This window comes from Pinus tabuliformis, chromosome J (genome assembly GCF_031772625.1).
Source record: "Pinus tabuliformis cultivar Carrire ecotype Pingquan chromosome J, CPIR1, whole genome shotgun sequence".
Lineage (NCBI taxonomy): Eukaryota > Viridiplantae > Streptophyta > Pinopsida > Pinales > Pinaceae > Pinus > Pinus tabuliformis.
The window spans coordinates 712,007,078-712,079,166 of NC_142295.1; the positions used below are offsets into that span (position 1 = coordinate 712,007,078).

Genomic DNA, 72,089 nt, shown 5'->3' on the forward strand with positions numbered 1-72,089 from the left:
GCTTCAGATTCAGAAACTCCAAGCGAAAGCAAACTTTCTGAGGAGGTTCATTCCAAATTACACAGAACTTACTAAAGGTTATACTCGTCTATTGAAAAAAGAAGTACCCTTCATCTAGGATCAGGTCGCGCAAACTTCCTTTGATGATTTAAAAGAATCCCTAATAAAAGCATCATTAATGTATGCTCCTGATTATCAAAAAGACTTTAACCTGTATCTAGCTACAGCGGATACAACCATCACAATGGTTTTAGTTCAAGAAGACAATGGAATTGAACATCCTATATATTATTTATGTAGAAACTTAAATGATATAGAAAGAAAGTACTCCTACGTTGAAAAGCTAGCTGTCGCAGCTGTTCAAGCGATACAGAGATTTTGACACTATGTCCTCTTTCGAAAAACTACCATTCTGTTAGATTGCAACCCCATGACTTATATATTGTTGTGACAGTTGCTGGGGGGAAAATATTCAAAATGGATAGCAATTCTACAAGAGTTTGATATGGAATTTATAAAATCCAAATCGAAGAAATCCCTGGTCTTCGCAGAGTTACTATGCGATCTCCCATCGTCGTCCAACGATGTAACATCAAAAGAAGTGATCGTGGACGAATCTGTGTTTCTGATATCTTCAAGCAATCCGTGGTATGGAGATATAATAATATATCTCCAAACCCAAAAATATAGGTCTAATACTTCCCGATCAGAACAATGACACATTCGATACCAAGCAAAAGACTACATGATTGTCGGTGATACACTTTACCGTCATGGTGTTGATACAGTTCTGAGGAGGTGCCTCACCCACGAGGAGGCCGAAAAAGTCCTAAATGATTGCCATTCAGGTGCCTGTGGGGGGCATCAATCTGGTTACGCTACGTCACAAAAGATTTTACGAGTAGGATACTTTTGGCCAACAATGTTCAAAGATTGCATAACCGCAGTCAGAATTTTCCATGCATGTCAAATCTTTGATCGGAAAACCAGAATACCACCCGCACCTCTGCAACCAGTAGTTGCTGTTGGGCCATTTGCCAAATGGGGCATAGATTTCATGACATGTAACCCCACCTCGGCCGGGGGGCATGGGTATATCATAGTCGCAGTAGACTATTTTACCAAATGGGCCGAGGCGATGCCTACATTAAACAACAGCGACGAAACGGCTGCCCTTTTCTTTTTCAATCATGTAGTCTCTAGATTCGGCGTTCCACAGGCCATAGTCACAGATCATGGATCGCATTTTTGCAATCACATGATGGTTGAGTTGGCTGCCAAGTTAGGGCTGTCCCACGACAGCTCTACTCCATATTATCCACAGGATAATGGAAAAGTTGAGGCAATCAACAAGGTCCTGAAGTGGATGCTGCAAAGGATGATTGGAGTCCATAAAAGGAGTTGGCACCTGATCCTGTACTCAGCCTTGTGGGCATACCAGAAATTGGTAAGGAATGCAACTGGGTTTACACCCTTTCAACTGGTGTATGGCCTAGAAGCAATCTTACTGGTTCACTGTGAAATCTCGTCCCTCAAACTTGCGGTCGACCTTCTCCCCGGAACTTCAGAAGAGGAGACTCGTTTCTTGGAACTAATCCAATTGGATGAAACCCGTCGTGATGCTGCTTTGGCTAACGAAGCCCATAAGAAACGAGTCAAGGCATAGTTCGACAAGAATGTCAAACCCCGTGTCTTCTCAAAAGGTGACCTGGTCTTACTCTACGACCAGGAATCCAACAAATTGGGAGTAGGTAAGTTCAAGTCCTTATGGATGGGCCCCTATATTGTCAAACGTGTATTAGCAAAAGGAGCCTACGAGTTAGTAGATTATGATGGGATTCCACTGGCGCAACCTCGCAATCGGTTGTACCTTAAGCGTTACTATGCTTGACCCAAGATAGTAACCCCTATGCTTTTGTTACATTTTTGTTTTCGCTAAGGGTAATTGTTTTAGTTAAGTGATCTGATTTTACATTGTTGCAGATGTCGGACCTATTGGAATCATCTGTTGGATATACCGACGGAGCGAGTTGTAGTTTGCAGAACCTATCTTCTGCGGCCTGGGCCATCTTCGATCAAAGCAGTGAGTTAGTAAGTTTCAGAGGGGTAATTATTGGTCGGTCAACGAACAATATTGCTGAATATAGCGCGTTGATAGAGCTACTCTCTGATGCCATTACGCATGGCATACACCAACTCGTTGTCAGGCTAGACTCACAACTTGTCATCCTACAACTCACTGGTATCTACTCCGTACAGAATCCAGCTATCTATCGCATGTTCCTAAGGGTCAAGATTTTGGAAAGGCAATTCGATTCTATTCGATATCAGCATATTTCCATAAACTTAAACACATTGACAGACTCATTGGAAAATTATGTGTTAGATAGACATTTGCAACATTTATAAAAGAAGCATTTCATCAAATATTTGCATCAAGATCATGTAACTCAACCAAAATAAAGCTTCGAAAATAAAAAATATATATATAACTATTTATGGTTTATACATAATGTTCTGTAACCAAGACAAAATCGGTCAAATGACCCAAAACTCAAAATGCTAGGGGGCACCCTAGTCTAATGATGCTGGTGATAACAAGTCACCGCCTGTGCAATCATGTGTAAAAGCCTAGTCCATCGACTCGGCATGCCAGTAGTATGTTGCTGCAACCTCAGAGGCAGCTCGTCGGTCCTCACATTCGAAATACCAAGAGTGATGCCCTCGACCTGATCCTGCAATGCTGAAAGAATCTCAGCCACATCAAGGTCGTGAAGGATAGCCCTCCCCACAGCCTCTCCTGCTAGAGCAGCAGTTGGTACTCTCAGACATACTACTGGCCGAACTGGTCCAATATCTACATGGGCAAATGAGTTTTGATTAGTCCTGATAGAAGAAAGAACAAGAACATTATAAAAAGAAACGATAAATAGAGATATGGTCAGAGAATTTACCGAGAGCACCCCACTGCTCACCAGCTGGCAACACCAAATCCGGGTCACCCCGAAAATCCATACTAGCATATGGATACTCGGAAAAAACCATCTCCTGATTTTTGAACCACTCGAAGAAGGTATCAGAAAAGGAAACCTGGGACTGACAAGCATGTCGGGCCATAAGGTCGACCCATATCTGCATCCATGGCTCAGTCGGTGGAGGTAAGCCAAGTGAAATGTACTGCGACTGCATCAGTGGGATCTTTTCCAAGGCGAAAGCAGTCAAAATAGAACCATAGCCAAAGTTCTTGGATTTTCTGCTTTTTACCTTGGTTAGTTGTTCTTTCATCACAGGGAGTATCGCGTCACACTAGTTGAACAGCTTTGGTTCAAGGCATTCCAAAGTGTACTGCATATAAGACCTGTTATCAACTGAAGAGCTCAGGTTTAGCTCCTACCTAGTCCAGACGGCGCCGAAAATTGTCCACAGAATCTCCCGGAATCAGCTAGTGAAAATCAAGGGGGAAAAGCACCTCCAGAGCTCCAACAAACCAAAGTTCAAATGGAATGGTAAAATGAGGGGTAAAAACCACTTTTAAATTACTTTTTATGTAATTCGAGTAAAATATTAGTGTTTTAACTCATTTTTGAAACATATATTGTTCATTTCTAATCAGTTTGATGAAGCAATTGAACAGGCAGTACAACCTTTGAAGGAACAAAGTGATTAGCGGTGAAATTAACTCAATGACCATTATCATGAGCAGTTTTTATGTGGAGTTCAAGCTCGTTAAAAATTAAACCTAAGCAATGAGAAAATGTTTCCCCCAGAGTTTAAGCTCATTAAAAAATGAACCAATTTATGGTAAATAACCATTGTGAATGCATTATCATCAACTTTTGAGCCCTGGTCAAGTTCTCATCATCACCTCCACTCTGTTTTAGTCAATCATTCACCTCCATTTGATTGTTTACCCCTTTTGAGGAACAACTGCGAAGAGTGATCCTGTTAGCAATCCTTGTGACACTGTCATGATTGGAAAATTCCAAACCTTACCTAGAATTAGCTGCTACCTGAAATTATCACTCGTTCCTAAAAAACGAGTCTCCTTTAAGCTATTTTCAACTGACTCATAAAATATGAAAAGATTTCCGAGCGATTGGCCTCTCCAGCTCATTAAAGTGACTAGAAGTGTTATCCCTCCTCTAGATTTTAATCTTTTTGGACCTGAGGGATTATTACACAAAAAGATCGAGCGCTTGTTTTTTTTGGCTCATTAAAATTACCGAAAATTCATCCCTTTCGTATTATTTTATAACTTAAGGGATTATTGAACGAAAAAGAATTATTGGAGTTTCCTTTACATCCCTTTTAGACTCTCTAAAATTGAAAAGGACCGAGTTATCTTTGTCATTAAACTCGTTAAAACCGAATAGCGACAAACTTGTCCATACAGACAAGAACGAGTTTCACTGTCGCTAGGCTCGATAAAATATAGTGGCGGGTTTGCCCGAATGGAAAATTACAGAACAAGCATATGTTATCCTCCTCAAGCATGAAAAAAATGAAGAGGTACTGGTTAGCAATGTCTGAGGAAAAATTGGGAAGAAAACTTGAAGAAACTTTATTGGTAGCAAGTCACACTTGAACATGACACTTTCACTCTGCATCAGAGTCGGGTTGGGTTGTTCCGTTCACTGGTCATATCACCATTGGTCCATCACACCATCCATATTTGGGGTTAACGCTACCAATCCATGTGAGTGTCGCCGATATGTTCAAGAGAAGTCACTCAGAGAATTCACCTGTGTCTCATCCATTGCAATACATTCACGCTCCATTCTTTCATGACCACCACCCTAAACCCTGTATCATCAGATCGTTTTCACCTCCAAAATCATTTACTCTGTTCTGTGTCGTAGACGTGGGATTCATTAAGGCCCTGCTATGATGGGTCACTTCTTGTCGACATCAGCTCATTATCCAAGAAGTCGACTTAGGAACAACCCTTTCAGTACTTTGAAGCTTGCATGCCTCAATGGCAAGTTTCTCACTTCCGGCAACAGGTTTACATCAATGGCCTTTGACCGAAATATTTTGTGTGGTGTTCGATGCCAAGTCCCTTTTCACACCACGCGAATTGTATTGTAGTACCTTGAGGGTCATCATCATTATCGGTGATTCCTCTCGCGCTGGTTAACAACTTACATCATTGGCTGGTAATCAGGCGATGTCTTTCCATGTTCGACTCCAGAACATCTTTCACATGGATCGACTTGTACTTCGAGTGAAGATTGGACGAGTTTGAAGACCCCGGATCTAGTTTCATCCATCCGGTTTGTGATATATTCAGGAAAATAAAAACATCAAATGTACATTGTTGCTGCACAGATGATCATCTGAATCAAAGGATGATGACTCTATCAGAATCATCAGTCTCCTGCAAAGACGGTTGTCTGTCTTATCTACATGAAAATGAATTTATAAAGCTGAGCATGGGAACGCTCGCCTCAGCTAGATCATAAAAAGTATTATGAAGATAATGTATTGTATTGTATCTTATTACAAGTCGCCTTCCAGCTCAAAAAAACTTCGGATCCTCATGATAAAGCATTTCACTCGACATCAAAAGATTAATGACCTCATGCTTTAGGGGGCAACCGTTATAGACATTTTTGGGCACTGCAACCCCAATCATACATGTCCATAAACCAAGGGCTCCTAAGTCCCTAAAATTGTTGTTCCATAGCCTAAAAGAACAAGGTCAGCTGATTACATCATCTCCCATAAGTTCTCCACATGAAATTGCTCAGAACTGGTCAAAACTGGACCATACAGGTTGCTCAGTGCTAAGGGTGCGATGCATCCCACCTGCCTAGTGTAAAAGGTGTGATGCATACTGAAAAGCCCTTCTGTAGGGTGCGATGGGCGAGAGTGGACAAATGGCAGAGACAGTTTGCGAGGTGGATGATCATAGAATCTTCCAGAAACTTCTCCTATGACACTTGCCTCTCTGAGTTCGCCTAGGGATGAGTAGGAGATCATCAACCTCCAAGTGGAATCAAGAACTATTAGAGAGAGGACACTAATCAAAATCCCAGAAGCTGACTCACCCCCCTGCAATCATCTATATATGGATCCCTCATCCCAGAGATCTAGAGGCTGGAATTTTGTATCTTGTAAGGAAGTGCTATTGGTTTCTTGGTGGAACATCATAGTGTTGGGTGATCTAAGATTTTCATGAGGTGAAAGAAGGGCTTTCATGCTGAAGGATGACGCTGGGTCAGAAAAATTGGTTGTAATCCTCTTTGCTATTCTTGATACTAGTAAAGCTATTCAAGCTTTCCTCCACACTCTTGTATGTTTGATGATATATGCATTTGTGTGGTCAATATATATCTGGTCCTATATTGTTTATGATTGTAGATCTCTATTCTTCGATAGTATTATGCTGATTTGATTCCACGGGTGCTCTTTGAAGCTGGGTAGATGAAGGAGAAGCGGCAAGGATCTGTCGGAAGGGAGAGGAATCGAGCAAGGAACCAAGCGCAAGATTGAGGTTGGTGTCCTTCATTCCGCTCTTATCTACTTCTCATAAAGGAAAACGAAAGTAGTTTTAGTTTTTTTGTTTCTAAGATAGCTACCAGTCTTAGTGGGACTAGCAGCTCTGAGTGGACACTAGATTTCCCGATAACATTCTCATTGAGTAGAGAGGGAGTTTATTCACTTGCAGGTTGAGCTCAGACTGACCTAGAAATTGTAATACAACTCTATTCATCTAATTAATGAAAAGAGGATTGAGGGGTTTTTCGCAGTTGGGTTCCCGTAGAGAAAATATTGTGCATGTGTGTTATTTCTTATTGCATGTCTAAGATTGCTGTTCTAAATTATGAAATGAATTCCGAAGATTAGTAGAGTAGAATTGTGTCTCTTGATTTAGATTAAATTTTCTTGAGTAGTTACAATTCTATCTCCAAATTTCTACATGGCATCAGAGCCAAATTCACATTAGGGAAGGAATTCCGAAGTTGTTTCCCAGGAGGTTCGAATTTGCAGATTTAGTGTAGTAGGATCTCTTCAAAGTTGGGAAACTGATCTTCAACAGGCTTACATTAGAGTATTCCTTGGAATGAAACTCAAATTTCATTGCATGGATGGAGGCGGTGCTTGATGACAATGGATTGCTGGAATATGTCAAGACAAACATTGAAAAACTGGGATGAGTTGATGCCTCGAACCTAGCTCAATGGAAGAAACATGTAGCCAAGGTGAGGCGAATAATCTTGGAGGGAGTGCCAGACCACATTGTCACAAATCTCCATGGGAAAGAAATTCCTTTCGTAGTGTGGAAGACAATGATAGAGTTGCTTGAGAATAATGGTTAGCATAGAAAACTGGCCCTAAAAGAAAAACTTTGAAACATCAAGATGCAAAAGAATGATACTATTCTGTAGTATCTTAGCCAATTTACCCATGTTCGTGGCGAGCTTGGAGGGGTTGGTGTGAATGTTGCAGAATATGACCTGATGAGCCTAGCTCTTCTAGGCCTTCCAAAAAGTTGGCATATCTACTAGAACTCAGTGAATGGGAGGGAGAAATTACCGAATCGGGAACGCTTGTGGTCCAATTTGGTACAAGAAGAGATCAGACGGACTACCAGAGATGGAGCCTCATCGAAGGGTGAGGATGGAGAAAATTTTGCATTGGCTGGAAAGGGAAAGAAGGGCAAAAGGAAGAAATCTCAAACCAAACCAGGATCTAGCCAAGGGGGAAATAAGAAAGACTTGTCCAAAATAAAATATTTCAATTGTCATGAATTCAGGAACTATTCTACAAAGTGTCCACACAAAAATTCTGGCAAGAAGAACTAAGGAGGAGCAACATGTGAGGCATTGGCTTCATAGTTTGAGCTAGACTTCAACCTTATCGCATGCATGGCTGGCACTATGATGTGGAGTGTGTGTTACTTGGACTTTGGTGCCTCATTCCACATGACATGGTGTAGAGAGATTTTTAGTAACCTGGAGGAGAATCTCCAGATGCATATTGAGATTTTGGATGACGAAAGGTATAATGCTACTATGATTGGTACATTAACCTTTTAGAGGGAGTCAAGATCTCCCCTTCACCTTAAAGATGTCATGTTTGTTTTAATCCTAAAGAAGAATCTCATCTCTGTAGCACTTTTGGAAGACCATGGTAATGATGTGATCTTCAGCAAAGGGAAATAATTCCTGAGACACATAGCCACTAGATAGGTGCAACATATTGGGATTCAGGTGAAGCACTTATACAGGTTAGATGTGGAATATTGTGCTGCATTAAGAAGTATGGCAAAGAAAGTGAAAAATTGTGATGTCAGTGAACTTTGGCACAGGAGATTGGGCCATTTCCATCATGGCACCCTAAAAATTATGAAAAAAAGAACCACTAGCCTCCCTAAAGGAGAACTTGAGAAACAAAGTGATTGGAAAGGTTGTACCTTTGGGAAGTATGTGAAATCCACATTCCATGATCAAGACAACAAAGCAAATGCAAACTTAGAAAGAGTCCACTCTGATGTTTGTGGACATTGCTCGACAACATCCACTGCTAGATACAAACATTTTGGTATTTTTATTAATGATTTGTCAAAGAAGTGTTGGATCTTCTTCATGCAGAAGAAGGATGAGACATTCTCAAAGTTTGTAGAATTCAAGGCACTAGTTGAGAAAGAGACCGACAAGAAGGTGAAGGTTCTTGGGAATGACAATGGAGGTGAGTATTTTTCAAATGGATTTAAGGATTTTTGTGTGAAAGATAGCATTCGAAGAGAGATGACAACACCCCACAACCTACAGTAGAATGGGGTAGCTGCGATGAAGAACCTGAGCATTATGGGAGCTACGAGAGCTATGCTACATGACCAAGGCCTTCCATTGCATTTGTGGTCAGAGGCATGTAACGCATTAGTTTACTTGAAAAATCAGAGTCATCATTTAATTCTTGGCATGATTACATCGGAGGAGGTTTTTTGATGGAGAAATTTGGATGTGTCTCACTTCAAAATATTTGGAGCTTATGTTTACTGCCATGTCTCCAAAGATTCAAGGAAGAATCTTGAGTCGACAAAATAGTTGGGAGTTTTTGTGGGCTACACTGAAACTCCACACCATTACCATGTGTACTTACCTTCCCTCATAATGATAGTTGTGCAAAGGGATGTAAAGTTTGATGAGGAGAAAGTGATGTGGTGCTCTCTTGAGAGGGATCTTCAGATCCCACTAGAAGAGGATCTTTTAGCTCCAAAGTAGGAGCCTTAGGAAGTTGTGGAGTAGCCACAAATAGAGGAGCAGAGAGTGGAAATATCCACTCAAACAAAACCATCCAAAGAAGTTGGAAAAAGAACTAGGGAAGCTGATAGATGAGTGCAAGATGCGAGGGATAATGTTGGATCTCCTTCAAATTTGTGCAGGAAAAGGAGGTCACCTAAGAGGTACACTGACTACATGGATTTAATGATTGATCTTGTAAAGACTGATCCATCCTCTTTTGAGGAAGAAGTAGAGAAACCTATTTGGGTTGATGCAATAATGGAAGAATCCAAATCCATCATGAAGAATAGTGTTTGGGTAGTGGTCCCAAGACCAAAAAATAAATCAGTTGTGGGTTCTTGATGGATCTTCAAGGTTAAGCATGCAACAAAAAAAAGCATAGAGAATTATAAGGCTAGATTTGTGCCCAAAGGATTCCCTCAAGTTGAGGGAATTGACTATGAGGAAACATTTCTCCTGTAGCAAGGTATTCATCCATTAGATCAATTCTTGCACTGGTTATGCAGATGGGGTGGAATATCCACCAGATGGATGTAAAAAAAACATTTCTCAATGGTTTTATTGAGGAAGAGTTATACATCGAGCAACCAAATGGTTTTGACACATTTGATTGCTAGTCTCATGTGTGTAGACTCAAGCTTGTGTTGTACAGTGTCAAACATGCATCTCGTGCTTGGTACACCAAGATCGACAGTTATCTCACTAGTTTAGGATTCACCAAAAGTGAAGTGAATGTGAACCTCTATCATATTTTGGTAGAAGGTAAACAAATTATCATTTTTTTATATGTTAGTGATGTAATATTAACAGGTGATGAGAAACTAGTCAACTCTTGCAAGGAGGGCCTTGTAAGGGAATTTTAAATGAAGGACATGGGTCACATGCAGTACTTCCTCATGTTGGAAGTATGGCAAGGTGATGGGGAATCATTTATGTATCAAGGAAGATATGCTAACGAGATACTACAATGATTCTGCATGGAGAGTTTTAAACCCATGGAGACACATCTAGTGACCAAATGGAGGAAGGAGACTACCACTTCAGGTGAAGAAGTGGATGCTACCATTTACCGACAGTTAGTATATTGTGAGAACACGAACAAATATGTGCTATGCAATCAATCGACTAAGCCAAACTACCAACCAAATTATATTGGAATGAAGCTAAGCATGTTTTGTGGTACCTCAGAGGCACTACCCAATATGGATTATGGTACAAATGGATAGAGGGAGTGAATCTGTGTGGCTTCACAGATGAAGATTGGGCAGGGAGTCCATCTGATTGAAAGAGTTCATCAGGTGGAATTTTTAGTGTTGGGTCCATAAAAATTTATTGGTACAATAGGAAGCAAAGATCTGTGGCATCGAGCTCAGTAGAAGTAGAATACATGACTACAAGTCAAGTATCATGTGAGGCAATCTGGATGAGAAAGATATTTGTAGGATTGTTTTGTTAGATGATGGATCCAACTATGATCTATTGTGATAATTATAGTTGCATTAAGCCTTCTGAGGATCCAGTATTTCATGATTGATCTAAGCATATAGATATCTAGTATGATCATTTACGAGACTATGTGTAGAGGAGCATAATGTTTCTACAATACATTCCTACAAAGGAACAATATGTTGACATCTTGACAAAGGTTTTGTCAAGAGGGAAGTTCTAGTTCCATAGATGCAGGATAAGGGTGGTTGATAATCCCTTTATTGCTGAGAGGGAGTGTTGAGAAGTGCAACAAGAAAGTCTCAATTTGACTTTTCCTTGGTCAAATTGAGAAAATTCGAATTTCCACATAAATAGACAACTTGGATGTAGTTAACTTGTTTGACATGGCTCTTGTTACTTAGTTAGCTCAGTAAATTTGAGTTAGAGGGCTTGGAGTTTAATTAAGCATGTGTGATTGCTAAATTTTAGTAATACAATTTAGTTATATTAGTTTAGTTTAGTTAAACTAGTTCTAATAGTTGGAGGAACTAGTGGAAGGTCAATTGTGCAGTGGGACAACAATCTAACCCAGTGATAATCTAGTTAACTGATCAATCAACCTAAAATAACTAGTGCATGCAGAGAATTCGAGTTCCAGCTATGGTGGATATTCCAAGGTAGTGTAACAAGCAGTTAGGGGCTCAAGGAGAGTTAGAAATTGACTAAGTCTGGTTCAGATCTTCTCATTGAGAGGAGAAAAAGGTTATTCACTTGCAGGTTGAGCTCAAAATGAGATAACAATTGTAATACATCTATATTAATTTGATTAATACAAAGAGGCTTGAGGGGTTTTTCCTAGTTGGGTTCCCCTATAAAAAATATTGTGCATGTGTGTTATTTCTTATTGCATGTATGAGATTGTTGTTCTAAATTGTGAATTGAATTCCACAGATCAATAGAGTAGAATTGTGTCTCTTGATTTAGATTAAAATTTCTTGAGCAATTGCAATTCTATCACCAAATTTCGACATTCATGTTTAGTACATGTAATCATACCTTAAGCAACCTTGTTGAATATGGCTTTGGTATATATTTTTTCTGAGATATGTTTTTTCATGTTTTACTTCTTCTTCAATTAACTTAGGGTTATAATTATTATGGGAACAATTAGGATATTTTAAGTGCCACTATAAGATGAATAGGTAGAACCCCAAATATTATAACAAGTAGTCTCCATATTACAACAACTAGATAGGGACATATATCAGTTTGTTGTCATGCATGTCCTGACAAAATTTGTTGTATTTCATAAATGACTAAGCCAACTCTAAGAAAGAAAGGGTCTATCAAAGAGGATATAGGCTGACCAAAGGTTATCATTTATCTTCATGCTCAAGGAGGGGTTATGCCTTCTCAAGTTTATTATGGTAAATACCTATAACATGGGACATTTTCTTAAGTATTGTATTATATCCCTACATTACACATTCTCCACCTACATTGGACATTCTTTGCCTATGCCTATGGCTACTCTATAAAAAGCTTAAAATTAATCTCAAGTTGGAACTAAAAATCCTTTCAAATTTCAAAATCATACTTCTAAGTTACATAAAATTTTAATGGTTTCTTCCTTTTAAATTTAAATCAAATAACTTCCCTATTATATAGAAAATAGTTTTGACAAGGCAATTGAATAAACAAAACATATTCTTCTCTCTAATGAGATTATCATGCTTGTGTGTAGAGGTACATATCTATGTGTTTATTGTCTCTATATGTTAATTCTTGACTAATTAGTCAAAACCTAGAGAAAGTTCTTTGCTTCAAAGATTCCTTGTAACTTGCTTTTTTGAATCTCATAGTTTACAGGAAGAAACAACGAACCAATTGGGGCCTTTCTTGCAGGTAGAAATGGAAGATTGTTTAGGTCTCCTTGGGAAGCATATAGTAAAGAGGAAAGAGTCACAAATAAGGAATTCAATGATGTTGCAACCTATTTAAATAATACAACCATGTGGGGTATTGAAATAATGGGAATGGATAGGGTAACTTGAATTGTTACTCTTAATTTAATAGCTTGAGGTCTAATGTTGGTCTTAACACATAACACTTTATGTGCAAATAAAGTAGTGACGCAAGGAAATGAGGAGGTGGCATGGAGCATGGTGTTTGTGAGGTGGTGTGCCACATGGATTTTGTGGTGTCATTGCTAGAGCATAGGATAAATTGTTATAGCTTATCAAGTGCAATTTTTTAAGGTGATTGAATGCATTGTTAAGTGCAATGTCAATGTGAATGAACACATTCTCAGACTTGGCCAAAATGGACACTAAAAACATAAATATTTTTAATAATTTATTTATTTTAATTAATCAATTAAATCTGATCATAGAAAAAAAAAGTAATGATATATACTAAGGCAATAATGTCATATCATGTAACTTTCAACCAATGAAGAATTAGGTTGTCAAATTTTAATAAATAAGAAAATAAACTTATTTTTAAAAAGTAAATCCATTTAACATGAGATTTCATGAGAAATTTCAATATGATTACAAATTAGAATGAAAAAATACAAGGTCAAAGTACCTTGACTACCAGGCAAAGGCTATAGTCCCTAATGAAATCAAGGGCTACTAATGACTACCTTTTATAAGTATTATATTTATAAGTGGATGCTATGTTTAAATTTTGTGTTTTGAGTTATTCAAAGCTAAAAGTGATTTTGGTCTTCTTGTTTAGGATTTTAATTTTATTGAAGGATTTATGTTTTAACTATAACTTTGAGTCAGTGTGATGCTACTTGTAGTTTCCTAGTTTGATTGAACACGATCTTGTTTCTTGGGTGATACTCAATGCATAACATTTTCAAATCTTGTGCTTTGGTTTACTAGTGTTTGGAGGGGGCCTTAATCATAGTCCCAAATAAATATGATGCCACTTGTGGTTGATTAGTTGTATTAAACCTAACCCTATTTTTTGAATAATACCATATTCCCAAAATTGTTTTCCATGAAAAATGTAGTTGTTATAAAAAATTGTGTTTGCTTGTTGATGGAGAATGGAATTTAATATAGAATTATGTTATTGCAATAATATAGTATTATAAATATAATAATATGCCATAATTATAAGATAAAAAGAGTTATAAAATATGGTATTAAAATTATTATTAACAATGATATTAAAATGAAAATAGATGATACTAATAATATTAAACAAATTTATTTTTAACATAAACATTATTGTTTTTAGATTTGGAATTAAGTATGTTATTTAAAAAAAACATATTTTATTAATGGTTGCATGCATTTAATTTTTTTATTTATTTTCATAATTATCTTTTAAATTCACAATTTTTCTAAGGTAAAAGAGGCTAAGGAGATATGGGATCCTTCTGTCAGCAAGGACACTCCCTAGGGATACTTTGATAATATATGTTAGGGTGTTGATAAAATTTGTGGCTTGGGGTTCATCTTACTCTTCTATGATACACACTATTTTGCATGCATGACTAATGTTGATTAAGGAACAAAAAATCAAGGCAAATTTAAAGTTTTACTCTTCTTCTTCTTCTTCTTCTTCTTTAATAACTAAGAAATCCTATTTCAGGAATTTAGACTTCTGTGATCCATAACATTGTTTAGAAAATCTTCGGCAAAATCACATAACCAAACTTTTGTCGACGCGTTTCGAACCAACCAGTGTGGTTCATTGTCAGGACAAGTTGAAGAACCAATCCGGCTTAGCTTGATTAAATAGAGCGTGCAGAGACTCCAACAGCTATAATGGTAACGGCTAATTTGACCTAATGCTCCTGGTCAAACCACTAAATTAATAAATTAATATTTCTAGAAATATCTAAAATAGGTAAATAAAGGAATTCATTTGTTAATTAAAAAATAAATAGATATATTATTATTATTATCTCAAAAATTAAGAGAATCCATAGTATAATATTAATATTTTAATTGTAATGGTCATTATATCTCATAATATATATTAAATAAATCATTCCAATATTATTTAAATACAAGTGAAAGGTAATAAATCACTCTTATTTTAATAATTTAGTTACACTAGGTAAATGTGTAATAATTATTTAATGGTCCATTGGTAAGTTAGGACTTTACTATTTAGTTCTTTAAAATATATCATATTTATTATTTAAAATAATGGTCCATTAAAATACTAAGGTATATAAAATAATATATGTTTATTAAATAATCTATATCTACTTATTAATTTGTAATTCCAAACAAATTGTTAAAATATTATTATTCCTAGAATTTAGTTATAATAGGTAAATACAATAAATTAGGGTAAAGTCCCATAGTATAAATAATATTATCATAATTTATCCTTTAAACCTACTGGTCAAATAATCAAAATTTCGTTCAATATTTTATTCCAATAAAAATATTAAGGTAACTAAGTCCTTAGGTAAATATATTATTCCTATAGGGTGGATAAAGTCCATGTATATTACTAATAGAATAACTAATATTATTGGTATTTCATAATTTATCGTTTAAACCTAATGGTCAAATTTCTATTAAGAAACAATATTTATTTATTTATTCCAAAAATATTAAAGATAACTATGTCATTAGGTAAATGTATTATTATTTATAAGGTTTAAAAAGGGGGGTTTCTAGACATCAGTTAAAGGAAAACTCAATTCTAAGGTTATAATAGAAATAATTATAGATGTATGAATAATGAAATAATGGAAAAATCAAATCTAATTATAATAAGTCCAATAGTATCATAAACAGGTTAAGGTTAATACAATAATTAGCCTGAAACCAATTCCCAACTTAATAAAGACTTAAACACTCCATAATAATCAGACAAATCTGCTAAAAGAAAAATTAAAGGAGGGGGGAGACAGACACCCTAAGACAAAACAAAAAGGGGAGAATGAGGAGGCTAGGAAGATAAGGCTGGGACCCAACAATTGCTAATCTTCCAGCCATCATCCCTATTAAGATTGTTCGGCCTTTTCTCAATCTCCAGGGCCTCTCTAAATTTGCGATGGTGAAACTGCGCAATTTTGGCAATGACTTGAGCCTCCTCTATACATACATGATGCATAGTCTTCCCCGCATGCTCAGCCAGGGCCGAGGACTTGGTCCTACCATGTCTTAAGTCAGCCGAATGCTCGCTAATCCGCTGATTGATAGAGCGACCAGTCTCACCAATATAAGGGGTCCCACAGGAACAAGGAATGACATAGACGCCCTTCATGTCCTTAGGGTCAATCGGGTCTTTCACAGACTTGAGGGAGCCACGGATAGTATTGAGAGGTATAAAAGTTGCGGGAACATCATACTTCTTCAGAATCCTCGCAATTCTGTCCGTGATTCCTTGGATGTAAGGAAGGTTCACACCCATGATACGATCATTAGGAACCCTTCGGATTGAAGGCTCCTTCTTGGTCCTGAGGAAGGCTTTCTGACCTAGGCGCCTATTGTAACCATTCTTCTCAAAGACTTCTAGAAGGTGAGCCTTCTCCGTTTCCAGGCTCTCCTCATCCGAAATTCTAACAGCACGGGTGGCAAGCGTGCTAAGAACCCCTAACTTCTGAGCGGGGAAATGATGTGAAGACGCATGCAAGTATTGCTCAGTATGCGTCTTATTTCTATACACTTGATGAGAAAAGGAACCATCCACTTTCTTAGAGATGAGAACATCCAAGAACGGAAGACAACCATTATCTTCTATTTCCATCGTGAATTTAATGGCGGCGGATTGGTTGTTGAGGTGACTAAAGAAACGATCCAGCTCGTCAGGACCATGAGACCAGACAACACCAGTGTCATCAACGAATCTTTTCCAAAGCTTAGGTAAGAGGCGAGAGGAGGCCAAAGCCCTAGACTCAAACTCCTCCATGAAGAGATTAGCCATGACGGGGGACAAGGGGGAGCCCATAGCAACTCCGCAAGTCTGCTCATAGAATTCTCCCTCGAAGCTGAAAAAGGTAGAGGTAAGGCAAAGCTCAACTAACTTAGCCGTATCAGGGTCAGTTAGCTTATTGATTACCATCATGGCCTCATTGATAGGAATGCAAGTATAAAGAGAGACCACGTCGAAACTTACCAAAACGTCCTCGGGCTCAAGATAAATTTTCTTAAGATCCTCAATAAACGAAGTTGAGTCTTTGACAAAGGACTCAGTCTGCCCAACCAAGGGTCTCAACTTTGCGGCAAGGAACTTGGCCAGGAGGTAAGTCAGACCACCGATGGCATTGACAATGGGTCTCAAGGGGACCCCATCCTTATGGATTTTAGGAAGACCATAAATCCTAGGAGTGATGGGGTTACCCTCAATAAGTTTCTGGGCTAGAGGAATCGTGGAATTGCACGACTTGATCGCAAGGGCGACCGCTCTGGAAACCTTTTTGAGGGGATTCTTCGAAAGCTTCTTATAACTCCCACTATTACACAGATGGTCAAGCATCTTATTTCTGTAATCCTTTCTATCCATGATAACGGCAGCCCCACCTTTATCAGCTTTTAAGACCACGACGTCATGATTACCGTTCAAGCTCTTCAGAGCCTCAAACTCAGCCTTGCTGATATTGCTACGGGGAGGCTTAGCCCTCCTCAGGGTGACGGCACAATCCTGCCTAATCGTGTCTTTAATCTTATCAGGAAGGTTCTTAATGCCGAATTCCACATCGCAAATGATGTCCTCAATCGGGATTTTTCTGGGTGCTAGGGCAAAATTAAGACCTTTCCCTAAAAGATTAAAAACCGCAGGCGGAAATGAAAAACTTGAAAGATTAACCACTCTATTGTCCTTAGGAAAGGAACTCGAATTTCCCGCCGACATACCCTTAATATCCGTCTTACAAAATCGGCTATCAAACCCACCCAACACTCCGTTACCACAACTATTATTAATATTATCCATATCAGCCTTATTATATTTAAATATTACCGCATTATTCCTATCATCACAATTGTTTAAACTAATATTATTATTCAATTCGCTACTCAAATTAACGTTACCATTAATATTAATATTCATTTCGCTATTCAAATTAACATTACCACTCATATTCTTGCTCGAGTTTGGGACATTATTACTTAAAGGGCTATTTACGGTCTTAATATCAACCTCAGCCGAAACGCTCTCATGGAACGACGTACCAGGAATCAACGATTTCAACGCAAAACCGGCCTGCTCACTCTGCAAATTCGAACAGCCTGACAACTCATCGGAGCCTTCGCGCCGATCTAACATCGCTGACCCACTACTACGAGTGTCATCCGGAACAGAACCAGCACGCAGCTCTTCAATCACCGAGCCAGCCGAAATACCTTCTGTCTGCTGCGTTGGAGACCGAACATTCGAACCCACAGTTTGGTGGATCAGACTTACGGGCCTTTGGTTACCGCAGGCTGCTTCAATGTTCGATCCGCTGCCGCTACTCACACCACCGCTTCCTCTCATACGACCATCAGAAGAAGGGCCGCTTAAAACCCAAGCCCTTAGGGAAGATACCTGGTTGAAAGAGACACGACTGACAGAACCGCGATCCTCGAATAGACTTGGCTCCTGAATCGTACAGCCCGAAAGTTTATTATACTTCGCGAACTGTCTGAGCTTAAGGGACTCTTCCAATCTCATGGACTTCAATGCCGAACAGGCATCAATCCTGGACCAAAGAGAAGCAAGGAAAATATTTGCCAGCTCCACATGAGTCGCCAGAAGAAGCCTGGATCGATGATCCAGATCCCTCCTAACTCTGCTAATCTCAGATCTGACCAACCCTAAGCTAGCCTTCAGAAAAACGCCATGATTTTTTGGAACATTGAGATTATGCTTAATTCGGGCAAAGTTAGGAATAACCGAGGAATCTCTGCAACGCTTAAGAAATACCAGATCAGATTTCAACTTAGTAACCTGCATGCATGACCGCTCGAATTGATGAACCTTCTTAGCAGCGGCTTCTCCGTGCAGGGAAATTATTAAGGAATTTAGACTTCTGTGATCCATAACATTGTTTAGAAAATCTTCGGCAAAATCACATAACCAAACTTTTGTCGACGTGTTTCGAACCAACCAGTGTGGTTCATCGTCAGGACAAGTTGAAGAACCAATCCGGCTTAGCTTGATTAAATAGAGCGTGCAGAGACTCCAACAGCTATAATGCTAACGGCTAAATTGACCTAATGCTCCTGGTCAAACCACTAAATTAATAAATTAATATTTCTAGAAATATCTAAAATAGGTAAATAAAGGAATTCATTTGTTAATTAAAAAATAAATAGATATATTATTATTATTATCTCAAAAATTAAGAGAATCCATAGTATAATATTAATATTTTAATTGTAATGGTCATTATATCTCATAATATATATTAAATAAATCATTCCAATATTATTTAAATACAAGTGAAAGGTAATAAATCACTCTTATTTTAATAATTTAGTTACACTAGGTAAATGTGTAATAATTATTTAATGGTCCATTGGTAAGTTAGGACTTTACTATTTAGTTCTTTAAAATATATCATATTTATTATTTAAAATAATGGTCCATTAAAATACTAATGTATATAAAATAATATATGTTTATTAAATAATCTATATCTACTTATTAATTTGTAATTCCAAACAAAATGTTAAAATATTATTATTCCTAGAATTTAGTTATAATAGGTAAATACAATAAATTAGGGTAAAGTCCCATAGTATAAATAATATTATCATAATTTATCCTTTAAACCTACTGGTCAAATAATCAAAATTTCGTTCAATATTTTATTCCAATAAAAATATTAAGGTAACTAAGTCCTTAGGTAAATATATTATTACCTATAGGGGGATAAAGTCCATGTATATTACTAATAGAATAACTAATATTATTGGTATTTCATAATTTATCGTTTAAACCTAATGGTCAAATTTCTATTAAGAAACAATATTTATTTATTTATTCCAAAAATATTAAAGATAACTATGTCATTAGGTAAATGTATTATTATTTATAAGGTTTAAAAAGGGGGGTTTCTAGACATCAGTTAAAGGAAAACTCAATTCTAAGGTTATAATAGAAATAATTATAGATGTATGAATAATGAAATAATGGAAAAATCAAATATAATTATAATAAGTCCAATAGTATCATAAACAGGTTAAGGTTAATACAATAATTAGGCCGAAACCAATTCCCAACTTAATAAAGACTTAAACACTCCATAATAATCGGACAAATCTGTTAAAAGAAAAATTAAAGGATGGGGGAGACAGACACCCTAAGACAAAACAAAAAGGGGAGAATGAGGAGGCTAGGAAGATAAGGCTGGGACCCAACAACTGCTAATCTTCCAACCATCATCCCTATTAAGATTGTTCGGCCTTTTCTCAATCTCCAGGTCCTCTCTAAATTTGCGATGGTGAAACTGCGCAATTCTGGCAATGACTTGAGCCTCCTCTATACATACATGATATTTTTGGAATTACAAATTAATAAGTAGATATAGATTATTTAATAAACATATATTATTTTATATACCTTAGTATTTTAATGGACCATTATTTTAAATAATAAATATGATATATTTTAAAGAACTAAATAGTAAAGTCCTAACTTACCAATGGACCATTAAATAATTATTACACATTTACCTAGTGTAACTAAATTATTAAAATAAGAGTGATTTATTACCTTTCACTTGTATTTAAATAATATTGGAATGATTTATTTAATATATATTATGAGATATAATGACCATTACAATTAAAATATTAATATTATACTTTGGATTCTCTTAATTTTTGAGATAATAATAATAATATATCTATTTATTTTTTAATTAACAAATGAATTCCTTTATTTACCTATTTTAGATATTTCTAGAAATATTAATTTATTAATTTAGTGGTTTGACCAGGAGCATTAGGTCAAATTAGCCGTTAGCATTATAGATGTTGGAGTCTCTGCACGCTCTATTTAATCAAGCTAAGCCGGATTGGTTCTTCAACTTGTCCTGACGATGAACCACACTGGTTGGTTCGAAACGCGTCGACAAAAGTTTGGTTATGTGATTTTGCCGAAGATTTTCTAAACAAATCCTATTTCATTAGAATGTAAACATTATGGAACATATGACTCGGAACCACATGCCTATAGGGTAGGTATTTTCAAAGGAGATCTACCTTAATAAAAAATAAATAGAAAAGAAAAGAACCTTGCTAAAGATAGAGGCAGTTTAAAACTTAAGTGTCTATACCAATTAAGAGCTATAAATGATACAAAGTATAAGGAGGTTTTGGCCAAAAAGAAACTAAATCCTCCTTTTCTTGAGAACCACAATGACATAAAAAAATCAAAATATAAGAGGAGAAAAAAGTGTTGGAGTGCAACTCATAACTAAAACTTAGAATTGAGGGGAGGAATCCAAAAGATTTCCCCTCACCCTAGAGAGCTCAATAAGGTTTCTAAGAGCTCCTAAGAACATTAGAGGCAATGATGCCACCACTTTTCTTAACCAACTAAGAGTAGAGGATGTTTTGAAAATGACTCTTCTTTTCTAGAGTGTCCAATTATTGATTGAGCTTGGTTCAATCCTGTGAATGATTCATAAGTTCCTTTGAAACAAATGATTTTGTGTACTAATATAATTCCAAGATTTTATATAATTTTGTGTCTTTAAAGTGATTTTGTCTCGAGTTTAACATGAAGTCCATAACTTTCCAATTGACTACATAATCCCCCTAAGAAACCCTCTTTATATTCACTTTCTCCTCAACCAAATGAATTATCTTCCTAGCCATTGCAGGAATAAAGTGATCAAATATCTTTGCAGTGGTGATTGCATCGATTTTGGCCTTGATTCTCTTCACAAGATCTTTACCATGAGAGTTGGCTTGAGGTTACATAACACTTAGGGTAAAAGATAGAGTGAGTATTAGATAGAATATAAAGGGGGATAGAGCAAGATGAACCAATAAGAGTAATCATGATGGTAAGGAAAGTAGGCATGGTTGTTACTAGTATCAAGGCCATGCATGGGAGCAAAGGTGGAGGAGTGAGCTCTAATCCCTTCAACATTAACTTAGTTGTTTCCATAATGATGAGAAGATGGTATGACATCCTCATGTGAGGGGAAATGCGTTAGCAAAGGACTCAAATTACCATTCTTACCCAACACTTAGCTATCATCTCCATAATGAGTTGCATGCTACTAGTTGTTTGACTACTAGCACGTGGAGGGATGAGTGGTAGGGTCATTTGTGGGCTTTGCATTATTCACATGTTACTTGATATGAGGAACTATTATTTCCTTTTAAAATGTGCTAGGGATAGGAATATTGTTCATCTACAAGTTTTTAGTGACTTTATCATAACTACCAATTGGATGAATAACATAGTCCACTTATCAACACTAGTTTGATACAACTTACTTTGCAACTTAAAGAGATCTATGTTATGTTTTATGAGACCAACTTCATACATGTTTTTAGAGAGTTAAATACACATGTTGATACTCTTTCTAAGGAAGCATTAAATATGGAAATCAACAGATATGCCATATAGTATTTTTTAGAGGGATAATTAGTTTCTTGATCTGAATGTAATATTCTACGATTGTAACAATCTCTTTTTCTTACCCCCAATAGAGATCGTACATGTATCCTATAATTTTTCTAGTACTTGTGCACCTTGGGACTGTGCTCTCCATTTTGTTGATATGTAAATTACAATTTCTCTCTCTCTCTCTCTCTCTCTCTCTCTCTCGCTATATATATATATATATAAACAAACTAGAAGACTACTCACTAAACATTAAAAATCACCATTTTGTTCTAGGTTACAATGCTTGGGGAAAGCCCCGAAGCATTTCCCCTCATTTCGATGATCATACTGAGGGTAAAATTTATAATAACTAGGCCACAAGGTCAATCAATAGCAATCCATTATAATAATATGTCCATTAAGAGCCCAACATGTCACTTGTGGGAATTGAAATTGAGTGGGGATGATAATGACATTCATTCCAACCACCTAAACTAAACTCATTTGACAACAACCATTATTATTCATAGAAGATTTCCAGATGGAACTATGTATAGGATTAATATCCCGTCCAACATTTCGGCTAGACCAGCCCATCATCAGGAACCAAAGAATATTGAATGATAATATATGAGTGTTAGTCAGCCTTAAATATAAAAGAAATTAGTGGTCGTTAAGGAAAATTAATAAAATATTGTTTTTTCAAAAGAGTCTTTAAAAATCAAGTCAAAGGGGGATAAAGAATATTTTAATTTAAATAATTAATAATAAAAAATGGATTTATATAATTAAGTTAAATTCAAAAATGTCATTAAAGAACCGAATCAAAATAATAATAAAAATTTTGATTTAAAAAATTAACAATAAAATAAATTTAATATAAAAAAAATAATAAAACTAGTAAAATTCAAAATTCAAATTAATAATGAAAATAATATCAATTATTTAAAGAAACAAAGAATTAAAGGGGAGAAAAAATCAAAGGAAGAAATAAATAACACGCGTTTTTTTTATTTAAATAATTAATAATATTTTTGGTTTATTTAAATAGTTAAGTTGAATGGAAAGAATTCGTTAAAGAATAAGTCAAATGGATAAAAAAATATATATTGATTTAAAAATTAACAAAACAGTAATAAAACGTTTGATTTAAAAAATTAACAATATTTTTTTTTTAAATAATAAAACTAATAAAATTTAAATTAATAATGAAAATAATATCAATAAATAAAGAAAGAATTAAAGTGATAGAAAAAAAGGTAAGGAGGAATAAATAACTAATAACAATTACAAATAAAATAAATTATAAAAATTAAGCTAATAAAATTTAAATAAAAAAAATAATTATTTATTAGAGTTGAATCAAAACATAAAATGGATCAGATTAGATTAAATAAGGGAGAATAAACCACGTAAAACAAATTAGATAAACAAATCAAAGATTGAAAGAAAGAAAACAATTTTAACGTGAAAGGGGATGGATAACAAGCTTCCAAAATTGGCTCAATTTGAATCTTTGTTTTCTATTGAAATTATCAAGGGGTTTCTCGATTTCAAGAGCTTCCCTGATTATACGAGTGTTGTGAAAACGAACCAGGGTGAATATTTTTGATTGATGAAAGCAAACAAGATGCTTTGAATTAAATTAATGTTCAACAATGGTTGACTTACAAAGATGATTGGCATCAACTATATGTTCTTTCAAGACCAGGGTGAATATTTTTGATTGATGAAAGAAAACAAGATGTTTTGAATTATATTAATGCTCAACAATGGTTGACTTACAGAGATGATTAGCATCAACTATATGTTCTTTCAAGCGAGCTTTGACGGGAGGACTATTCTGACCAATGTAAGATTTCCAACATGAGAAGAGAATTTGGTAAACCCATGAACATAACTTGGAGTCAGACTTATCTTAAGTTGACCGAAACATCTCCTTGAACGTTTTTTGAGGTTTAAAGGTGGTTTTAGTATTCCTTTTTTATAAGATTTTAGAAATGAGGCCAATGGTTCCTTTAATATAGGGAAAAGAAATACCTAAGCTTGGGGAGAGAAGAGGGGTAATAGACCAAGATTTGGGATTGGAAACATCATGCAAGGGTTTACAAATTTTTATTTAATACTATTCATCCCTTCAAATCTCGCTTGAAGGAACATTTAGCTAACACCAATCATTTTTCTTTATCTAAATCAACCATTTTTGGGAATTCATTTAGTTCAAACGACCTTGTTTTCTTTGATCAATCTGAAAAATTAGCCTTGTTCCTTTTCACAGTACTCGCATAATCAAGGAAGCTCTTGAAATCAAGAAGCACACCAATAAAATTAGCCTTGTTCCTTTTCACAGTACTCGCATAATCAAGGAAGCTCTTGAAATCAAGAAGCACCCCAATAATTTCAATAGAGAAGATGGCTTCAAATTGAGCAAATCTTAGAAACCTGTTATCCATCACCTTTCTCGTTATTATTTTTTTTAAATCTTTAATTTGTTTATCTAATTTATTTTAGCTGGCTCTTGAAATCAAGAAGCACCCCAATAATTTCAATAGAGAAGATGGCTTCAAATTGAGCAAATCCTAGAAACCTGTTACCATCACCTTTCTCATTATTTTTTTAAATCTTTAATTTGCTTACCTAATTTATTTTAGCTCATTTATTCTCCGGTGGTCTAATCCATTTTATGTTTTGATTCAAACCCAATAGATAATTTAATATTTTTATTATTATTTAAATTTTAGGAGTTTAATTTTTATTAATTAATTTAATTGATTTTATTGTTAATTATTATTTTATTTTTATTAGTTATTTATTCTTTATCATTTATTCCTCCCTTTTTAATTCTTTAATTAATTAAATAATTGATATTATTTTGATTATTAATTTCAATTTTATTAGTTTTATTATTTTTTAAATATTTTATTTTTCAATTTTTAAATCAAAAGTTTATTGTTATTTTGATTTGGTCCTTTAGTGACTTCTTTGAATTTAACTTAATTATTTAAATCAAAATCTTCTTTATTCCCCTTTTACCTGACCTTATATGGCTATTTTGATTTTTATTTTTTTATTAATTTTTCCTAATGGCTAATTAATTTCCCTAACAGCTAATTAATTTCTTTTCTATTTAAGGTTGACTAGCACTCACATATTATTATTCAATTTTCTCTAGTCCTTGATGATGGGTGGATGGTCCACCCCAAACATTGGATAGGATATTAATCCTATACATAGTCTTATTCAGAAATCTTCTACAAATATGAATAGTTGTGGAAATAGTCAAACAATCATTATTATAAAAATAATAGTATAAAAAGAGAAAAACATTATAATAGTTATATTACATTGGTAAAATAAACACTAAATTATAAATCATACTTTATAAATGACTTTAATTTTACAATTTGTATTCATATAAAAATATGTGCTATATACTCAATTTATTAACAACATTATAAATTTTGTTAAAAAAGGATTAAAACACATTCATTATAATGTGAAGAGAAAGGAGGATTACAATTGTTAACACCAAGTATAACAACTATAGTTGCATAGTAGAAAGTCCCTATTGAAAGGCAAGGAGTGATTATTGAGCCTATGTTATGGATGTGGTAGGGAGTGAGCATTGAGCTTATGTTATGGATGTGGTAGGGAGTGAGCATTGAGCATATGTTAAGGGACATGTTGAGTGTGATTTTGTCAAAAATAATCTCTATTACATATAACCATCATTAAAAAATTGTCTCCACCATTAACAAATTGTCTTATTTGGAGAATCAGATAAAACATTATTTGAAAATATTTTATTGCGATTGGCTTTATGCCAACGGGTAATAGAGTTGTTGGCGTGACAAATGTATGAGACAAATCACTTCAACTTACATTGTTTCATCTCTTTGATTAGTCCCTGCCTCACTAGGGACTACAAGATTTGCCTCGCGATCAAAGTGCATTATTTTGTGTGTTTTTTCAGTTTTAACCAAAGTTTCAGGAAAATTCTTAGTATTTCTATTTTACCATAAGTTCAAAAATAATTTTCTAATTTTCTGCAAATCTTATTCTAATTTTCTATTAGTTAAGGTCGATGTTATGGGACATAATTTCCCTAGTGGAGGGCATTTTATTTTTTGGTATTTGTCAATGACTAACAATTCATTTAAAAAAAAGAAAACATAATTTTCTGAGTGGTCATTCTGTCGGCGAGTGTTCTCATACTGACACTATAATGTTACTTCTCTTCTCAATGATGCCAAAATTGACGCAGTTGAAATTCTTTTGCATAGGTGGGTGGGGGAGGTGGTCTGATCAAATCTCTAATTAATTTTGTTATGTTTCCTTATGCAGAGGACAGGGCATGTGTGGAAGAATGAAGGTGTAGAGAGAACTTTATCTTGCAGGGATGAAATTAATTTTAAAACCTTTTACATTTTTAGATATATGGGACAGCAGTTGCATAGAGCTGTGAATCTGTGCGGAATGAAGGATGTGTGAAGGATGGAGTATGTGTAGGAGAATAAGGGGAGGGGGCACATTTCTTTGGTTAGTACTATGATATTGAAAACAAGACAAGTATTTCTAGTGTGATTATACTTTATTATTTCATTTTACGCTATTTTCCATTCAAAGCTTGTAAAAATTTTGTTGCATGCGAGAACAATTGCATAAAGTTGTGAAATTGTGCACAATTAAAGATGTGTGGAGGACGAGGTATATTCATAAAACAAATAAAACCATCCAAATATATTTTAATCTTTTTTTTCACGAAATAAATTAATTATACTCTTTCCATTTAAATTTTTTACATATTTAGCGGGAGAATGGGGGTGTAGAGGGGACTTTATTCTTTTCAAGTTAAAACTATTACATATTTACTTGTGTGAGAGAGAAATTGCATAGAACTATGGATATATGTGGAGGACAGGGTATGTGTGGAGGAGGGGTATTTATTTGAAATGTAATAGGCACAATGTGAGTGGCCATTCTATCGGTGAGTGCTCTAGTACTGGCATTGACAGGATGCTCTGAGCAGGTCCTTTATGTGACCGAGGGGGTTCTTTGGTTAGTGCTCTAACACTGATTGTAGGGGTTGCATAGAGACATGAATATATGTGGAATGAAGGATGGTTCATATGATAGGGTATGTGCATAAGAATAGGGTTGTAGAAGGGACATTAATATTTTCCATTTAAAACACTTTTCCATTTAAATTGTTTACAAATTTAGTTGTGCGGAAGAGCAGTTACATAGAGCTATGAATTTGAGCAGGATGAAGGATGTTTGGAGTACAGAGTATGTGTAGAGGAGGGGTAATTCTTTAATGCACACAATGTGAGTGGCCATTGCGTCGATGAATTCATTTTGCAGAGACAAAATTAATTTTAAACTCTTTTCCATTTAAAATTCTACATATTTAGTTGTGCGGAAGAGTAGTTGGATAGAGACACAAATATGTATAGAATGAAGGATGTGGATAGGATGGGGTATGTGCAGAAGAATAGAGTTGTAGAGGGAAATTTATCCCATAGTTACGAAATTAATTTAATAACTAGGAACAAAAACTTTAATTTGTAATGTAATAGGCATAACTAGAAAGAGTGGTTTGTAGACAAGAAATAACAAATCTTTTGTGGATTAGATAATTAATATTATTATGAAATATTATATTAAGTAGTTTTTTCATGTATGTCAACAAGAAGTGTTGTGCGAGAGATCCGATGTGTAGAGAAAAGATGGGAAACATTGATACATTGGAAATTCTCTCGGAGAACGGGGGTGCATAGTTTTCTTCGATTAATGCTTTGATACTAACATCAAGAAAACTATTTTTATTTTTGTAAATCAACATTTTTGTATTAATTCATAGAATACATAGAGTACAAAAAGGTCTGCTCACACAGACTAAAGAGAAACATCCTTGCCCGTTTACAACGCTTATGAGCCACTAAAATTCTGTCAGATGACCCCAAGGCATACCACGCAGGGTAGCACAGAGAAGGGTTGGGGCCTGCAAAACAGTGTGCCCTTTTCGGTGACTGGAAAAAAAGATAGAAAACAGACCAGATGGACATCAGAGACAGAAACAAGTCAAAACAGAAAGGTGACCAGTAACCTTGAGAACAGAGACAAAACAAGTTCTAACAACAATAGCAAACTGAAGCTGCCAAAACAAGCCATTACAGCTTGAGGATGACATAATATTTGGTAGTGACACCCGGGTTGGCTGAAGCAGTCGAATTACTAGGCAGAGGAGTGCGCTGAGATGTACGCTTCCCCTGGCTGGTTCCTGTAGCCTCCTCCGCACCCTCCCCCACAACTGAGGAATCCTGGCGAATAGTGTGCCTGAGAAGACTGATTAAAACACTCATTTTTTGGGAGAGATTGTCGACTTGCTGCACCAGAGCACTAAGCTTGAAATCCAAGGCGTCTAGTTTCGCCGTGTGCTCCGTGGAAATAACGGAGATAGCTTGATGAGCCTGATTAATGTATTCCCCTTGCATACTAATCGCCTTTGCTAACATAGTCTTCATCCTCCACATCTCTGCCTGAGTACGCACAAATTGGGTGGCCCAAGTGGTTGCCGTTCCGGGATCTTGAATCCACTCCACCTCCTTCTCCAAATCCTGCTCCTCCAGATGCTCTTCCTCCTCTGCGACAATCGCTTCAAGCTCCTCTATCTTGCGCTTTTCCTTAAGGGAGGTTCATGTTTCATAGGAGTCCCGAGCCCTCTGAAGGTCTCTGTTAGCTGAAGCATTACGACTACCCTCATGTGCCATGCTTCTATGGCAGAGAACAGAAATTTTGAGCTTTCTGAGAATACTACTGAAACTATGCTGAGTGCCATGGGAAAGCAGTGCATTACCCTTGTGATGGGAAGCCATAGTTATAGTGGATGGAAACCTTGAAAGGCCTAAGGCTTCCCACTTCTCTGTTTGATGAGCGCATGTCCAGTCATAATAACTGCTACTATGATCCCCACATTTCTGTTGATGACACAAATCCTTATTATTAACTCTGCCACGCTTGAGCCAAGTTGTAGATTTCCAAGTGTCTCTCTTTGTGATTTGATGTTGGTTCTGCCCATATTTTTTGTTCACTGTGCTCCTTGGTACTAGCCCTATGTTCTTGTGAATTAATTTCCACTTCCTCTCTTGTACTTCCTGGGCCTGCCATCCACTTATCCTAATGTTCCTTCGATTGGTCGAATTCATTCTCCTAAGATGGGGAAATTCTTCGTACCCCTTCGCCACTTCTTTCGTTAAATAATGTCTTGCCTTGAAAGAAGAGTGCATCTATTCCTCAGCTCCGTGCATGTGATTTCCTACCAACAAGTGTCCAAGTGGGCTGAGGGATTATCGATTCCATAATTTTCTAAATGATCTGCCACTGCATTCGCCTTTCATCTGACTGCATGAAGGATTAATCCGTCTAGGCATGATAGGTGTTCAGTGATGAGTTCTGTTACCTTAGCAAGCCTCCAGTTCCTCATGACTTTACTTGGTTTAGCTCCTGTATACATTCTTCTTGCTGCCGTGATCGCCAGTTGAGAATCCCCTTCCACCACGGTGGCTCCAGCTTTCAGTCTTCTGAGAATTCTCAAACCTTGCTCAAGCGCTGCAAATTCCATTTCGTTATTAGTCCCTTCACCCAACGATTGACTATAAATATGCTGAATTTCACCTTTGCTGTCCCTGAGAACACCTCCAATGCCTGCAGGTCTCGGATTACCCCTGGAGGCTCCGTCAAAATTGAGTTTGAGGAAGCCTGTCGGCGGAGGAATCTAGGTATTTACATTGGTATTTATTTCTTGTCGATGATTCGATGAAGACGTGAAGGTTCCCATGTTAATGTCAAAAGCTTTCAGAATCTGTAAGTCTGAAATTGAGATGTTCTTGTCCTATTCCATTCTCCCTTTGGAGAGAACTGTTTGCTTGATATTTTGAAGAATTGTGTCTTTTGTGTAATTTATGCCTCTTGTTTCATTTAGGAATACTCACCTGTTTCTTTCTTTCCAAATTGTCCATGCTATAAACCCTGGGATAAGTTTCCATATTGTATTAACCAATTGGGTATTGGAGAAATTACCTCTCCAATTCTCTATTGTTTCTTGAATTGAATTCCTTACCCTATCTGTCCTTTTAAGAATGGTTTCCACCCAATTCCATAGGCTGTCTGCCCATTCACAGGTATTGAGGAGGTGATTCATGGTTTCCTCCTCAATTCCACACATGGGGCAGCGAGAAGGACCAATGAATCCTTTTTTCCAAAGATTCTCCCATGTAAGTGTTCTTCGGTGCATCAGGAGCCAGAGGAATGTTTTAATCTTCGGCCATAGTTGGGCATCCCATACTTTGTTGTGCCAATTGACTTTTTCTTCATGCTCATTACCTTCTATATGTGTTCTTGCTTCTTTGAGTGTGAAGTTTCCCCCTTCAAGCTTTCCCCAGCGTAATTGGTCATTATCCCCTGCTTTCCTTATCCTTCTTTTGGCCAGCTCTGTTTGCAGGTCCTTTAAACTATTGTTTTCTTCTGCCATAGGTTCTGTCTCATTGAATATCCATGTTCTCCATGCCTGGTCCTTTTCATTAGGCTTCCAGTATTGATTCACTATAGTTCTTCCTAGCTCCTAGTTTCTTCTTTGGATATCTAAGAATTCAGGGCTTTCCAGCTTAGGGAGTTGTTGCCACGCATCTTCCCAGAAAAGGGTTGTCTTTCTATCTCGAATTTCCCAAAAAATCTGCTCCTGAATTATATGCCAGTTGGTTCTCGCCAGGTTCCAAATTGGAGAGCCTTCTGGAGTTTCTTGCATTCGGATTAAGTTCTGCAGTCTGTTATTTGGAGCATACTTCTCTTTCCAATGTTTGGCCCATGGTAATTTGGGTTCCTTTAGCCACCTCCACCATAATTTTTCTCCACAGGCACGGTTAACCGTGAATGGGTCCTGCAGGTTCAACCCTCCCAGATGTTTGGGTTTGCAAAGCTTATCCCACGCCATTAGCGACCATTTCTTCTTCTCTGAATTACCCGACCAGAGAAAAGCCCTTTGGATGACCCTTATCTTCTGCAGAACCCCCTTGGGAGCTGGAAGAATGGAGAGCATGTATTGTGGAATGGCCTGGAGGACTGCTTTGGTGAGGACCAGTCGACCTGCGAAGTTAAGGGCTCTGTGTGTCCAATGATGACATCTTTTTTCCAGGCTAGCTAAAAGCTTTTCCCAGTGCAATTTTTGCCAGGGCTTGTCAGTCAGTGGAATGCCGAGGTATCTCGAGGGGAGGTTGCATCTTTTGAAGCCTAGGATGGTAGAAAGATTTTTCTGAATAGCTAGGTGTGTATTAAAAAAGAAGATAGAGGATTTTGAGAGATTAAGCTCCATACCTGAAGCTTTGCTGAAGAGATTGAGAATACTTTTGTATCCCATAGCTTCTTTAACTGAGGGTGTGCCATGCAGCATTGTATCATCTACAAACTGTTGATGAGTAGTTGCCAGATTTGAGGGCAAGGGTTGAAGTCCTTCAATGATTCCTTCCTCTTTAGCTTTTCTGATTAGTCTGCTTAAACCTTCCATTAAAATCACGAAAAGGAAGGGGGATAAGGGATCACCCTGCCTCAAACCACGCGAAGGAGAGAACTGGGTTGTTGGGGCTCCATTAACCAGTATTGAAAATCTTGTGGATTTGACTAAAGCTAGGATCCAAAATATCCATTGTTTAGCAAAACCGAAGGCTTCCAAAATAGTTTCCAGATAGTGCCAGTTTACCTTATCATAAGCCTTTGATAGGTCTAGCTGCATCATCATACCTGCTTTCTTCTGTGTTTGAAGTGTGTGAATCATCTCTTGTGCTAGTAAGATATTGTCCAAAATCTGTCTTCCCTCTACATAGCCTGATTGCTCTTCCGAAATGATACCTGGAAGAATGGGTTTCATTCTATTGGCTATGACTTTGGAAATAATCTTGTACAAGACATTGCATAGCGTAATCGGACGAAACTTTGAGGGCATGTTGGCTTCCTCCTCCTTTGGAATAAGGGCAAGGAAAGTAGAATTGAGGGACTTGAGGATTGAAGAGGAGCGCCGTGAATCCTCCATTGCTTCCCATACTTCTATCTTGACTATCTCCCAACAAGCTTTGTAAAAGTCGATGGTAAATCCATTAGGCCCAGGTGCTTTACCATTTGGCATCTCTTTTATGGCCTCATCCACCTCTTATAAGGAGATTTATCGACTTAAATCTATGTTTTGCTCCTCCGTGATTAGCTTGGGGATGGAGGATATAAGTTCCTCAATGGCCTCCTCTCTGTCGATCCCAAGTTCCTGAGCAATCCTGCTGAAGTGGGTTATAAGAAGGTTGGAGATTTCTTGATGCGTCTGTACAGTGGCTCCCTGTTCATCTTTAAGGCTTAGAATTTTGTTAGCCCCTCTGTGGTCAATGGCAGATCTAAGAAAGAATTTCGTGTTCTATTCACCTTCCTTAAGCCATTGGATTTGAGATTTTTTCTTCCAAAGTGTTTCCTCCTATTGGCATCGTAGTTGCCAGTCCTGCATTAGCTTCTTTTCCCTGTCCATAGTGTCTTGGTCTATGTTACCTTGAATCCATCCTTCATGAATATGTTCCATTTGCTCCTCTAGTTTCTTTTTTTCCTTGAATATATTCCCAAAGACTTCATGATTCCAGACTTTGATTTTGGCTTTGATGTGTTTTAGTTTAGCCTGCAGAAGATACATTTTGGTACCTCTTATGCCTAACGGTTCTTTCCACCATTGTTCAATTTTCTGAATGAACTCAGGATGAGTGAGCCAGAACTTTTCAAATCTGAAAGGTTTATTTCTAGGAGTGCCTTGGATTGCTGCAGTCATTGTGATGGGCCAATGGTTTGACCCTCCACTGGGAAGAATGTCCGATTCAACAATAATTCCTTCCAGAAGAATGCTTTCTGTCACTAAAAATCTGTCTAGATGAGAGGCTATTTGCCTTTCACCTCCCCTTTTGTTGTTCCACGTGAAAGCGCCGCTCTTGGGGAATACATCTACTAGATTGGCTGATCTAATGAAGTCTAGGAAAGCTTCAGAGTCTCTGTTGAGTTTTCTAATACCTCCTCTCTTTTCCATGAGTGAGGTGATCATGTTGAAATCACCTCCAAAGATCGCCTTTGCTTGAGGATATCTTAGCTTTAGGTTGAATAGTGTTCTTAGAAATAGAAGTTTAGCCTCTAGTTTCTGGGGGCCATAGACATTGGTGCAAAGATAAGTTTCTGAGTTCCCTACTACTTGGACTTCTATAGATATGTAAGATTTGGCTGCCTCAGAGGAAAGGAGCTGGATTACCTGTGGATTCCACAAAATGACCAAGCCTCCCTCCCATCCATTGCTTGCTGTCTCCAAGTATTCCATGCGTTTACCTAGTTTTTTGCTAATATTGACTACCGTATTGCTTGAGCACTTAGTTTCTTGCAAAAACACTATGTCTGGTTGTTCCTTTTGGACCTTCTTCTTTAATAAACACTATTTTGTTTGGCTATTTAGCCCTCTAGCATTCCAAGAAAGAACTTTCATTTTAAATAGAGTTTAGGAGGTTAGTGAGAACGCCTCAAGGGCTTTCATCTTACCTAAATTTAAGAGCATCTGTCCTAGTTCTTGTAATGCCTCATTGTTAGTCCTTCTTCCTCTTTTTTTCTGGTGCTTGGAGTTGATGGAGGTTTGATGCAATCCCTGTGTGCGAACCCCTAGCCCTTTTGCTATTCCCAAGAACTTACTCTGCAGCTCCACCTCTGCCCGTTGTCGTGCTATGAATATGTCATTGATTCTCTTTACCTCCTCTTCCGATATATGTTCCATTCCCTTCTTTTTCCAGTTCTCAACCATATTTGGTAGATCCATACCTTCTTGCTCTAGTATGTCACTTAATTCCATATCTTCGAGCCCGATTTCATTGGTGAACATCTCCGAATCTTCTTCTGCCCCTTCCGTTGTTTCTTGAACCTGATGGATGATACTTGAAGGGTTCGCCTCTAGATCCTTCATTTCTGGTGTGGCTGTAGATCTGCTTATATTCGTGGTCTCTTGTTCTTTATTGTTGTCCTCTGATTCCATTTCTGTCTCTAATACTTCAAATGCATTGCTTGTATTGCCATGTGAAGTGTTTGCCTTGGTTTGGTGTTTTTTATTTGCTCTCTATTTGGCTTTTGGTCTTGTGAAGACTTCCTTGTTCTTCTCTCCTTTGTTTTCCTTGTTTTCCCCTGCCACTTTGTTCAGTGGGCATTCTCTGATTAAATGACCATGCTCATGACATTTTCTGCAGCGGAACGAGATTTGTTCATAGTCTATGGCTTGGAAATAATCTTCATCTCTGTATTCTAGCCATAGGCCCTCATGCAATGCTCCCGAAACATCCATCTCCACACAGATTCTAGCACAAGAGGTATACCTTTTTTGTAATGTCGCTTCTGAGGCCTTGATGAAGGTCCCTAGCTTGTTGCCTATCTGTTCCAGTGCTGCATGTCCCCAATAATCAATTGGAAGAGAAAAAAGGTGTATCCATACTGGTACCTGCTTGAAGGTTTCCTTTTCTGGTATGAAGTTGGGTTTCCATGGCCTTATGTAAAGACCTGCGGAGGCAAAGAAATACAACCCTCCATCGAATATCCGATCCTTGTCTTCCAAATTGGAGAAAACAACAGTAAAGAAACCCTTGGCTCCTAAGTGCAGCCTTACATCACCTCTGGGTTTCCATTGCTGCTTTATCCACTGGCACAGTGCTCGCTCTATTGGCCAAAACCCCATGAACCTGTAGATCACTGCATGTTTGACCATGTGGTCTCAGTACGACTGAATTTCCGGATCAGAAATCACAACCCTTAGGGTTTCTGTGGCTTTGGGCTTGCACAAAGACTAGATTTTTTTTCCAGTGGGTGCTGATGTTGTTCCCCCCTGTTCCTCTTTATCTTGATTTAGAACCTCTTCCTCTACCACTGCCTGTTCCTTCTCCGGCTTGTTTCCTTGTGAAAACTGTCCTTGGGAAGGATTCTTGCTGTCTCTGTACTCTGTACTTTTGCTTTCAACATTTTCCTTCAGTTTTTTGGTATTTTTACCTTCATTATTCCTCTTCCCCTTGCTGGATGGATTCTCCTGATCTGACTTCTCATACCCTGATATCTGCACCCCGTCCTATGCTGTCTTCTTGTTCATCATTATCTGTTTGTATGATGGGGTCCCAATGGACCCCACGTTTTCCATCTGTCGGGTCAGAGTTTGCCCCCTTCTGTGAAGCTCTGCTGCTCTGGCCCTATTCTTCTCCAGAGTTAGTACTTAGGTTGCTGTAGAAACCGTGATCTTCAAACCCTAGTTCCCACCAGAGCTCCCCGTCTCACTGTAAAAACTCCTTAAGAAAACTATTGCTAGTGTGCTTATCTTTTATTATTTTACATATTTAGTTGTGCAAAATGAAGGATGTGTGGAGGATGGGGTATGTGCGGGAGAATGATGATTGCATACAATTGTGAATCTGTATGGAATGAAGAATGTGCAGAGGACAGGATATGTATGGGAGAATGAGGGTGAAAAGGGGACTTTATTTCAAAAACATGAAGTTAATTTTAAATTATTTTCCATTTAAAACTTTTATAGATTTAGTTGTGTAGAAGGACAATTGCATGAAGCTATGAATCTGTGTAGAGTGAATGATTTGCAAAGTACAAGGTATGTCTAGGAGAACGGGGGTGAAAAGGGAATTTTACTTGGTACATTGAATGAAGATGTGTGTAGTTAGCGAATTGAACACTGAAAGGACTGATATTTACCCACAACGATGTTTTCTATTCATCAGAGGACAAACATCGAGACAATAAAAAAATAGATGAAAACTTTATTTGTGTAACGTGTTTCAAACAAAAAATAATAGCAGGTGGTGATTTCTAGGGAAAGGAGTCTGCAAGTATTTGAAATGGCTAGTATTGTGAGGAAAAAATTCTATTTGTAGTGATACAAATCACACAATTCCTCATATCTATAGGAATTATGGTATATTGATTACGTTTGTCAAATAATGAAATGTGTAACATTTTCTCTTCGCAAAATATTTCTTAATACTATGTGCATTTGTGACAAGGACATTTTAAATGTGTGTGAATAGTTAGTGTTGTGCAAGAGAATGGGTGTGCAGAGCAAGGAACAAAAACTTTAATTCTCAGTGTAACAAAAACTTTCATTCACAATTTTGCGGTCTCGCTGATAAATTTCCCATCAACAAATTTCTTTTGCATATCCATTCTTTCTTCTTACATTTTTGAACTAAATATCCATTATTGAATCTTCAATTAGGTGTCTTCTTAGTGCGTGTGAGGAACATTATTGTTATAGAAATGATAGTAATGAAATTCCGTAAGTTATGGCATCACTGGGCAAAGCAATAACATAATACATCTTTGATTTCAAAATTTTGTGATCCATATTATTTTTGAGAATGTCTTTCAGATTAATTACATCATTAGTTGTTGGTCAATGTTTCAAACCATCTAGTGTGATTCATCCTTAGGAACAAAATGAAAAAATTAATCTATCCTTGGGTATAAATAACAAATATGCATCATGTTCTAGAAATAAATGTTATAACAATTAGATTAATAAAATATTTGTTTTAATTATATATTGCAATAAACTATTTTATTTTTATTTTTATTCTTTCATATATATAAACATATTTTTATAAGGTTTTATACATTTAATAACTTTAATAATATTATTTATGATAATATTGTATAATATAAATATATATTAATTATTTTCCTTTTAATTGATTATTGACTATAAGATATTAAGATATATATAATATTATAAAAATATTATTTTTCTTCATTATATTAGATTTGTTTTCATATACATATATCTTTTTTTTTAATTGTTTATATATATATATATATATATATATTTTGGTCAAACCTCTATTCCCTTTTTATATATTATTTTAATTGTAAGTTCTTGATATAAATGTTATTTCTCCAATATTCTTTTATTTCCAATAAAATTGAGAATAATTAAAGTCTTAGATACTGAGTTTCATCCTGTTTGACGTTCTCTTTTATCATATTAATATATTTAGCTTCATAAATAGTATGATATTATATATAAAAAAAATTGTAAGCTTGGCAAGGCTACATGTTCATCATGTCTAATATATCACCTCAATAGGGGTGGGGAATTGAACCGATGACTTCACATTAAGGAGTGCCTTAACAGGGCACCCAATCACTGTCTATCCAAGACCCCATGGACATAATAATATATAATTTTATTAGTATAATAATAATAATTTTAATTTATAATTATAGTTGGTCTCTTTATTCTCTCTTATTATATAATAATATAATGTTAGTTTAGTCTAATTTCTCTTCCCTTTCTATATTTTATTTATTATTTTTCATTCCAAATATATGGTTGTTTTTTTCTTGTTAGTTTCCATAACTAGCTGGTTGTTTTTAATATTTTCTTATCACATAATATAATGATTAGATTCTTTGACCCAACATTCATTAAGCAAAAATATTTTATTAATCTAATTTTTATAACATTCGTTTCTAGAACATGATGCACCTCTGCTATTTATATTGAAGGATAGATTGGTTTTTTCATATATGTACTGAGGATAAACCACATTAGATGGTTCAAAATGTCAACCAACAACTAATGCTGTGATTAATCTGAAAGACATTTTCAAAAAAACATAATACATGTTGAGGAGGATAGGTATTTATTGGTATTGGTGTTTTCTATTAATCAAAGGGTAGAAAATTTGGACGATAAAAGATATGGATGTCAAATTTATCTCTGATACAAAGATTTCATGACGTGTCAGAGGCAAAAAAGTAACAAGTGACATGTGTCTTGATTATGGTTACTATTTTGTGACATGTGTCAGTTGCAAAAAAGTAACAAGTGGTGACTTCTAGTGAAATGAGTCGGCAAGAATTTGAAATGGTTGGTGGAGAAGGAAATAAGTTATTTTCTCATATCGATAAGAGCTTTTACTAATCGACTACATATTTTGAATAATAGAGTGCATAAAGTTTGTTCTTTGAAGATTTCATTTAGAAGCTGGGAGTATTTTCCAAGCTTCTATTGTCTTACATAAACTGTTATCTATGAAGTTGAGGTTGCATAAGATTATATTCTCAGCTTTGATATAGTGTGATAGAAATGTAGTGTGATGTTCCTTGTTATTGATAACTAGTACATGTTGGAGATGAATGCATTTAACATAACGTTATTGGCATAAACTACTAATTTGTGGTTGGCAGCAGTAGTGCAAAAATATAGAAGATCTACAATACTCCCATCTCTTCAATGGATTCACCTTGGACGATTTTAGATTGAAATTTATTATTGACAATCTCTTTGCTGATTATCATGATCACAAATAGTTCATAATTATTTATATGATAAATTTATGTTTCTTATGGAATTTATAAGAGTGGTATTAAAGCAGTAGCAAAGTGTAGAGTAAATGGATGCGATGGTGCTTAGATTTGGTATGATCAATTTCTAATTATTTAGTGTGTTGTGTGTAACAATTTTGACATGGATAATAGTAACAGTTGTGGGAGAATAGGTACGTGGAGAAAGGAAAATAAAATATTTCGGTGCAAAGTTTCATATGTGTGTATGCGTTCAACATTGTTGAATTTTATAGCAAGAGGATGTTATTAAATGTTAAGATTTGAACATTGGAAATGTTAGTTTTTTTAACAAATATGTAAACATAATATTGATAGGATCTTTTCCTTGTGCAAAGATTATAATGAAAGCTTTGATTATGCAGAGGAAGCTTGTCTTGGTTTTAGTTTGAAGAAGTTCATTGTATGGAGGAAGAAAAAAACAATTTAAAGAGGTCGTGCTAGATTCTGTATAACCATAATTATATGAGGCTATTTCAATGTGCATAGCTTACAATGAAAGGTTTCATTTTGCGGATGAGGCTTATTTCTATTTTAATTTGAAGAAGAATCTTTCATTGTGTAGGTGAAGCTACTTTAGCATGTGCATAATATATTATATCAATGCTGAAAGGAAAAATATTTATGCAGAGTGTTGATACATTGTAAATGATGGCTAATTATTTAGCATAATGTGTGTAGAGGTACAAAGTCTCATGAAAGAGTGTTTGTGTTCCTTAACCTGTGCAACTTGCTCAAAGTCATTAGTTTTTTATTTTTATTTTTATTTTTTATTTTTAATGAATTCTAATGTTAAATAACATTTTTCATCACTATAGTAGCTATTTCAAATGCTTGTTGACTAATTTCCCTAAGAATCACCACTTGCTACTATTTTTCATTTGAAACATGTTACGGTATGTTTGTATCGAAGATAAACCTGCCATTCATATTTTTTATTCTCGTTGCTTGTCCTATGATTAATAGAAAACACCGTTGCAGGTAAATATTAGTTCTTTCAGTGTTCAAATCAACAAGTACACACGTGAATATGCCTCTATTCAGTGTGCTGACACATAGGAGAAATGAGAGAACCGCACAATGTATCAATGTTTCTCATCCTTGTTATGCACATTCATTCTCCCACACAACACTACTTATTCACACAAATTAAAATATATGTATTGCATAATAATTGTCGGTGAAAAGTTTCAAAGTTATAGTGACCCAGGGTTCGGCCTACGTTGCCAACAAAGGAGGTCATCGTAGTCTAGCTTTTCATCGACATTTTCACTCCCTTATAGCAATAGAGTGTCTCACTTGAGTCGAGTTGAAACCATTAGAATGATTAAGGGATTTAGATTAGTATCAAAATACCATTTGCACCATCAACTCTTTTATTATCCACGTAACTATATTACGATCGAGACATGCATTCATCAAATAATAACCAGAGACATCATTCATATAAAGGAAACAAGAAAGTTTAGAATGGGCTACACATTCATTAGATAAAAAACACGAGATTTTTCAGAACTCCTTTTATATTAAAATTTCCAGTCAATACATCACAAATTGATAGACTTGCGAATCCATTCAACTCAAATACTACACCAGATCTAACAATACATAGATTAAAACTTCTGTGTAGATGCAAATGATACGTGTAACTACTAGCAACACCAAAAAATTGCACAACTCAGACATTCTATATATGGAAAAAGGGTGTTGATTTGTCCCTTTGTATCTTATTTTATAGACTCTCTTGCTTGATCTAGTCTTCACGATGGTTGGTTGATCCCATATTGGATTTGGTCCTATTTGACAAAATCCTAGTGCCATTTCCCTTTTTCCTATTGATCCTTTCAAAATTAACCTGTCTTTCCTTTTTTCGTGGGTGCGCTTCCTTGTTTTCTGACTGTATCCTTTACAACTGTTTTTTTCCATATTTTTACAAAAATGAAGGATCCAACATAATAATAATAAGTATTTAATCCACAAAAGATTCAGTATGTTTAGTCTAAAAACCACTCTTTCTAGTTGTTCCTATTGCATTATGAATTAAAGCTTGTGTTCTTGGATATTAAATTAATCTCACATCTGTTGAATAAAGTTCCCTCTGCACCACCTTTCTCATGCACATTCCCCTTCCTTCACATATCCTTTATTCCAAACAAATTCATATATGTATGAAACTTCTCTTCAACATAGCTAAATTTGTACAACCTTGACATAGGCTATAGGAATAAAGTTCCCTTTGAACCCCGATTCTCCGCACATACCCCATCCTACACATATCCTTCAATTGACACAGATTCATAACTCCATGAAAATACTCTTCTGTACAACTAAATTTGTAAGAAATTTAAATGGAAAAGAGTTTAAAATTAATTCCATCTCTGTGGAGTAAATTCCCCTCTACACTCCCATTCTCCCCTACATACCCCTTCCTTGACACATTCTTCATTTCCCACTTGTTACCAAAACCAATTGTTTTGAAGGATTTGAACATATAGATATTGGCATGAACCATTAATTCGTGGGAACACAATGAAAAGAAATCTATTAGCATAAACCATTAATTTGTGGTTGGTGGCATTAGTATGAGAATACTTTAGCGTATCACACTACAAGAAAAAAGGTCATTGGTGAGGGCCATGCCTGTGATGAACCTTTAATGTTTGTCACCAATGTCACATATGGTGACGGCCCTTAAATTTTTTTTGTTGTAAGTGCATATAGTGATGGTCCTTTAAGGTTTGTCACCAAAGCCATTTTCAATGACACTTTTGGTGAGGTCGTTAAAAGTCCGTCACTAATTCTCTCTTTGGTGACTCTTTTGGTGAGGGTCGTTAAAGGTCCATCACTAATTCTCTCTTTGGTGACACTTCTAGTGACGATCTTTTATTGACCCTCACCAATGCTCTTTTTGGATACTTTTGGTGACGGTCAAAACATGTTTGTCATCATTGATCATTCCGATGAGTTTTTGAAGGCACCATGTATCTGTTACTATATTTTTTTATTATCAAAAGATAGTGATTTAAGACCATTGTTGTGGAATCCTTTTCATTATGTGTCCAAGGCCATAGTGGTTAGAGTCAGTCAATTTGTTAAGAAGTAATTAGTGTGTATCATTTCCCTCGAGTAATAAGGATATAACTTTCCTATGAATCAACACATGATTCATCTTTATTAGGTTTACTATCTAGCAAATTCCCTTTAGATAAAGTTCCACTAGTGTGTGTAGGAACTATATTATTTAATACATAATCAAACTCTCTCAATTCTATTAATGAGAGAGATCTAACACTCCTCAGCATCGCACATCTTAACATGATTTGGCACACACTAACATTCCTTGGCACCTCGCATGTCTTGGAACATATTTGTACCTAGAACATATTTGTAACTAGAACATATTGCCATGAGTAGGATGCCCTAGCACATGTTGACATGCCCTATCATAGCATAAAACTCCCCTAGCATGTGTTGGAATTGCCTATAGTCCCTAGCATGCCCTGTAACACCTTGGCATAGTATTACATTGGCAAACATTAGCACTTGGCACACATTGGCCCTTGGAATCTATTGGAACATATTATTAGTGTGCCTAGCATGCCCCTTTTGAAAAATATAAAGTCCCAACTTATTAACCTTCTTATGTGTTCATTTCCTTGCATTTTAGCTTGGTTATTCCTTTTTTCCTTTGAAACTCCTTGACGCATATTGGCATACTCTCGCACCCTGGACATCCTAGCATGTCTTAGGACCTGGCATGTGTTAGCATGCCCTGACACTATTTGGCACATGTTAGCACATCCAGGAACTATCTAGCACACTCTAGCACTTCTTGACATGCCCTAATATTCCCTGGCATGCCTTACCAGTGCTACAAATGCCTTATCACTCCCTCCATGGCATGACATCTAGCATTCATTGACACTCCTTAATACAACCTCATATTCATTCACTTCCATGCATTTTGACTTGGTTCTCCCTTGTGTTTTCCTAGTACTCCCTAACACTCCTCAACATGAATTGGCACTCTCTAGCGTACCTTAGCACTCTTCAACATGCTCTTCACTTCATAGCATGCATCACACTCCCTGACACACATTGGCACTTGGAAAGTCTTAGCATGTTTGGAATGCGTTGAGATGACTTGGTATGCTTTGGCATGGTTTAATATTAAATTTATTTGAGATAAATTATTGGAAAGTAGATAAGAAGCAAGGAAGGAAGATTTGGCACTTATAATACACTAACACTTGGCACTGGACACCTATTGGTGCCTAGTGTTGGTGTGCCTAGCATGCCCCTCGTGGAAAAGGTAAATTGATGACTTATTAAATTTATTATGTGATCATTTCCTTGTAGTTTAACTTGTTTCTCCCTTTTGTTTCCTTGACAGTCCCTGGCATGCATTGTCACACCCTTGCACATCTTGTCATGCCTTAGAACTTGACACATATTATCTTTTTTGACATGCCTTCGCACTATCTAGCACATGTTAGAATGCCCTAGCATTCCCTAACACACCTTGGTAGTCATGCCCTCACAACTAGCATTACGTTTTCCCATGACTTGGGAACATTACATTCCCTGGAACACCTTAGCACTCCCTAGTTGTCATGCCATGATAGATAGTCTTACCATTTTTTCCGACTTGAGAGCCCAACCAATTCATTAACAAAACAATATTGTTCCCAACACAAAGTATCCATTTCTCTGAAATTTCTTTGTCCACGCCTTATCAAAACCATAGGCTTACCTCCTGCAAGTCTTATTCTGAACTTCTCCTCAAACACTTCATCCTCGGGACACTTGGAATTCACTGACACTCCTTGGCAAACACTCTTATTAGTTCATTTCCAAGCATTTTGACCTAGTTCTCCCTTGTGTTCCCCTGACACTCCCTAACACTCCTCAACATCCATTGACACTGTCTGCCATGTGTTAGCACACCTTTTCATTCCTTGGCATGCCCTTACACTCCTTACTTATCATTCCCTCACAACTACCCTTACCTTTTTTTAGACTTGGGAACCCAACCAAGTCCTTCCTCAACTACAACAACTTAACCAAGTTATAGTTACTACAACAAGATTATGCCTTATTCATCTAAGAACCACCTATAACACATCTTAGGCTACTCATGTCCAACCTCAACTCATCCAACTTAACAAGTTACCAAGTCAAGGATCATGTCCAACCATGGCCATAAAACAACTAAGAAACACAGTTTACATCTTGACATGCCATAACACTTGGCACATCAAAGAATACCTTAGCACTATGTGGCGCGTGTTAGCATCCCCTACATTTCTTGGCATGCTTTGCACTCCCTAGCACACCCTAGCACTCCCTAGCATGCCTTGGCACTCTAGCATGCATTGGCACTACCTAGCATATAATGTTGTCACTCCCTCCTTAGAACACTTGGAACTCACTGACACTCCCTATCACACACTCTTATATGTTCATTTCCATGTATTTGAAACTAGTGATCCCTTTTGTTTCCTTGACACTCCATAAAACTCCCTGGCATGCATTGGCACACCCTAGCACCTAGCACATCTTGGCATCTTTCCTTGGCCTCTAGCATGACTTAGCACTGCCTACCATACCTTGTTACTCCCTTAGCACACCTGCAACTCACTAACACTTCATGTCAAAAACTCTTATTTGTTCATTTGCATGCATTAATTTGACCCAGTGCTTCCTTGTGTTTCCTTGGCACTCCCTAACACTTCCTAACACATGTTGACACACCCTGGCACCTGGCACATCTTGGTTACATGTCACCCTAACAATCTAGCATGACTTAGTGTAACCTAACATATCATGTCACTCTCTCCATAGCACACTTGGAACTCGTTGACACTCCCTATCACACAATATTATTCATTCATTTCCATGCATTTTGACCTAGTGCTCCCTTATGTTTCCCCGACACTCCCTAACACTCCTTAGCATGCATTGGCACATCTTGGTATGCTTCCCTAACACTCTAGCATGCCTTGACACTGTATTTCATACCTTGTCACTCCCTCCTTAGCACACCTAGAACTTGCTGACACTTCATTTCCATGCATTTGAAACTAGTGTTCCTTGTGTTTCCTTGGAACTTGGCTCTAACACTCCCTAACATGCATTCGTGCTACACCCTGGCACCTGAAACATATTGGAATGCCTTAGCAGTTGGATTGTCTTAGCAAGCCTAACATGCCTTGGAATTTTCTAGCATGTGTTAATACTTCCTGGCATTCTCTGGAACACCTTGGCACTCCCTAATTGTCATGCCCTCGTAGATAGGTTTACTATTTTTGCGACTTGAGAACCCAACCAAATAATTGGCAAAAAAATGTTGTGCCCAACCCAAAGTCCCCCTTTCTCTGAAACTACTTTGACCAAACCCTTGTAATTTTAACCATAGGCTTTCCTCCTACAATTCCTATTTTTACCTTCTCCTAACACACTTTGTCCTTGAGACACCCGGAATTCATTGACACTACTTGGCACACACATTTATTTGTTCATTTCCATGTATTTTTACCTAGTTTTCTCTTGTGATGCCCTAACACTCCCTAACATTCCTCAACATGCATTGGAAATGTTTGACATGTGTTAGCATGCATTTTCATTCCTTGGCACGCCCTGACACTCCTTAGCTATAATACCCTCACAACCATCCTTACTTTTTTTTGGGCCTTGGGAACCCAACCAAGACTTTCCTCGACTACAACAACTTGACCAAGTTATAGTTACGACAACTAGAGCATGCCTTGTTCACCTAAGAAATGACTATAACTCATCTTAGGCTACGCATGTATAATTTCAACTTATCCAACTTAACAAGTTACAAGTTATCATGTTAAGGCTCACATCCAACCATGGCCATAAAACGACTGAGCAATATAGTTTACATCTTGACATGCCATAACACCTAGCACATCTAACAATACCTTGGCACTACGTGGCATGTGTTAGCACCCCTTACATTCCTTGGCATGCTTTGGCAGTCCCTAGCACCCCCTAACATGCCCTAGAAATATAGCATGCCTTGGCACTACCTAACATATAACCTTGTCACTCCCTCCTTAACACACTTGAAACTCACTTACACTCCCTATCACACACTCTTATTCGTTCATTTCCATGCATTTTGAGCCAGTTCTCCCTTGTGATTCCATGGCACTCCCTAACACTCCTTGATACTTGGCACATCTTGACATGTCACCCTGGCACTCTGGCATTCCTTGGCACTACCTAGCATACCTTGTCACTCACTCCTTAACATACCTAGAACTCACTAACACTCCATGTCACATACTCTTATTCATTCATTTCCATGCATTTGAAACTAGTGCTCCCTTAAGTTTCCATGGCATTCCCTAATGCTGCCTGGCATGCATTGGCACACCCTAGCACTTGGCACATCTTGGCATATCATTGCCTTAGCTGCTAACATGCCTTAGCACTGCAAATAATATCTTGTCACTCCCTCAGCACACCTGGAATTCACTGACACTTCTTGCTAAAAAAATTTTATTCATTCATTTCCATGCATTATTTTGACCTAATGGTCCCTTGTGTTTCCATGGCACCATATAGCACTTCCTAGCATGCATTGGAACACCCTAGCACCTAGCACATCTTGGTCAGATGCTTCCCTTTCACTCTAGCATGCCTTAACATTACCTAGAATACCATGTCACTCCCTCCTTAAGACACCTGGAACTCACTGCACTCCCTGTCATACACTCTTATTCATTCATTTCCATGCTTTTTGACCTAGTGCTCCCTTTTTGTTTCCCTAGCACTCACTAACACTCCTTAGCACACGTTGGCACACCTTGGAACTTGGTACATCTTGGCATGCTTCCCTAGCACTATAGCATGCCTTGGCACTGCCTAACATACCTTGTCACTCCCTCCTTATCACACTTGGAACTCGCTAACACTCCCTATCACACACTCTTATTCATTCATTTTCATGCAATTGAAACTAGTTTTCCCTTGTGTTTCCTGACACTCCCTAACACTCTCTAGCATGTGGTGGTGCCACACCCTAACACTTGATACATCTTGCCATGAATTGGCATGCCTAACATTCCTTGGAACTGTCTAGCATGTGTTAGCACTTCTTAGCATTTCCTGGCACATGTTGGCATTCCCTAGTTGTCATGCCCTTATAGATACCCTTACCTTTCTTGCGACTTGGGAAACCAACCAAGTCATTGAAAAAATAATGGTGTGCCTAGCCTTGACACTCCCCAACACTCCTTGTTATGCATTAAAACCCTCTGGCATGTGTTAGCATTCCTTGGCATGCCCTGGTACTCCTTAGCTATCATACCCTCACAACTACCCCTACATTTTTTGCAACATGGGAACCCAAAAAAATCCGGCCTCAACTATAACAACAACTTGACTATAACAAAAAATTGACCAAGTTACAATTACTACAACTAGATTATGCTTTGTTCACCTAATAACTTCCTATAACTCATCTTAGGCTACTCATGTCGAATATCAACTCATACAACTTAACAAGTTACGAAGACAAGGCTAACATCCAACTGTGGTCGTAAAACAACTAAGAAACAAAGTTTACATCTTGACATGCCATAACACCTGGCATGCCTAACAATCCCTTAGCACTATGTAGAACATGTTAGCATCCCTTGCATATCTTGGCATGCTTTGGCACTCCCTAGCACATCCTATCACTCCCTGACACTTAGCACAACTCGTACTCACTAACACTCTTTGTCACATTCTTATTCGTTCATTTCCATGCATTTGAAACTAGTGCTCCCTTGTGTTTCCCTAGAACTTTTCCCTAACACTCCCTAGCATGTGTTGGTGCCACACCCTGGTGCCTAGAACTTCTTGGCATGCCTTAGCACTTGGCATGTCTTGGCATGCCTAAAATGTCTTGGAACATCTAGCATGTGTTGGTACTTCCTGAAATTCCATGGAACACCTTGACACTCCCTAGTTATCATGCCCTCATAGATAACCTTAATTTTTTTGTAACTTGGGAACCCAACCAAGTCATTGACAAAATAATGTTGTGCCCAACCCAAATTCTACCTTTGTCTAAAACTACTTTGTACATGTCTGATCAAAACCATAGGATTTCCTCTTGCAAGTCCTATTCTGAACTTATCTTAACACACTTCGTCCTTGGGACACTTGGAATTCACTGACACTCCTTGGCACACACTCTTATTCATTCATTTCCAAGAATTTTGACCTAGTTCTCCCTTGTGATGCCTTGGTACCATATAGCATACATCTCACTCCCTCCTTAGCACACCTGGAACTCCCTGACGCTTCATTTCCATGCATTTGAAGTGAGTGCTCCCTTTTTTCCTTAGAACTTGGCCCTCCCACTCCCTAGCATGAATTCACGCCACACCTTGGAACCTAACACATCCTGCTATGCTATCATGCCTTGGAACTATCTAGTGTGTGTTAGTACATCCTAGAATTACTTAGCACACCTTGTTACTCCCTAGCTGTCATGCCCTCATAGATAGCCTTACTTTTTTTGTGACTTAGCAACCCAACCAAGTCATTGGAAAAACAATGTTGTGCCCAACCCATAGTCTCCCTTTGTCTGAAACTTCTTTGTCCAAGCCCTTATTGTAACCATAATATTTACTCCTACAAGTCTTATTCTGACCTTCTCTTAATACACTTTATCCTTGAGACACATGGAATCCATTGACACTCCTTGACACACACTCTTATTCGTTCATTTCCATGCATTTTAACCTATTTCTCCCTTTTGATGTTCTGGCACTCCCTAACACTCATGAACATGCATTGGCACTGCCTGGCATGTGTTAGCGCACCTTTTGATTCCCTGGCATGCCCTAACACTCCTTAGCTATCATGCCCTGATAACTACCCTTACTTTTTTGGGACTTAGCATTGCCTAGCATACCATGTCACTCTCTCTTTAACACACCTGAAACTCAGTGACACTCCCTATAACACACTCTTATTCATTCATTTCCATGCATTTTCACCTAGCTCTCCCTTGTGTTTCCTTGGAATTCCCTAACAATCCTTAGTACGCATTGACACGCCTTGGAACTTGACACATCTTAGTATGCTTCCCTAGCACTCTGGCATGCCTTGGCACTACCTATCATACCTTGTCACTCCCTCCTTAGCACACCTAGAGCTTTCTAACATTTCATTCCATGCATTTGAAACTAGTTTCTCCATTGTGTTTCCTTGGTACTTGTCCCTCACACTCCCTAACATGCATTTGTGCCACACCATGGAATCCGACACATCTTGACATGCCTTAGCACTTGGCTTGTCTTGGCATGCCTATCATTCCTTGGAATTATCTAGCATCTGTTAATACTTCCTGGCATTCCCTGGCACACCTTGGCACTCCTTAGTTGTCATGCCCTCATAGATAGCCTTATCTTTTTTGCGACATAGGAACCCAACCCAATCATTGGAAAAAAATTGGTGTGCCCAACCCAAAGTTTCCCTTTGTTTGAAATTTCTTTATCTATCCCCTTATTGTAACCATAGGCTTTCCTCCTACAAGTCCTATTCTAACCTTGTCCTAACACACTTTATCTTTGAGACATCTAGATTTCATTGACACTCATTAGCACACACTCTTATTCATTCATTCCCATGTATTTTGACCTAGTTCTCCCTTGTGGTGTCCTGGCACTCTGTAACACTCATTATGCATTGACACTATCTGGCATGTGTTAGCACGTATTTTCCAATGCATGGTCCTCTTTTTGTCAACAATGTGGGCCCTTTGTCTCAAGATACCTTATCTTCTTTGGAAATAAGACATAAAAAAGTTGTTCTAGATATTTCAAAATGGAGCACTCTTCACCTATGTTCCTCTCCTTTGTGCCACATGTGATGTGAATGTCAATTGTGATTTTCTTAACTTAAACATTCTTTTTTTGTAAATGTGACCCTTGACTATGCCATGAAAATCCTCCAAAATTTTTTTAAATGATGGGAGTTCTTCTTCATGCGTGAAGCTAGTGGAATGTGACAAGTCATCCAAGATACCTCCAAATATTTGATTTGTGCCTTGGGGAATGTGAAAGATACCCTCAATAGAAAACATGCATAAAAATTTGTAGCCAAGTGCCCCAAATGTGAGATGTTTCCACTTGTGCAATTGTGCTTCCAAATATGTGAACTCAATAATAAAACACACCTTAAAAGGCATGAATGTCTCTCAACATGTGAAAGAAGTAAAAACTTACCCTAGTATTCGTTTGTTGGTAATTTGGGATTTTTGTCACAAGATATCTCCTCTTCTTTGGAAAGAGGGGATAAACAAGCTTTTTTATTTATAAATGGAGTACTTTTCGCCTATGTCCTTCTCCTTTACGCCATGTGATACAAATTCCATTTTTCTTATTTTTGGCTATGGTTTTCTTCTTTTATACATGTGACCCTTGATTAAGCCATGAAATCCTCCAAAATATTCTTAAAGGATGGGAGCTCCTCTTCATGCATGAAGCTAGCAGAATGTGACAAGTTATCTAAAACTCATCCAAATATGTAATTTTTGCCTTAGGAAATGTGAAAGGTACCCTAAGTGGAAAAACATGCATAAATATTTGTGACCAAGAGCCCTAAATGTGAGATGTTTCCACTTGTCAATTGTGCCTCTTGTTGATGATGAAACCGACACCCTAATTTTGCAAGGCTCACAAAGTGTCACATTGCGTCAACTCAAGGTTGTTTCCATTGTCATCTCAACAAAGGATCCTCTCACTTTGGTTAATTATTGAATCCTAGGGGTGTCCCAAAGCACAAATTTATGGGCTCTTTTATGTGACTAGATTACTAGCATTGAAAACCATCTTTACATTGGATGGTTTAACATGTTGATGATCCCTGTCCTGTTGACCACGAGTTTTGTATTCATTATTTATTTCATCGCAGCACCTCCAGTAGATATTGATGGTGTTCATGAGCCTATTTCTAGTTGTGATAAGGGGATTAGGGGATCCCTTATCACAACCCATAACCCCTAATGTGTTTAATCCCTTAGCCAAGGTGGCCCAAGGGTGTAGTTCTAGGGGCATTGGGACCAAATTTGGGGGTTAATAACATTAAAAAAAGAATGGAATGACCAAAAAGGTTGTGGGTGGGTATGTTATGGTGTATTGAATAGGGCAAGGGGACACAATGGTATAATGGATGGTAGAATTCGGAGGTAAAAGCATGGTTTACTAAGATCTATAATCCTAGCATTAGAGAGTGAGAAGGGGGCAAGGGAACATAAGTGTAGAATGGCTGGTAGAAGTCGGAGGTAAAAGCATGGTTTCCTAAGATCTATAATCCTAGCATTAGAGAATGGATCTATGCTGGTGGTAGTTGAGTTTCGAATCCGTTTTCCATGGGCCATTTAAGTGGGAGTTGAGTTTCGAATCTGTTTTCTCAATTGAAAAATTGAAAATGTGGGCCATTTAAGTGGATATTGTAAACTTTCTAGCTTTTCCTTTTCAAAAGGAGATATTTTATTCTCAACCAAAAAAGTAAAATGGAAGGAAAGAGTTGGGTTTCTGTGGTTAATTCTCAATTCTCTTCCAACAAACAATCTATTTTCTTTCTCGAATCGGAAGACTATGCACCAGAAAACAACAACCATGGATAACAGAAAGGACAGGAAGAAGGAGAAGGATGAGGATGCTCCCAATCCCAATCTTCCATCCGAGTGAAGGAAGGTTGTTTTTATTCACTCCAGGTTCTAAATCGTGCTCTTATTTCATGTTTCAAACTGTATATACCGTTCATTTTCTATGTTTTTCCTGCTTACTTTACATAGAAAGAAAGTATCTCGATACATATCACTATGCAAATAATGTTGTTAACCATTATCTTTGCTTGTGCTTTCAACTAATTTTGTTGCATCCAACACCTTATAACCACTCTCTGTAAATCACTTATTATTAATCATCTTAGTATATATAGATTGAGTTCCATATCTTAAATTAATCCTTTTTTTCTAGTATATATGAATTCACTATATCAGTGACTTATATAATCTATTAAATCTAGAGTAGATTGTATTTATTGTATAGTATAGATTAGCTAGTCCCATCCCAGTTCCTTACTGCCCAAAGTTTTACAAGTTGAAAATACTCAATTTGAACCTGGGTTCAAGGGTTTACGCGAGGAAAGACTAGACAGAGAATCAAAAGGCAGAAGGCTCAGCATCGTGGATCTACTTCCAAACAATTGCTGGATGGATTTCTTCAAAAATTTAGGTGGCCCAAAGTTTACTTGAGCATGAAAATATATTCATATCTCTTGCCTCTTTCCACAATTTTTCTAATTCCTTTTCTCATTGCTCAATCCAGATCGCATGCATCCATCAAAATTACCACATATATCTACTTAATTCCTCTTATATTTTGAATGTTTATCTTGAACAAATAGTATGTGGCGAATGCCGAAATGTTAAATCAAATTCATGTTATGTAACAAAATCCAATGCAATTTGAAAGAAAACCTCTGGATGTTTGGCAATTTGCTACCCTACAAACCCTCACTTCATTACCTATGCCATCTTAAGGAAATCATGAAATTCTATAGATTGACCATCGAAGCTCTCCTGGTTACATTACCCAATGGGATTTGAAATCAACCCTTTTGGATGTTCGGGGATTATGGCTCCCTCTGAGCTGGAGCTTCATGGCTCACTTTGTGCAAAATATCGGATACAGTGATGCCTAAACCTGTCATGTGTCAAGTTCAATACTTTCCCATGTTGAGTTGTCTCACTCACACTACCTCAAGGTTGATCATGCCAGCAACAATTTTCTCTACCCTAGAATATCGTGGTAGATATTTAAGCTATACTCGCAACTAGAAGTGCATTCTTGTCAAAAGCAGTATCAACATTAATGTACTCATCAAGCATCTAGTAGTGCGTGTCCATGATCTACACATAACCCTTATCTCTCTGGTACAACTGCAAAAACTGAATCATTTGAATCATTTGAATGTTGGCTCATTATGGGATCCATCCAATCTTTGTTTGAAGTAGAGTTTTCTTTGAACAATGCCAAACTTCTGACATCATACTGCAAAACATTAGTTTCTAGATAATAACAAATTGACAAATTTTAAATAATGAACGATACATATAAATATAGAAAAACTATCATATCTCTTTCTCAGGTTCTTGTTTTTCCATCTTTCATAGGAGATCGATTTCAGTAGTTATTTCACAGACTCACACATTCTTTATCATAATTTTTTGCCTCTTTTACATAAGGTAAGGGAAAAATTCATGTTAAAATTAGATTTTAATTTGCATGCTTGAAAAAGGTGATAGATAGACTCACTTTTGTGCAGCTAGTTTATCAACATTTGGTAGCAGCTTAAGGTGTTGTGAAGATCAATGAGATAGATAAAGCCAAACAACATGCTGCTACAGTTACAACAACTCTTAATTATATTAACACATATGTTGAATGGGCTCCTATATTAGCACTGGGAAGCTCTGGTTTGATTGAAGTGTAAGTTGCAGCCTTATCATGCTTGATCTCAACAAATGATTTATCTCTTCCTGTATTATCATTGTAAGAGTGTAAAAGGCTATATCACATCTCCCATCCATCCCCATTAACAAAACCAAGATAGGAACATTGAGAATTAAAATATGTGACCATGATGAGGTGGACTTGAATGGTAACCTCCACAACACCCCCACCCAATCCTCTTTGGAATGTAATGAAGATAACTCACGCAACAAGGCGTATCACAGAGAGTTCGTAGAACTTGAACTTTTATTTATATTTTTATTAGTCAATAAAAAATATCAAGTTAAGATTCTTTCTGGCTGATTAAATGCAATATGTACTAGAGGTACATTCTAAACTGAACTTTGTTAATTTATATTTCGGATACTATGTTGTGCTCAGTATAATAGTTTTAAGTTTTACCTATTAGTGTGACTGTGAGGAAGGCTATAATGAGCCAAATTTACCATTAGAATAAAAAAATAAGTAATTACAGTCCTTACCTGTTGAAATAGAAGATTTATAGTGGCTTTGGTAAGAGGCATGACACAAACCCTGCAAATGAAAAAATATAATAGAATAGTGGAAACAACAATAACAACAAAATGAAAAATAACACAATCGCAGTAGAGAGAAATGACTTTGCCTTACATTCCTCTGCCTCCTAGCAGAGAAACCTCACCAGGATTCCTCCAACAATTGTATCTACAATGCATTCAGTACCATGGTCATTGCATAAACACATCGATGATTATAATAATGTTAGCATTCTCACCAGGATCCATCCAACCATCGTAGCTCCAATGCATTTAGTGCCATGGTCATTGCATAAATACAATGATGATTATAATAATGTTAGCATTCGTAAATACTTACACCCAACCATAGTGATGGTCGAATATGAGTTGCTTCTTCTTCTGTCTACATTTAGAGGACGAGGCAATTCCTCCTTTGAAGTGCCCCTTATTTTGTTTTGTTTACAGACACCATCAAGATATACACACACACACACACACACACACACACACACACACACACACACACACACACATATATATATATCTCACAATAATAATCTAAAAAATAAAACCATATGCTATTAATAAAAGTTAAGAAAAAAAAAAACAAATAAATAAAAATGTGCACAACTATTTGACTTACTTCTTGGTGACCTACATCGTAGTGAGCAATGTACCTCAGGCTAGAATCTACTCTATAGAACATTACACAAACTATATATATATATATATTGCAATAATAATCTAAAAAAATAAAACCATATGCTATTAATAAAATTTAAGATAAAAAAACAAATAAATAAAAATGTGCACAACTATTTGACTTACTTCTTGGTGACTTACATCTTAGTGAGTGATGTACCTCAGGCCAAAATCTACTCTACATAACATTACACAAACTATAATAGTTTAGATTTATCTTAATTATGGATCTAACAAAGGTCGAGAGGGATCATCTAAGATGCAAACCTCTTTTAAATTTAAAGATATTTGCTTTCAACCAAAGTTAAGCTCTGTCTCGCAGAAAATAGTCCCATCCATATGTGGATTTGCTAAGAGATTCCATATGCAAAGCTTTGATACTATGTCATTTTTCTACACCATATTTCAGATCTTTACTCCAAGAATAAACTTTATAGCTCCTAAATTTTAACATTTAGATTGCACCTATCAAAAATTTAGATGAGTATATACTAAAATACTGAAATATTCAGGAGTGCACAGACTGCATTTCATGAGTTAATTTACAACAACAGATAAAATAATGTCTACATGACATAAATTCTGAAGTTTGAAAATTATGACAACCAGCTATATTAGCTAAATAAGGATTTATATAACGCCATGCAACAATATGAAACATTCTGGATGGTAAGGACAGGCTCCAACAACAATCACATGGTTTTTGTATTACCCATAAAATAAAGTATTATAGTAGCTTGGCATCATCCTCAAGCTCTACACATGTCTGAAAGATACAACACAAACAATTCTGTTGTCTAAAATATTAGTGTGCCCTCTGCATTTTTATAATCCAAGAGGAGGGGTTAAAAACTGGCCATTAATAGCCTCAAGGAGTGCACCATTCTTGGCTAATTAAATACCTTAGGGAGTATAACTCCTAAAGTAAATGCAACCATCTACTTACCAATAAATGCTCCTTGATAAATGTAGCCCTACTGAACAATTGTAACTTCTAGGCATAAATGTGCCACAAAGGGATGTATGCCCAGCTATCTTACAGGAGAAGGTGCTCTATGGTATGCACCCTACCTCATGAATGCACAATAACCCCTGCAAATCCAAAATAGAAGGAAAGGCCCATAAGGAAAATCAAACTCATGAGGACCAACCTTACAAGTGTGCCATATCTATCCAATTGTTCTTGTTTTTTTTCAATGTGGAAATGATATTCTGCTAATTCAAATCAAAACATCAAAACATGTAATTAGAATGTGGGTATGGGAATAGATTTTTTCTATAAAATAATCTTCAATGGCGCATGATGATAACTACAACCTTTGTCACATTTCTCTTACAAAATGCACTCCACATACCTCTAATATATAGATTAAAAATGATAGGTAGGGTAAGCAAGGTAGTTGGAAAAATAAAAAATTATAAGTTCCTAGAAGATAATCACATGTGGATAAATATGTTTGACCACGTGATTATTCACATGTGGATAAATACATGTGATTATTCACATGTGGATAAATTTAAAATCATATGACTACATATATAGAACCAGGTTATGTGAACCTAATGGACAACTAAAATTAGACACAATAGACACAAATGTCTAAACATGTGTCCTAAAGGCTAACAACAACCATCTCATCAAATTTTCAGCATGACGATAGTCCGCCATATTTGTATTCTTCAACCCTCTCCCAATGTGTCAAATTCTCTGCCGTTTAAGATGGCTGGGTGATTTATGCATTGAGATGAAGATCGCCATTGGAAAAGCCTTGGTTGCACCAAGAATTTACCAAGAGGGAAATCCTTTTAATTCATAGGATTGGTTTGTTGCTTTCATGGCTAAGCATGCCGAAGTGAGCATCTAGTCTTGGATAATTTTCCCCATAGCGGTAAAAAAATTTCTCCAACAAAAGAAATTTGGCTCAACTCCATGAGCTGAAAGCTTTTACCACGGAGTGGGAGGAAATGAAAGCTCAAAAATGCACCATTTTTTAACATAAAGCCATCAGCCTCCTGGAATTTATTGTTTTTGATATCAAAATCTTGGATTTTAGCCAACAAAAGGATGAAGACTTTAAAAATAGAGTCCTCAGTAATTTGGAAATCTTGTTTGATGATATGTACAGGTGTCATCCTGAAAAAGAGTTTCTATGACAACCTAAGGAGCTATACAAAAATTGCAAACTTCATCTACCACTAAAGCATCAAAATTCAAAGGTTTTGACATCTACTTGGATGAAATTTTGTATGGAACTAACTTTGTATTTGGATATTCTGATGTCTTGTTAAGGAGATATTTTGTAGTGTTGTTTTTAGATAGTGGAAAGTATTGGAAAATATTTTGTATGCTTTGTAGGAAGTATTAGAAAACTCACATGCTCTGATCCAGGAGTGCTTGTAAATTTTGTTTTGATAGTAAATTGGGTTCTATAGGGTCTATGCTACAACTTACAAGTGAAGACCTCTATTGGGCCAAAACTATTTGGCTATTGGTTGTACTTCTATCTCTTCTTCAGAAGAGATCTTATATAATATATATATTTTTTCTCTTTTATAGGAGTCAACCTATATTTGTCTTTTTTAAAATTTTATAGAAATCCAATATGCACTGAATTCATTGGTGTTGCTTATTTGTTCTAATTATCCACATTAGATTGAGTTTTGTGGAGACTCTGATGGACGGTTTCACAAAATCTTGGAGTTAGATTTAGATTTATTTGTTGCTTTGCTTAGCCATAACTCACAAAGGTACTTTATAAATTCTATAACTATTGTGTATTTTTCATATCATCATTAGTACTCTATAGAAGAGTTTAACCATTATTCTAACTATGATGAGGTTTCCTCTTCTACCCTCAGGTGGGCCAAGTATGGGCTATTATATTTAAGTAAATTGTAGCAAGAATGTTTCAGATGAATATTATTTAACTTAATAATCATTGCACTGAAACAAATCAACTTGATGGTAAGTTGAAAAAGGTTCCATATTTGGAGTGTCCAAGGAGAAATGCAGGTAGGTTTCTACATATCTAGTGTATTAGTTAGATTTGGATTTATCTTATGCTTTATTTTCCATTACACACTAAGGTGATGTATAAATGCTAGAACCATGTTCAATTTGTTATGTCGTTTTTGGTACTCTATAGAATAGTTTAGACTATTGTTCTAACTACTCTTCTATCACTTCTGTAAAAAATGGCTCCTTTTATGCCCCCATGTAGGTCAGGTAAGGAATCTTATATTTAAGTAAAATTTAATGAGAATGCTTGAGATGAAGTTTCTTTAACTTAATGATCACACTAACACAAATCAACTTGATGATAAATGGAAAATAATTCCATATTTGATGTCCAAGGAGAATTTCTTGCAGATTTCGACATTTCTAGTGTATTAGTGAAGCAACAGCTATATCCATTTAAACATTAAGTGACTGAAAGTTGTTACAAACCCAAATATCGCATTATTTTGATGCAAACCCAAGTTAACATGAGGGGAGGGAGATTTGAACCCTCCACCTCTTCCAAGCATTAACATTACCTTAAGAAATACACCCTTTTTCCAATCCTGGGTTACAAACCATTTCAGCTTTAAGCCTTGGAGACATTAATCAGAGAGTTTTACCTAATAAATACTTAGAGGGGTGTTTGTAGGTTCAATTTCAATTGTGAAGGTTTCTTGTGTAGCTCATAATGAAAAAATCCACTGTTAAATATAAACATGTAGCTGACATCATGTTGACAATGGTAAAGGTGATTTTTTATTTTATGAACTAGGTCCAACACTTTATGGGTTGCATGGAAGGTCAAAATGGTTTTTTCTGCACTCATAGTACTTGACAGTGAAACAAATCTCCACCTTAAAACCTCAAACATGAGGAAATAAATGTTGGGTTGTGTTATATTATTTCCAAAACTAGACCACGTAGTTAACCAGGGGGTTAAAGGGGGGGCAGAGCCTCCGTTTCGTTGCACTGATTGCGTAGCGGGGGGGTCACAGGGGGTTTGAGGGGTGCAGGTAACCCCACTCTATGGGGTCCGGGGTAGCACCCCGGAAAATTTTGGTTTTGGAACCTATGTTAGGTTGGGCAGACCCACCTATGGTTTTGTGCATGATTTTTGCACATGTTCTTGGGCGCGATGGTTTTTGGTCCATGGTATTGGACGCAATGGTTTTTAGTCCATGGTATTGGATGCTTTGGCATTTATAAATATGTATTATAACATTGAAAGGAACATAATGAAAAATCAAGCTGGTAGTCCCGGTTTTGGGATCCAAGGGAAAATCTCTATGTATTTGTGTTTTATGTGTTATGCTCTCACATTGTTTATTTTATGTGTTTTAGAATTCGTATGTAGGTAATTTCTGTATGGGGTTAAAACCTACATTTGGTATCGGAGCAATTTTGACTTCAAGGGGACGCCTTTGTTGCTGAGGGGTTTTGCTCATGCCTGTGGTAGACCCTGTTCAATGGGAGATCTGCGAGATCGATTTTGGTGGTGAAAGAAGATGACGAGCAGTGGAAAGATAGAGATCGAGAAATTTAATGGTCAGAGTTTTGAGTTGTGGAAACTCAAGATGGAGGATCTGTTGGTGGATAAATATCAGTGGATCGCAGTAGATCAGGGTACTAAACCAATGGGAGTGTCCGATGAAGAATGGAAGAAGTTAGATCAGAAGGCAAAGAGAACAATACGATTGTGTGTCTTAGATTCAGTATTGCTGAATGTATCAGGGGAAGCTACGATGAAGGCTTTGTGGAACAAATTAGGGACTTTGTACCTATCTAAGTCTCTGGTGAATAAACTGTTCCTGTGGAAAAACTGTATAACCTGAGGATGAAAGATGGAGAATTAGTGACAGAGCATCTGAATGCATTTAATACTGTGGTAAGTCAGTTAGCATCTGTTGATATTAAAATTTCAGATGAAGATAAGTGCATCAGTTTGTTGTGTTCTCTACTAGATTCGTGGGATAGTTTGGTTATTGCAATAGGTAGCAATGCAACTGCCTTGTAGTTTGATGAAATAGTCTCATCCTTGCTGACGGAGTAGATGAGATGGAAAAATATGGAGAGCCAAAATGGTGATGCCTTGTCTGTACGAGGACAGTCATAGAACAGAAACAAAAATAAGTCATCGAGTGGGAGATCTAAATATAGAGGGAGATATAAATCTCCAGGAAAACCTGTAAAGGTGGTGTGCAAGAAATGCGGAAAGGAAGGGCACTATAAAGGGGACTGTAAATCTAAAGCTCCTGATAAAGGAAATGGATTTGATGATGCTCCTTCTGCAGAGGCAAAAACCACCTCAGATGAAGGTGGGGATGTGCACTTGGCTTCTTCAAGTACACATGTAGATCATGAGGCAAGGTTGATTGACTCAAGTGCATCCTTTCACTTCACTCTCCATGGAGAGTGGTTCTGCAAGTATGAGAGATACAATGGTGGTGATGTCTTCTTAGGGGATGATAGGAAGGCCAGAATCGTTGGTTGCGGAAAAGTAAAGTTGAAGTTGCAAGGTGGAAGGGTTAGAACACTTCTGGGTGTTCTGCATATTCCTTCATTGGCTAGAAATCTGATTTCTGTAAGCAAGTTGGATGATGCAGGTGTAAAAACAGTGTTCAAGAAGGATACGTGCAAGATGGTTCAGGGAGCACTGGTATTGATGCAGGGAGTTCGGATTGGAACTCTGTACAAGCTGCAAGGTAGCACGGTTGTTGATGGGTGCAATAGTTCTGTGGTTCCTGAAAGTGGAGCAGAAAATCTAGTGGTCTTTGGAGAGAAGACCATGTTGTCGCATCAAAGGCTTGGACATATTGGAGAGAAGGGTCTTCGAATACTTCATGGTAAAGATATGGTAGAAGGTATGAGTAATAGCTCTCTGGATTTTGATTTCTGTGAAAATTGTGTATATGGGAAGCAGAATCGGGTGAGCTTCCCCTCTAGTGGTAAGAGGGCGAAACATATATTAGAGCTTGTGCATAGTGATGTGTTTGGACCTATGAAGGTTTCATCACTGGGTAAGTCTGTGTACTATGTATCATTTATAGATGACTTCTCAGGGAAAACATGGATATATTTCCTTAAGAATAAATCTAAAGTCTTTGACAGGTTTAAAGAATTCAAGACTTTGGTGGAAAAGTAGACAGAGAAGAAGATAAAGGTGACAAGGACAGATAATGGTGGAGAGTTTTGTAGTAAGGAATTTGAAGAGTTCTCTAAGAAGTGTGGTATATCACGGCATAAGACTACTCCATATACAACTTAGCAAAATGGAGTTGTAGAAAGAATGAACAAGACATTGATGGAAAGGGCAAGAAGCATGCTTAGTGGTGCCGGGTTAGGACAGGAATTCTGGGTAGAGGCAGTGGAGACGGCATGTTACCTAGTCAACAGATCACCTTCATCAACGTTAAAGGATAAAAATCCACAAGAGGTATGGACTGTTAAGAAACCCTCTCTTTCACATCTGAGGGTATTTGGATGTGATGCATATGTACATGTTCCAAAGGAGAAACGAACCAAGTTGGATAGTAAATCTGAAAAGTGAACCCTTTTTGGGTATAAGGATGGTTTAAAGGGTTATAAGCTTTGGAACCCAGTAACAAGGAAGGTTGTGTACAGCCGAGATGTGGTGTTCAGAGAGGTGAAAGATGTTATAAAACATGAATTCCAACCAAAGGAACCTGATAAGATAGATTTTGAGCTAAGAGGAAGAATCAGACTCTACAACAGAGGAGGAATCATAAGATGAGGAGCCACAAACTCTGGGTGTGAGAAGATTAGTTCCAGAAAGAGGGCAGCCAGAAAGGTATAGTCCATCTGCTTTCTCTTCAAATTTTTCTTTATCTATTACTGATGATGATCCTAGTAGATTCAAAGGATGGAAAACTATAGAAAGATGCCATGGTTGATGAAATGGAATCTTTTCACAAAAATGAGGCTTGGGATCTAGTGGAGTTGCCATCTGGAAGGAAACCCATTGGTAGCAAATGGGTGTTCAAGAAGAAGACAAATGCAGAAGGAAAGGTGGAGAAATACAAAGCTTGGTTGGTAGCAAAAGGTTATTCCCAGGCGTCGGGAATTTATTTTGGTGACATTTTTTCTCCTGTTGTCAAGGTAACTTCTATTAGATTACTTTTATCTGTTGCTGCTGCTTTTGATTTTGAGGTAGAACAAATGGATGTGAAGACAACATTTCTTCACAGGGATCTGGAAGAGGAAATCTACATGAAGCAACCTGAAGGCTTTGCGGTGAAGGGTAAAAAAGAATTGGTATGCAAGTTAAATAAGTCTTTGTATGGGTTAAAACAGTCACCAAGGATGTGGTATCAGAAATTTGATACATTTATATGGGGACTTGGCTTCACCAGAATCAAAGAAGATAATTGTGTGTATTTTAAATTAATTGGTGTCCGTGTTATTTAGTTGGTCTTGTATGTGGATGATATGTTGCTGGCTGGAAATGACAAAGAAATTATCCAAGATTTGAAGACCCAATTGTCCTCCAAATTCGACATGAAAGATCTTGGTGCTGCAAACTATATTTTGGGGATGGAAATTAAAAGAGGCTGGGCAAAGAGGAAGCTATGGTTAAACTAGAGGAAGTATGTTGAGACAATATTGTAGAGATTTAGTATGCAGGATAGTAAACTGGTGAAGGTTCCTATTCCTGTAGGTGTAAAGTTATCTGCTGAATAGTGTCCCAAGACACAAGAAGAGGAAGAGGACATGTCCTGTGTTCCATATGCAAGTGCAGTCGGTATCCTGATGTATGAAATGGTCTATACTAGACTAGACATTGCACATGTAGTGGGAGTATTGAGCAAGTTTATGTCAAAACTAGGAAAGGAGCATTGGACAATAGTGAAGCGGGTTTTCAGGTATTTGTGTGGCACTAGTGATTATGGTTTGTGCTACCGAGGAAGACCAGGATTGGATAGAGTGTTGGATATTCGTGGCTTTGTTGATGCAGACTGGGCTAGAGATCTAGATCAGAGAAGATCTACAAGTGGGTATGTGTTTAACCTATTTGGAGGCACAATCAGTCAGATGAGTAAGAAATAATCTGTAGTGGCACTATCAACTACAGAGGCAGAATACATGGCATCGACTCATGCAAGCAAGGAAGTAGTTTGGTTGCAGAGATTGTATTCAAGTATGGGGTTAGTATAGGGAGCTATAAGGATAGACTGTAACAACCAAAGTGCAATTTTCTTGGCAAAGAACCCTGCATATCGTTCAAAAACAAAGCATATTGATGTTTAGTATCACTTTGTGAGGGATATGATAGAGGACAAAAAGGTGTTGCTGGTAAAGGTGGACACTTTGAAGAATATTGTAGATTCATTGACAAAATCTGTGAGCTCTGAGAAGTTCTCTTGGTGTAGAGAACAATGGGTGTTGTAGGGCTAGATAAATGAATAAGCTCTCTTGTGGCCCCCAGTGAAAAGAAAACAACAAGTGGGAGAATGTTGGGTTGTGTTATATTCTTTCCACGACTAGCTCACATAGTTAACTGGGGGGTTAGAGGGGGGGCAGAGCCCCCCTGTTTCTGGGAAAACTAGTGTCTTTTCGATCGACTAGCCCTCTAGGATTGGCAGGTACCCTAGAAACAAATAGTTTAAAGAAATTTTCAATTTCCTCTATGTATGATAGATAAGAGAGAGGCAAAGGAACCAACCTAGATCTTCCGCTTAACTCCTTGCTTGATCTCTCTCCCCCTTGATAGAGCTTGCACCTCCTCTCCTACTTATCTCGCTTAGAGAATACCTGTAGAAACAAAGTAACAAAACACCATCAAAGCATCTTTATCTATTATATCATAAGCATTGCAGAATCAGAAATACAATGAACATACAGTGGCATTCACAAATAACAACATTCACAAATACACAATTGTATGGAGGAAAACTCAAAGAACTTTATTAAATAAAAGGGAGAATTACAACCCAGCTGTTTGATCCAGAATCATCCTCCCAACATCAAAGCCCTCTTCACCTCATGAAAAGCAAGATCACCCAACAATACAATGCTCTTTCTCAGACACAAACTATCAACAATTCCTTACAAATTACAAAATTCCAGCCTCTAGATCTCTCGGATGAGGGATCCATTTACAGATGTATGCAATGGTGTGAGTCATCTCTGGGTTTTTGATTAGTGTCATTCCACTTGTTGTTTTTGGTTCCACTTGGAGATTTCTTGGATCTCTTGCTCATCCCTGGGCGAAATTCAGAGAGGCAAGTTTCATAGGAGAAGTTTCTAGAAGATTCTATGAGCATCCACTTAGCAAACTATCTCAGACATTTGTCCATTCTTGCTCATCACACCCCACATAAGGCCTCTTCAGTATGCATTGCACCTGGCTAGTGTAGAAGTCAGTATGCATCGTACCCTGATAGTGGAGCTTTCAGTATGGTCTAGTTTAGGCCAGTTCTACATGGTTTTTCAGGTGGAACTTTTGGGGAATGATGTAATCAGTTGACCATGATCTTTTAGGTTATGAAACAACAATTTTATGGGTTAAAGAGCCCTATTTTATCGACATATAAGATTGGGGTTGAAGTGCCCAAATATGTCTATAACAGTTGCCTCCTAAAGCATGAAGTCATAAATCTTGATGTCGGGTGAAATGCTTTAACACGAGGTTTCGAGGTTTCGACACTGGAAGGTGACCTGTATAAGATACAATACAATACATCATCATATATAATTTTCATGATCTATCTAAGGCGGACATTCCCATGCTCAGATTTTATAAATTCATTTCATGTACATAGAATAGATAATCGTCTGCAGTTGCAGACTGGTGATTCTTCATATGTAGAGTCACCTCCCTGGCTTGGATGACCATCTATGCAGCTTCTGTGTACATTTGACGTCTTTATATCCTAGAATACATCGCAGCCTGGATGGATGAAATGAGATCCGGGGTCTTCAAACTCGTTCAATCTTCGCCTGATGTACAAGTCGATCCATGTGAAAAGATGTTCTGAAGTCGAACATGGAAAGACATCACCTGATTACCAGCCAATAATGTGAGCTGTTAACAGACGCGAGAGAAATCACTGATAATGATAATGACCCTCAAGGTACTACAGTAAAATTCACGTGGTGTTAATATATGATCCAATGTCGAACACCATGCAAAATCTTTCGGTCGAAGGCCATTTATGTCAACCTATTGCCGGAAGTGAGAAACTTGCAATTGAGGCATGCAAGCTTCAAAGTACTGAAAGGGTTGTTTTGAAGTCAACTTCTTGGATAATGAGCTGATGTCGACAAGAAGTGACTCACCGTAGGAGGGCCTTGATGTGTCCCACATCTACGACATGAAATGAAGCAAATGATTTTATGGAGGTGAAAATGATCGACGACACAAGGTTCAAGAATGATGGTCATGAAAAATAGAGGTTGAAGGTATTGCAGTGGATGAGATATTAACTAGATGGTGAATTCTCAACTGAATGAATTCTCTTGAACATATCGGTGACACTGAGATGGATTGGTAGCGTTAACCCCAGAAATGGATGGTGTGAAAGACCAATGGTAAAATGACCGGTGAACGGAATAACCCAACCCAACTCAATCATGGTGATGGAGTGAAAGTGTCATGTTCAAGAGCGACCTGCTACCATAAAGGTTTCAAGTTTTCTTCCCTTTTTCCCTAGTCATTGCTAACCAGTACCTCTTTATTTTTGTCAAGCTTGAGGAGGATAACATATTCTTGTTCTATAATTTTCCCTTCGGGCAAACCTATCGCTATGTTTTAGCGAGTCTAGCGACAGTGAAACTCGTTCTTGTCTGGGTGGACAAGTTTGTCGCTATTGTTTTAACAAGTTTAACGATAAGGATAACTTCGTCCTTTTCATTTTTAGAGAGTTTGAAAAGGGATGGAAAGGAAATTCCAGAAGTTATTTTTCGTAGCATAATCCCTTTGGTCCGAAAAAGATTAAAATAATATAAAAGGGATGACTTTTCGATCACTTTAGCGAGCCGAAAAAGACAAGGGCTCGAAATTTTTTGTGAGATAATCCCTCGGGTCTGAAATAATTAAAATATACATAAGGGATGGCATTTCCGACCACTTTAACGAGCTGAAAGGCCAATTTCTCGACAATATTTTCATATTTAACGAGTCTAAAAAGGGTTTAAAGAGGACTTGTTTTTGAGAAACGAGTGGTGTTTAGGGTAGCAACTGGTTCCAGGTAGGTTTGGAACTTTTCGAAACATGATGATGTGAAGAGGTTGGCTAACAAGACCACTCATTGTAGATGTTCCTAAAAAAGGTAAACAATCAAGTGGAAGCGTATGATCTGCCAAGAGAATGGAGGTGATGGCAGGAACACAACCAAGGCTCAAAAGGCTAATAGTATGGCAATCACAAAGGTTAATTACCGAAGGCGGGTTCATTTTTTAACGAGCTTGAACCTTGCGGAGACTATGCTTAGTGTTGGTGCGGGTTCACTTTTTAACGAGCTTGAACCTTGCAGAAACTATGCTCAAGGGTAGGTTTATTTTTTAATGAGCTTCAACCATGTGACAACATATGCTCAGTGGTAGGTTTATTTTTTAACGAACTTGAACCATGCAACAACATATGGTCTGATTTTTAGTTTTTCTTCTTATGCAAGCTAGAAATGACAAAACTAAAAAGCTAGAAAAGACAAAAAAAGCTAGAAAAACTAAAAAACTAAGGAACTACTGAGGTTAGGTAGGATGGTTTCATCAGCGGTTAGACAAAAAAATTCCTTTGCTTCATCTGCAGCACAGACAAAGGTGAATGGTGTGTTGGACCAATCACCTAACCTAAGGAGTTAAAAAAACAAAAAAACTAAAAAGCTAAAAAGCTAAAAGGCTAGAAATAAAATTAAAAAAAAAGTTTGCATGCCCCCAGCATGATGAAAAGGAGAGTCTCCAGTAACCATATGGAAATCAATATGGTTGGGTAGGACGGTTTCGTCCGCTAAATAGAAATATACTTACTTCGCTTTGTCTGCCAAATAGAGAAAGGTGAATGGTGTGTCAGACCAATCACATAACCTACAAGGAGACCTACTTTTTCAGCTGGGTTTGTCTGCCAAATAGGCAAGGGTGCATGCCTCCTAAGCTTCGTTTCATTCACCAGACTACTCGCGGTAATTAGGTGGATGGAATGAAGGTTGAAGAGACACTGCTAATGTGCAAGGACCATTTAGGGATGATGATCGACTTGGAGGTATGCTTGAATCAGGGAATGAAAGCTGGTCAATGGTGACAATTTTTGCCTTCATGTGGGAAACACATCATTCGAAAGAGTGTTGAAAAAATAGCTTCCATGTTGTTAACATAGTCACATCTAAGGAGTAGATTGTAATCTAATGGTCCTTGGACTACCATCACGTTCAGGTGAACGGTTTTCTATCCCAAAGTTATCAGTAACTTAGGGAGGATCCCTAATGGTCGACTGGCTCCTTTGTTAAAGCCTGACAAATTCTGTGTAATAGGCATAAGCGATGGTGAACCAAGCGCTTTCCAAGCAGTTGAGGAAAGGATACTCACTGACACACCCCCATCTATGATAGTTCCAGGCACGATCATTTTCTAGACTTGTACTATGATCCAAAAAGGTACATAAGAAGGAAGGCGAGATCTTGCTAGTTGATTCCAATCAAAGGAAGTGACTAGACGGCTTGGAGGGGGTACTAAATAAACGGTTAAATTAACCCCTTGAGTAGTGGGAACTGGGGGATTCTCTTCCTGTTTTGAAGGAATGGGCGGATTGCCCCCAAGTTCATCGGACTTTGAAGTGACAAAAAGAATTTGAACGGTATCATTCTCACTCTCTTCGGGAAGGATATGATCTTTTGAAGGTAAAACTGGGTCGATTTCCATCTTGACTTGTTGACTTTGGTCCAGTATGGACTCGGAAGATTCACTTTCAGTGACAGGTGCGATAGGTGTTTCGACTGATGGTTCAGTTAAGTCAGTGGGTTTTTCAACTAGTAAAGGACTTGGGGAGAGTTTCCTGTATCTAGTTGGGAGTCACTATAGTGAAGCAGGATGGTTATGCAAGACTTTTTTGGCTTCATCCAAAAGAGGACAACGGGGAAGGGTATGGTCCCCTTCACATAACCTACATGGAACTTTGACCTTTCCTTTCTGTCCATGAACTTCTTTATCACTAGTTGATGGTGTGTTGTCAACATGATCACCAGAGGTTAATGACACCGGTTGGTGCGAACGGGGGGACCATTCTCTCAAGATCTGAGGAATGCACAGACATTCTCGATGAAAATGGTCTCCTCTAAAAATTATGCATGGAGATCTGGGTTTAGGAGATTTAATGTGTGGATTTTCACTAGCTGATGCATCCAAATCTATGGTTTCTTGGTTGCCCCCTTGCTGAATTGGCTTCTTCTTCTTCTCCTTACCTTTCTTCTTCTTCTTAGCCACCTAGTTATTAGCATCACTACTTTCACCAAGCGAAGAGGAAGAAGGGGAGGGACAAACAAACGAAGAAGAAGGTGAGGGGTCAACTTTAGTATCAACTAGATGCTGATTCGATTGCTAAGGAATCACGTTATTTTGAACCACAGAGGTTGAGAATAGCCATACTGGTAGGCCAATGGTAAGTCCCAGCAGAGACAATGTGGCCATATGAGGAGCACCAATATTTCCCCAAGAAGTAAAAGGACAAGGATTCCCCTCGAGAGGGATTCCTTGATTGGTGGATTCCATTATCTCAACCTAAGATCAATGAAGGAACAGGGATGCTATTCCGAATTAAATAAATTTTAAAGATGCTTTAACACAACTTTGCTTTTTCAATTTTTAAGAGTCGAGAAAAAGCTAAAGATGATTCTAGTCCCTTTGATTTTTAATGAGCCGGAAGTTACAAGTGCTCAGATGGACCTTTTCTTTTAGAAAGTCAAAAAGGAATGAAAGTGACTACTCTGGAAATCTACACAGAGGGATTACCAAACCAATCGCAAAACTGCAAAATACACCTTGGTGATAAATTAAAGAGAAATTACCAAGGACTTATGTATGGCAGTCAATATTCCCAAATGCTGTGTTTAGTGCATTGCGATCGATAGGGCGGCAGACTCGACTTCCTATGGATAAAGGATATAAGCCTATTTTGGTCTCCCAATATATACTCGATGGTATGGGGAGCACAAGTCTGTGCTAGCACTTGTCATATCAAGGAGGAGGAATCACCCAACCTTCAATGAAAAGGATAGTTACTAGATTTTACAACGCCAGAACACGTCTCTAGCCTAGACTTCTAGATGTGTTGCATTAAGTTCCAAAGCGTTGTTAAGTTCATTGAAATTTATTTTAGAGTTGATCTTGTTTAAAGTTTTCCTTTCAATGGTTCACCGCGTGATGTTGATTTGAAATTCCTAAGATGCAATCTACAATGATAAACAATCGTTGTTCATTTTGATCAATGAAAATCCTAGCTACTAAGGAAAGAAGATTACGATTCTTTAAAACAAAGAGCAAAGAGCACACACTAAATGCACTTTTCCTAAATCATTTTTTACACACAAACTAAATGCAAATGAAAATGCATGTATTTTTTTTCGTTTACCTTAATGTGAAGAATGCCAAAAAGGAAAACTAAGTATAGCAACGATCTGAAATATTTTACTCAAAGCGACATTCCAACAATTTCTTTTTCAAAATTGAAAGGAAGACTAAATGACACTTTTCAATTTCGAATAGAAAATGCTTTCGACACCAAATATCAACAAATCAAATCAAGTACATGACAAAAAGTTCAATTGACTATCCAAGGAAGGAAGACTCAACGACACTTCTATTTTTGACACAAAACGACAGTTACGACACTTTTTGTACCAAAACGACAGATCTATTTAAGAAACTTTTCGAAAAAGGATGGTAAATTATGGACAAATACATAAAAGCATTTACTAATCCTAATCAATGGAGGCTGATCTATCTGATGCAAGGAGGCTTCAGTAATGAGGTATTGTTCATAAGCAGCAAAACAACTAAACAAAACTGAAAACAGGGACAAAAATTGCAAATTTCGAGAATGGAAACAGGTTCAGTCAGTCATCGCACCTAGGCTTCAAAGAAACAGGGATGCATCACACTTTTCAGACTCGGGAGGTGCAATGCATACTGGTAGATAGTGACAGACAGTGTGATGGGCCAGTGAGCGCAACTGAACTGGGTTATGGCTCAAATTTGCAGCTGATTTCAGTGAGTTAAGATGAGCTATGATGGACAATAAAGAGCAAAGTACAGAGGTATGATCTCAAGAGGTTACTGAGCTACCAAAAGGGCATCTAGAATGCTTGTAAGTCAAATGTTCAATTCATAAACTAAACCGGAGATTGATTGAAGTAGCATTCATCTACTATGCAATTGCAGAGCGAGAGCAGTTTGGAGGCTATCTGGCTAACTTCAGGCTCTGTCTATAGTTTATAAAACAAACAATAATAACAAACAAACATCTATTCGATCCCCAGTGGAGTCGCCATTTTGTTTTTGGGAACACTAGTTTCTTTTCGGTCGACTAGCCCTCTAGGATTGGTAGCTACCATAGAAACAAATAGTTTAAAGCATTTTGTGATTTCCTCTTTGTATGATAGATAAGAGAGAGGAAAAGGAACCAACCTGGATCTTCTGCTTAACTCCTTGCTTGATCTCTCCCCCCCTGACAGATCTTGCAACTCCTCTCCTACTTAGCCTGCTTAGAGAATACCTGTAGAAACAAAGTAACAAAGCAACATCAAAGCCCTCTTCACCTCATGGAAAGCAAGATAACCAAACAATACAATGCTCTTTCTCAGACACAAACTATCAACACTTCCTCACAAATTACAAAATTCCAGCCTCTAGATCTCTTAGATGAGGGATCCATTTATAGAGATGTATGCAAGGGTGTGAGTCATCTCTGGATTTTTAATTAGTGTCATTCCACTTGTTGTTTTTGGTTCCACTTGGAGATTTCTTGGATCTCTTACTCATCCCTGGGTGAATTCAGAGAGGCAAGTGTCATAGGTGTTATAGACATATTTGGGCACTGCAACCCCAAACTCATATGTCCATAAACCAAGGGCTCTTTAACCCATAAAAGTGTTGTTTCATACCCTAAAGGATCATGGTCAACTGATTACATCATTTCCCAGAAGTTCCACCTGAAAAAACACTAAGAACTGGCCAAAACTGGACCATAATGATGCTCCATGGTCAAGGTGCGATGCATACTAGCTGCTACACTAGCCAGGTGCAATGCATGCTGAAAGAGCCTTCTGTGGGGTGCGATGAGAAAGAATAGACAAATGAAAGAGACAGTTTGCTAAGTGGATGATCATGGAATCTTCCAGAAACTTCTCATATGACACTTGCCTCTCTGAATTCGCCCAGGGCTGAGTAAGAGATCAATGAAATCTCCAAGTGGAACTAAGAACTATCAGTGGAATGACACTAATAAAAAACCCAGAGCTGACTCACACCCTTGCAAGACATCTATAAATGGATCCCTCATCTGGGAGATCTAGAGGCTGGAATTTTGTAATTTGTAAGGAAGTGTTGTTGGTTTATCTGTGAGAAGAGACATTGTATTGTTGGGAGATCTTGCTTTTCATGAGGTGAAGAGGGCTTTGATGCTGGGAGGATGATGCTGGATCAGAAAACTGGGTTGTAATCCTCTCTTCTACTATTAATAAAGTTATTTGAGTTGTCGTCCATATAATCGTGTATTTGTGAATCTTGTTGTTTTGAATGAAATTGTATGGTCAATGTATTTCAGATTCTGCATTGTTTATGATATTATAGATCGAGATGCTTTGATGGTGTTTTGTTACTTTGACTCTACAGGTATTTTCTAAAGCGGGACAAGTAGGAGAGGAGTGGCAAGCTCTATCGAGGGAGAGAGAAATCAAGCAAGGAGCGAAGCGGAAGATCAAGGTTGGTCCTCCTTTGATTCTCTCTTATCTATCATACATAAAGGAAATCACAAATTGCTTTGATTGTTTGTTTCTAAGATAGCTACCCATCTTAGTGGGACTAGAAGATTGAATAGAAACTATTTTTCCCAGAAACAAAAGGGTGACTCCACTGGGGAGCGAATAGTTTGTTTGTTTGTTATTGTTGTTTGCTTTATAAATTATGGACGGAGCTTGAAGTTAGCTAGCTAGCCTTCGAACCACCTTTGCTATGCAATTGTGAAGTAGATGAATGCTGCTTCAGTCAATCTTTGGGTTGGTTTATGAACTGAACATCTGACTTACAAGAATGCTAAGCACCCTTGTGGTAGCCCATAACCTCATAAGATCATACCCCTCGATTTTTTTTTTACTTTCCATCATAACTCAACCTAAATCACTAAACTTAGCTGCAAATTTTGAGCAAAAACCAAACTTAGTTTCACTCCCTGGCCCATCACACTGTCTGTAACTGGGTAGCCTATATGCATCGTACCTCTCATGTGTTGCAGCTGAGATGCATCCCTGTTTCCTTGAAGGACAGGTGCGATGATTGAGTGACACTGTTTTTCTCTTTGAAATTTGGTTTTTCCTCCTTATTTTCAGCTCTATTAAGTAGTTTTGCTGCTTATGATCAGTATCTCATTATTGAAGCCTCCTTCATTTACATTATTCAACCTCCATTCATTAGGATTTGTAAATGTTTTTATGTATTTGTCAATCATTTACAGTCCTCC

General features: G+C 37.3%; 1 protein-coding gene across 1 annotated transcript; it reads right to left on the reverse strand.

Annotated features, from left to right (window-relative positions):
• Positions 1-34,380: 34,380 nt before the first annotated feature.
• On the reverse strand, positions 34,381-34,989 carry LOC149228767 (uncharacterized). Its single transcript, XM_089380854.1, has one exon. It carries the CDS (start codon positions 34,987-34,989, stop codon positions 34,381-34,383), a length of 609 nt encoding a protein of 202 aa, XP_089236980.1.
• Between the last annotated feature and the right edge of the window lie 37,100 nt (positions 34,990-72,089).

Excerpts from the sequence above, each read along its gene's own strand:
- LOC149228767 (XM_089380854.1), bottom strand. The coding sequence starts at position 34,989 with ATGGGGTTTTGGCCAATAGAGCGAGCACTGTGCCAGTGGATAAAGCAG.